At 49.2% G+C, this 70,977-nt stretch overlaps 1 protein-coding gene across 1 annotated transcript; it reads left to right on the forward strand.

The window, feature by feature from the left end:
- Nucleotides 1-4,726: 4,726 nt before the first annotated feature.
- On the forward strand, nucleotides 4,727-48,161 carry COTL1 (coactosin like F-actin binding protein 1). Its single transcript, XM_020896822.2, has 4 exons — nucleotides 4,727-4,999; nucleotides 5,288-5,370; nucleotides 28,944-29,101; nucleotides 46,898-48,161. Exons 1-4 carry the CDS (start codon nucleotides 4,923-4,925, stop codon nucleotides 47,006-47,008), a joined length of 429 nt encoding a protein of 142 aa, XP_020752481.2. The 5' UTR covers nucleotides 4,727-4,922; the 3' UTR covers nucleotides 47,009-48,161.
- The last annotated feature ends 22,816 nt before the right edge of the window (nucleotides 48,162-70,977 follow it).

Below are 70,977 nucleotides of genomic sequence, written 5' to 3' on the forward strand. Positions count from 1 at the left end.
TGGCTCAGATGGTAAAGAATCCCTCTCTAATGCAGAACACGCATACAGGAGACCTGGGTTCCATACCTGGGTCGGGAAGATGCCCCGGAGAAGGGAATGGCTACCCACTCCAGTATTCCTGCCTGGAGAATCCCATGGACAGAGGAGCCTGGTGGGTTAGAGTCTGAGGGTCACAAAGAATCAGACACGACTGAGCGACTGACATTCAAGTGTTAACAAGCAAAAAAACTGCCCACACCAAAGTGGCTTGTCTCCCTCCAAGATGTAATTCCCATGAGGGCATGGAGCACGTTGGTCTAGTTCAAATATGCGTGCAGGCAGCTCTTACATGTAACATTGTTACTGCCCAAGTTTAAGAATCTAGAGATGAGATTTCACAAAAAGATTCAGATTTTTACTGGAAGCCTTGGCCTCATCATGCTAAGATTCCTGCATAGCAACTGGGACAGATCTGAGAACCAGCGGACCCCTTTAAAGGGCAGTTCTGAAGATGAAACTGACACCCAGAGGAGAATGACCTTCAGGAAAAAATGTTCTTAGACTGTGTACTTGGCTCATTCACATTACGTGCCTGCCCCCTAGAGGCAAGTGTGTTTGTGATTCCCTTTAGACACACAATGGGCCCAGTGCCAGGAATAAATGAATGAATGGATGGATAGATAAATGAATGAATAAATGAATGAATGTATACCTGCTCTCAATTTATTTTTTTTTATCCCACCATGTGGCAAGTGGGATTTTATTTCCCCGACCAGGGGTCAAATCCAAGACCCCTGCATTGGAAGTGCAGATCCACTGCATCACCAGGGAAGTCCCTCCCCCAATCCCTGACATAGTAGCTAGCACGTTGTTGTTGTTGTTGTGCAGTTGATAAGTCGTGTCCAGCTCTTTGTGACCCCATAGACTGGACTGCTAAGCTTCCCTGTCCTTCACTATCTCCCAGAGTTTGCTCAGACGCATGTCCATTAAATCAGCGATGTCATCCAACCATCTCATCTTCTGTCACCCTCTTCTCTGGCTGCCCTCTATCTTTCCCAGCATCTGGGTCTTTTTCAATGAGTTGGCTTTCTTCGAATCAACTGACCAAGTATTGGAGCTTCAGCTTCAGCATCAGCCCTTCCAATGAATATTCAAGGTTGATTTCCTTTAGGATTGACTGGTTTGATCTCCTTGCTGTCCAAGGGACTCTCAAGACTCTTCTCCAGCACCAGAGTTCGAAAGCATCAATTCTTCGGCACTCAGCCTTCATTATGGTCCAACTCTCACATTTTTACATGACTACTGGAAATACCATAGCTTTGACTATGTGGACCTTTGTGATGGTTTGGCAAAATGATGTCTCTGCTTTTTATTACACTATCTAGGTTTGTCATAGCACATAATATATGTCAAATATTTTGATTTGATTTTTTCCTAAAGAAACGCGAGTTTGATTAGATTGATTTTTATATTCTGTGTATCTTAGATTTAAACAAATATTCACACATTCATTACTCGTGTGCAGTTTATTGTTCTGCCTTATCTGGGCATGTTGACTTCACAATGCTCAAAATCAGGTTTTGTTTCAAAACCCACCATACACTTTCAGTCCAGTAGAGGGCGACAGCAACTACGAATAGGAAAAACACAGTTAAAGGTGGAATAATATAGTCAAGGCACCCAGACAAGGTCCCTGAACTATGGAATCAAATTCAGGCTAGAAACCACTTTGTTGTTGTTGTTTAACATTCTTAATAGATAGTGCATTCATATGTTCAAAAACTGAACAGAATAGACAAAATGGTATATGGTAAAATCTCTCTCCTTCTCCTCTTCCCTTTGTACCTGGCTTCCTTCCTCATCTCCATCTCAGGAACAACTCTTTATTTTTCTCTCGTGTGCTCTTCCAGAGGTGTTTATGTGCATATGAATGAACACAAATATCTCTGCACACCCTCCCCCAACTTTACCCAAAAGGTACACAAGCTTTACCCAAAAGGCACAAGAAGGTGTTTTGAGCATACTGTTCTGTGCTTTGCTTCGTTCCATCATGATGTAGACTGTAGATCTACCAGTAACAGTGCATAGAGAGAAGCCCCCTACTCTGTTTTTCCAGCTTCAGATTTCTCCATGGCACACCTGTATCATTATCTCTTCATCCAGCAATCCATCAATGGGGGGCTTCTGCTGCTAGCAATAAAACTCAATGATTCAGTTCAGTTCAGTTGCTCAGTCGTGTCTGACCCCATGGACTGCAGCACTCCAGGCTTCCTTGTCCATCACCAACTCCCTGGAGCTTGCTCAAATTCGTCCATCGAGTCAGTGATTACTTGAATGATGATTACTCAATGGTTACTTGAATGTGTCTATAGCAGCGACCGTCAGCCCCAGTTGCACATGAAAATGATGAGAGGGGATTTAAAATATCCCACCCCTTAAGTCACACCTCAGATCAACTACATCAGAATCTCTGAGTGTGGGACCAAGGCACACAGGGCACCCTATGTCCTGTTGATGTTTCTAGGGGAAACTGGCCAAGAGCACATAGATTTGCAACTTTGCTAGATATTGACAAGTGGCTTCCATGCTTGGTTGTGCCAACTTACACTCCCACCAGCTTGTATGAGATGGCCTGGGTCTTCATGGCTTCACTAACAAAGCATGCTTGTCAAATTTTGCTTTTTGCTAAACTGTTAGTTTTTTTTTCTTTTCTTTAAAGTTATCTCAGTTTTGCTTCAATTTGCATTTCTCTTATTAGGGCTTGAGAGTAAGCATCTTCTCATTGCTTAAGAGCCTTCTGATCTGTCTGGTCATGTCCTGTGCTCACTTTTCTTTTCTCTCCCTTCTTTCTGGCTGTTCCACAGGACTTGTAAGATCCTAGTTCCCCAAACCCGACCCTCCTCACCTCTCCAGGACTGGAAGCATGGAGTCCTAACCACTGGACTGCCAGGGAATTCCCTCCTTTCTCTTTTCTAAGTTGGTTTCTCTATATGTCAGTGAGATAAATTCTTCCTGATTTGAGTTGCAAATACTACTGCCTTGTTTTCTTTTCTTTTTTTTTTCCGCCTCGAAGAAGACTTTTTACATATCTGAATGTATCCATCTTTTGTTATGGCTTTTGGATTTTGAGTCATGTTTAGTTTGGTTTCCCATTCCAGTCTTATAAAGGAAGTTTCCCATGCGTTCTTCTGGCACTCTTGTGGTTTCCTTTACTTACAGGCAAATCTTCCATCCTTTTAGAATTTACCTTGATCTGCGATGTGAGGTATGGATCCATCTTTGGTTCGCTTTCTAATGGCTAATTATCGCATTACCTTCATCAGGGAGTAAGATAGGAGGTGCTTTGAGCTGTATCCAACTTGAATTTCTTTGTTTTTGCCTTTTAATTTATAGCAATACCAGCTCCTACTTTTCCAATTCCACCCTCCCCCATTTGCCTGTTCAATGCTTGATTGATTTTTGTTTGTTTACCATTGAGAATTTTATTACTAATCAAACATTGTCCCTGACCTTTGGGGTTTCTATTTACGATTTATTTTAGTTGATAACCAACAACTATGACCTTTTGTTGAATGTCTAACATATTTGTTTAGAAGTTTCATTAAATCATAAAGCAAACCTTTGATGTCAGTTGTAGTTGTTTAGTCACTATGTTCGACTCTTACTATTGTTATTCCATTGGAGGAAAGTTATCGGAGAGTTTTTGAGGCTTGTCCAAAAGCCCACAGTTAAAAAGAGGCAACGCTGGATGCAATTCAAGAGCCAAGTCTTGAGGGTCAAGCCTTTTTACTTGCCTCTACCCTATAACTGGTCTTTGTGGAATGACTGCAGGAGGGAATGAATGAGTGAGTCAGTGAGGGAAGTAAGAAGACAGAATGAGTCATCTCCTGCCCTTAGTGGAACCCAAACGGGGAGATAAGATGTGAATGGAAATAACCAGAGCGCAAAGTAAACAGTGATCCCACCTGTGTTTCAGAAGCAGTCCACTTTCTATCCCCTCCTACTTAACAATCTTACTTCTTTCCAATTTCTCCCTACGTAGAAACCACGGAGCCCAACACTGGGGCAGGGCAGTTTGATGCAGTAAGTCACCCATGTGGAGGTTCCCTGTGGAGCTCTGGAGCCCTGGTGGGGAGGAGGGAGGTGGAGGAAGGGGTAGAGACGATGGGGGATGCAAAGTGAGAGAGAGAGGAGAGGAGGAGAGCTTAAAGATAAGGAATAGGGAGGGGGGTAAACGGGGTTGTTGTTTGGGGAGCACTAGGGGAGGCCGGGGTAGGAGGTGGGGGAAGGGAGGGGAGGTGGGAATAGGGAGGCAGGAGGAAGTAGGGGTTAGGGAAGTGTGAAGGGCAAGGGGAGGAGGTGAGGCGAGGAGGGGTAGTGAATGAGGAGGGAGACTCAAGGAGGGAGGAGGGTTTGGGGAGGAGGAAGTGGGGGAGGAGTTAGGGGAGTGGGAGAACAACGAAAGGGTTGGGGGATGGAGCAGAGAAGAGGAGGGGGGAGGAGAAGAGGGGGAGGGAGAGGAGGAGGGGAGAGGGGGGAGGAGAGAGAAAAAGCCCACCTCCCCAGCCCCCTTCTCAGGGTTGCGCAACCCACTCGGGCTGGGATTGGTCGCTGGCGCGTAAAGAGGCCACGCCCCCGACACGCGCCACGACCAATAGCGATAGGGGGCGGGGCGTAATGCGTCCTGGAAGGCCAATGGGCGGGGGGGGGCGGGACTGCGTGGCCTGGGTCTAGCTCGCGCTCTTCGCGCACTCGGAACCACCGCCGCTCTCGGAGCTCCGGGCTCTCCTTCTCTCGCTGCTGTCGCCGCAGCCGCTCGCCCGCCCGCTTGCCAGCCCGCCTTCCGCGCGTCCCCGCCCCGCTCCGCTCTGATCCCTGCACCCGGCCCCAAGCACGCTCATCTGTCGCTGCGAGCACAGTATTCCCACTGAGGCCCCGCGGCGATGGCCACCAAGATCGACAAAGAGGCTTGCCGGACGGCGTACAACCTGGTGCGCGACGACAGCTCGGCCGTCATCTGGTGAGGAACTTTCCATTGCTCTCCGAGCCCCGCTGCCCGAGCTCGCAAGGGGCCTGGTGCGCTGAGCCGTCTTCCAGACGGGACGGATTAAGGGTCATTCCCGTGCGGTCTCCCCGCAGCCTTAACTCGGGACAGCGTGGAAAGCCAGAGCTGGCTTTTCGCTAGCCAGAGCGTCTTTTAGATTGTTCTGTGGGAAAAAAAAAAAAAAGATTGTTCTGTGGAAGCTCGGCACCGTTCAGCCGCCAACGCTGATGTGTATGTGTGTTTTTCTCTTCTCCCAATCCAAAGGGTGACTTTTAAATATGACGGCTCCACCATCGTCCCCGGCGAGCAGGGAGCAGAATATCAGGACTTCATCCAACAGTGCACAGGTAGGGAGACGCGCCTTCTGGGGGGACTCCCGGTCTTTTGGAACATGGTCAATGCTAGGGAGGAGCCTGAGGCCACCCTGGGCGCCCCCAGCGCTGGAGAAACCAGATTGGAGCCTTCTAAAGCCTCCACAAGCCTTCTCTCCTCTGGGCGTCCAGAACAACCAGAGGTGGCCGCCAGCCTCCTCCCTCTCACAGTAACATTTTCAGGCGGGACAGCTCCTTTGCCCCCATGGTCTCTAGCTTTCCACCGTTAACTCAGGGGGTTCCAAACTCCAGGGTCCAGCCCTCCCGTGTTTCCCCTTTCATCGGTCAGAGCCAAAATAAAAACAATCCTGGTGCTTATTGAAGGAGAAAGAAATGGTTAGCGGCAGCCCCCTCCTTTCTCCTGCTGCAATCATTGTCCATGTGCTGGTGATGTGTTTTTGTTTGTAGAATATAGAGCAGGACATGAAAGCGTACATACCATATAGTCCCATTTATGTGAAATTTTACAAAAGGCAAAGCTAATCTGTAGTGTGAAAAGTCAGAAGAGTGGTCCCACTTGTGGGTGGCTAGCCCCTGACTCGGGGAGGCACACGGAAGGTGGGGTGGGGTCTCAAGGAGTTGGGAATATTCTGTATTTTGATTTGGGAGGCAGTTACACAGGTGTGTACATATAAGAAATCTTTCAAGCAAAATCTCTAGGATTTGTAAACTTTGTGCCTTTCCCTGGGTTGTCTTAAAACATTAAGTGGAAAAAACACATGCATGTACAACCACAACCTCCAGTCCCTGCCCCCGCCCCCCACACCACTGAACCAAAAGGCCCAGCATTACTGGTAATAGGGCCCTTTAAAGCTAAGATTGGAGGATGGGATCTTTTTCTGGGCTCTGGTCTCTAGCTTGGATACTTTGAGACAAAGGCAATGCGGCCTGAAAGTTAGGGTGGGGACCTAGAGTCAGCAAGGTGGGTTTGAATACCCTTGTGGCCACTTTCTAGTCGTGTGGTTTGGGGCAAGTTACTTAACCTCTCGGGGCCTCGGTTTCCTCCCCTGTAATCTTAGAGGGCTGTCGAGAGGATAGGTGAGTCAGTGCTTGTACAAATGACACGGTCATTTGTGAAACAAATAAGAAATACACCACTGTGCTCAAGATCGCGCAATGGCCCTTTTCCTTTATTCAAATGATTATTTTGAATTTATTCTAATTCAAAGAATATAAAGTATCTGCTGTGGGCTGGGTGGCACTGAGATTTACCACCCCCCCCCCAAAAAAAAAGTCTCCCAACTAAAACATCTCCCAGAGCTACCTCCAGACCTTCACTCACTGCTTTTGGACAGGATTATTTAAAATGTTGTTGTTTAGTTCAGTCGTGTCCAACTCTTTGTGACCCCATGGACTGTAGCCTGCCAGGCTCCTCTGTCTGTGCAATTTCGCAGGCAAGAATACTGGAGTGGGTTGCCATTTCCTTCTCTAGGGGATCTTCCCGACCCAGGGATGGAACCCAAGTCTCCTGCATTGGTAGGCAGATTCTGTACCACTGAGCCATCTGAGGAACCCTTTGTTTAAAAGCAGATGTGTAAAGTATTATCACAACTCACATCTGTTGAGGTGCATGGGGCCAGGATTGAAAGCCAGGCCCCTGACTCAGGAACCCTGTCTCTCAGCCACCTCTGTCCTTTCACCACCATAATGCCTGCTTTCACAAGTGGGGTAAGTGCAGACTCCTGGGGTTTGGTGTATAACTGGGAGGTTCAGCAGTATTTTTTGCCTTGCCGGCTCTGAGATTTTCTCTCAAGCCAGCTTCCTTCCTCTTTGGACAGTAAAGTAGCAGTTTCCTCCTGCTAGCCATCCGTCATCCCCACCCCCTGCCATCAGACTGGGGTCTTCTCCTCCCACCCACCCCCCAGCTTCTGAAGCTATAGTTCTGTCCATTGAGTAGAAGGTGACCCCAGGAATAAAGAGCATCCTGTGAGTGGATTCTGCATTGAGGAGGCTGTGGTCAGAGAACACTTCCTCCCTCCCTGGGGCTTTGTGGTTTGCTAGTCCAGCCCTTCCCCCAATGATAGGGATGGCAGTGGGGAGGGCCTGGTGGGAGAACTAAAAATGCTTTCCCTGCTGCTTGTTGAGCTTATGAATGGGCCGTGGGATCTGAAGGCTCCGTCTGCTCTGGCTGGAAGTCCGCCTTCCTTCCCCAGCCATCTGTTGGACAAATGTATAGGCGAGCTATGGTTGCCGTGTCTGCTCCTGTTTGTCTTAGAAAAGCCTGTTCCATCCAGCCACCGTGTCCTCCTAACCCAGTGACCAAGGATTCGGAACGCTGACTAGTAACCTTCTACATGCAGGTCACTGCACTGGGCATACCTTGTCTCCGTTTCTGAGCTTGCTTCCCTTCCATAGATGGGGAAATAGAGACCCAGAGAGGTTAAGTGATTTGCCTGCAAGTCACAGCAAGGTCGTGGCAGGCCTGGGCCTTGAACCCCGGGCAGGGTGGCTTTGAGGCCTGTGCTCTTGGCCTCTTCTCACTAAGGAAGTGGTTTAGAGGCTCATTTCTGAGTCGTGGAGCATCTTCACTGTACAGCAGGTTCTGGTCAGGGCTGGTGGGATTGTTGGCAGTTACGGAAGGCACGTTCGCCTACTCCTGTGATGCGGGGAGGCCTCTCCATGGCCCTCATCTCTGGCCAGGTGTTCTGACAAGCTGGAGGGTCTAGTGCTCCTGGTCTGGCATAGCCTTCCTATTTGCAAACCTCTCACAAGATCACAGGGGACCTGGCAGCCTAAAAACAGTACCTGGTCGCTCCTCCGTCTGCCCTGGGGGAACGAGGTGGGTGGAGGCCCCTGCCCCCACTGTGGGCTTTCTCTCCTCCTTGACGTCCTCACCCTGCCCCCCATCCTTGCTCTGAAATACTCTCTTTCACCCCTCCTCTGCCCTCTGGCTACTGTCTTCCTTCTGTCCTTCCCCCGGGTTCTTAGGAATGGAATCTGCCCAGTAAGCCTCTGCCTGTCACCCCTCCTCCGCCCCCCAGGCTGGCCTGTCCTTGTCCCCAGGCGCTGGTTCCTGAAGGTCATGGAATGGAAGGTCGCTGGGCCGCCCTTGTCCTCTGTTTCTTGCTGCTAGGATCTGGAGCCCTCTGGGCCCCCGCACTGGCTCTTCTGGCGCCGGCCTCACCTGGCCCCTTCCTTCTGTACTGACCGCTCCATCACTGCCTCTGCTCTGGCTTCTTACCCCAAACTTCAGTCCATGTGGGATGGTTGCAGATCTGTCGGGGCAGTGAGAGGAGCCCAGTGCAGGTAACTTACCCACTCTCCCACCCCCGAAGAAAAGAAATCAGTCTTAGCTTCTGGGGTTGGAAAGTCCAAGCTGCAGATAAGGCTGTCGAACTCACGCCCCTCCCCCGGCCCTGTTTTCCTCCTTGATCACCTGTCTTGGGAGCAGGAGGGCAGGTTCTCCCTGAGCGGTGAGGTGATAACCTCTAACCACCTGGCTTCCAGGCTTTGGGGAGGAGGGAAGAGACTGACTGCCACTGATTTCAGCGGAAGTCTCCAGACTGACAGACTCTCTTTGGTCTGACTGGGTTCATGTGCGCGTGTGAACTGATCCCTGTGGTTCTGGCTGACTGTACCTGGGTCAGTGCCCATGCCTGAACTGGGGTGGGGGGGCAGCCCCACCAAACCAGCAGGTAGAGTTAGGGAGGGTGGGTTTCTAAGGGAAGAGTGAAGGTGAGGGCATGCTGCTTCCAGAAGAGGGGCAGACCCAGAAGAGGTCCATGGCCACCCTTTATTGCAACAGTCTTTCAGCCCACGGTCTTTCTTGTCTTAAATTCATTCTATCCCCCTCAACTCCCCCAGATGGGAGTGAAAGTGAAAGTGAAGTGGCTCAGTCACGTCTGAGTCTTTGCAACCCCATGGACTGGAGCCTACCAGGCTCCTCTGTCCATGGGACTTTCCAGGCAAGGGTACTGGAGTGGGTTGCCTTTTCCTTCTCCAGGGGATCTTCCCAACCCAGGGACTGAACCTGTGTCTTTTGAATGGGCAGGTAGACTCTTTTACCACTGAGCCACCAGGGAAGCCTGCAAAGTAGCTCTTCCTAAAGCGTGGGTCTCCTCAGGCTCCTTCTCTGCTCATTAACCGTCTATAGCTCCCACCTGCCCACTAAGTACAGGCTATCTCCTCGGCCTTCCAGTCTGTCTGTCCCCACCCACATCTCCTGTGCAATAGCTCCCACCCCCTCCTCTGTGCACCTGCAGCCTGACCCTGTGTAACTCTCTCAGCCTGCAGGCCAGCGATTCCCTCTAGGTGGAATTCCTCTCCCCTGTATCTGTCCATCTGAGACTGAGCCAGCAAACCCGCCTAGTGCAGTCCCTTCTGCATTTCAACAGCCAGGACCTTTGGAATCAGAGAAATTATAAATTTGCATCCCAACTCTGCCCCCTGCCATGTGACCTCAGGCATTTCTTTACCTGTGCTTCAGTTTTCTGGGGGTTCTGATGGCGGCCGCCTCTCATGCTGACTGAGAAGGTTCGCTGAAGTTGTATGTCTAAATGGAGAGTCCAGACATGGTGATGCTGTTGGCTGTTGTCACTGTTACTTTTTTTTTTTTAAACTCTCTTAGCGTCATATTAGTTGTTGTTACTATTACTTTTTGTATCATTATTTCTATTCTCCTAGCGTTTAGGATGACAGTGTGCTTGCTGCTCTGAAGTTTCTTGTGCATGCCCTAGCTCAGCACACAGTAAGCACTCAACTCTGAGTTCACTTAGTAGAGGTGCTCAACCCCAGACTGGCACGCAGTAGGCACCATGTGGGCATGCTTGAGACCTTTGGCCCAGGTCTGCATGCAGTAGGTGGTCAGTACTGGCTAAGAGGTGCTTAGCACAGTGGTTAAAGGTCTAGGCTGCTTTGGATGGTCTGGGTTCAAATGCTTGCCAATCATGTGACCTGAATTATTCACCTGCTCATCATTTTGCTATAATGTGATTATTAGGAGGATTAAGGAAGCAAGTTCATGGTGCCAAGGATGCAGTCCGTTCTCCATAAGTGGTAGTTACTGTGATTGTCATCTCATTGGTGGAATTTAATTGATATGGAAGTAAAGTATGTGATCAGAGAGGTGGGGGGAGGGAAGAGATGATGGGGAATGGGTACTGAGCTGTCTGGAGGGTCTCTGGTTGCCCTGACAGAGCCATGGGGAGTGGGGAGGAGCCAGGGCTAAGCTGGCAAAGGAGAAAGGAGTCATTTGCCAGACTGATTGGTGGTATGATCTCTCTGATCTCTGTAGGAAGGGCTTACAGATCATGTGTATGTGTTGGGTCAATGGCTCAGGGTGTCTGTGAAATGTTTTTTTCTTCACCTTACAAGTAATACAGGTCCATTGCAGAATATTCAGAAAGCAAGATTAAGCAAAAGGAAGAGAATAAAAACCAGATATAATTCAAGTATAGTTTAACACTCAGAAATTTGTTCATTCATTCATTTCCTCCTTCCTTCCTTCAATCAACTCCTCTGTTGGTTGCTGTTCTAGGCACTGAGGGCAAATCTAAAAGCAGAGAAAGACCCTGTTCTCAGGGCGCTGATGTTTTATTGTCATCATCCAGCCCTTAAAGTGGCTCCTAATCTATCTGTTGTATAAATGTAACATTGTTTAACAGACCTTTTATTGATAAACTGACCCCAAAATACTCTGTTGCAAGCATTTTTATTTTAGAAAGAACCTAGGCATCTGGGAATGAATCCAGTTTTCTGTTGGTACAGATTTTAGAGCCAATCAGTTACGAGCATCGATGGTAGAGCCAGGGTGTCTTGCTTTGACTTGGAGCCTTGCTCCACTGTGTGACCTTGAGCAAGTCTCCCAGATTCTCTGTTCCTTCATCTGTAAGATTCCGTTAGTGATTGCACACAGGGTACAGGGTTGCTAAAACTGAGGATAAATTGACATGATACACGTAAAGCTTATAGGCAATGCCTGCTATACAATGGGTGCTCAATTAATGTGGTTATCGGTAACATAGCACCTTGCAACTGCTTCTCAGGGACTGAGTTTGGCAGCGGGATGGTTAAGGAACACGGGAGTGTCTTTACTGTTAAAGGCAAAAACATTCATTCTAACACTTGTCAAAGAACAGTAAGGCAGGGACTTCCCTGATGGTCCAGTGGTTAAGACTCCCACCTTCCAATCCAGAAGGCATGGGTTAGATCCCTTGTTGGGGAACTAAGATCCCACATGGCGCATAGTGCAGCCAAAAAAAAAAGAAAACAAGAACTGTAAGGCGACTTTATTCAGAGGCCTGTTGTGATAGGTGCAGGGACCACTGCAAGGGAGAGAGATCAGACTCGACTCTGAATACCTCAAGGAAGAGTGGGAATTTGGAGTCAAGGAGCAAGGTAGGGATCAATGGCTGGAAAGTTACCAAGAGGAAGGGTCTGGGGTGAAGGGAGAACCTGGCTAAACTGACTTAACAGGATTCTTGCTGAAGGCATGCCAGGGATCAGACATCACCGGGAAAGGGTGAGGACAAGGAGCCTGATTAGATATCGAGGGGTGATCAGATATGGCGGATGGGGAATTCTGGCTCAGTTGACTTGGCAGGATCCTTGCCAAAATCAGCGAAGGCCAAGACAAACACAGAAGTCGAGAAGTTGAGACCCAGATGAGAAAGAGCTCAGAAGAGCATGGTTAGAGTTTGGTCAAAGAGAGACTCTTTACTATTACTGCAAGAGGGACAGATTGGAACAGAGACAAATTCGCTCACTGTCCACTGTCTCTGCGTGTGCAACTGTGCAGCACACATACGTATGGCGGTCTCTCTGTTGTGCTCTTCTGCACACTGGCATTTTTTCCCCCAAGCTGCACATATGCATTTTTTTCCTCCTCTAGCTTTACTCAAATTTAGAAATTTGAGTGAGAAAGGAAGGAGAGAAATTATCTAGTGAGTCAAAGGGACTATGAGGTCAGAAGGAAGCTGTAGATCTGTGACAGGGCTTTGGACCTTGTAAAGTGCTAAACAGTCTGTCTGTCATACAATCAACAAACAGGGATTGATTGATGCATCATTTCTGTTGCTCCAGAAACAATGCTAGGTGGTGATTCTTCAGTGGTACCTGAAGTGCTCTGGAAACATTATCTTCACAGTTTTCTGCAAAATTCAGTCTCCTACTGCCTTCTTGGCTCATGCATGTGTTGTTGGGGGATTCTGAGCCGCGTTTTGTGGCTTCTTTGTGTCATAAGATGCGTAGGCTTTGTAACAGCTCTTCTGGGTGATATTTCCACTAGTGTGGAGCTTGTGGCCACACCTCCGTGGAGAAGGTTGCTAGATGTCCCTTTTCCTGCTAAGTAGGGTGTCTCTGCTTCAGCAAAAGTATACAGTTAGTTGAAATGAATTGAATTTCCCTCTTTGAAAGTCTTTAGACGTTAATGCAAACTTTTGGAAATTATTGCTGATGTAGATGTTACATCCATGTCATCATCTCCCATCGTTTTTTCACCTCGTTACATCTTGGAATCCCACCGCCCCACATCTGGAGCCTGGCACCCCGTGCCCAGGTCTTTGGTCACCTCCTGGTGGCCAAATGGAGTGGACGTTTCTTTGTACTTGTTTCACTTTCCCTCCTTCTAGCCTTCGGCAGCTAGTTACTAAAAACATGGTTTTTCCCTTCCGTCTGCTTTTGCACTGCAAAGCTCACTTACTTCTCCTTTCCTGTTTCTCATCTCCTGCTCTCACTTCTGTCTGCTGGTTCTGCTTCCCTTTGGTGCCCCAGAAGTGTGGGTGTTTTCCGGGCTCCACCCTTGACCCTGTCTTTTCCTTCTCCGGAGCATTTCTTGAGTGCCAGTCCTTTGCCCAGGACTGAGTTGACCCCCTCTGAACTTGGTGAGCTTGCAGTCCAGGTAGCGGTGGGGAGGTGGGGAGAGCTTTTCTCTCCCCTAAACTTTTTGTTGCTTTTCGCCCCTCTCTTGCACATCCCAATGCATGATTCTGACCCCATGGATGCCAACTGCCCTGCACTAGGTAGGCGCTTGGCCTGTATTAGCTCATCTAATTTTTCTTACCCGTGAGGGGTGTGTATGTAATAAGAACAATGACACCAGAGTAGGGGTCATCTCCATTTTACTGATGAGGAATCTCAGAGAGTCCAAAGTCACTTGTTTGGTAGACTCACAGATGACAGAGAACAAACTAGTGGTCACCAGTGGGGCGAGGGGATGGAGGAGCGGCCAGTGAGGGTTGTGTCCTAAGTCGCTCCAGTCGTGTCCGACTCTGCGACCCCATGGACTGTAGCCTGCCAGGCTCCTCTGTCCATAGCATTCTCCAAGCAAGAATACTGGAATGGGTTGCTATTTCCTCCTCCAGGGAATCTTCCCAACCCAGGGATCGAACCCAGGTCTCCTGCATTGCAGGCAGATTCTTTACCACTGAGCCACTGGGGAAGATAGGGGTAGTGGGAGAAAAAGGATTATTATGGGATTTTATGATATCATGTGGGAAACTTTTGAAGTTTGTAAAGCACTACAGAACTTAAAGTATCTTTCATTCAATAATAAAATAATAAAAAAAAGTCACTTGCTTGAGATGGTGCAGTAGGTAGAGAAATTGGACTTTGAATCCAGATCTGTGTCTAAGGCTCCCAGCCTTTCCCCCCATGCTGCACTGCCCTGCCTGCCCCCTTCCTTGGAACTTGTGCACAGTTTTCCTTCTTTTGGCCTGTCCTCATCGGTCTTGCTTTGCTGGAGGACCTCTATACATCTTTCAAGGCCCAGTGTAAATATCCCCTCCACTCAGATGGCCTCCTTGCCTTTGTGATGTTCATCCCATTCTGTGGTGATTACATATGCATCTGTTTCTTCAATTCCACAGTGAGATCCTGGAAAGAAGGACTTTTGTCTCTCTGGTGGTGGTAACCTCAGTGGAGCATCCTCACCCCTCACGGTTACCCGGTCCTAATCTCTTTTTCCCCAGTGGTTATGTCACTCTCTTGTGTGGACCCAAGTCATGGGTAGCAAGCCCTTAGCAACTCCCCAAACTATATCCAAAACAGGAGCGTTCCGGTATCTGGTGTTTGACTCTCCTGCTGGATAGAATCTGAGCTCCTGGGGGCAGAAGCCTGGTTGGCCTGGTTCTCTGCTGTGTCATCAGCACCTGGAACAATCCCTGATCTCCCCAAGTGTGTGTTGAATAGATGAATGAACACGGTCCCCTGAGATGTTTGAGAGCTGAGCTCACCCCTGGACAGCCCACTGTGCCCTCTGCCAACGTAACAGCCCAGTGGCCTGTATGGAGAGTCTTTAGGTGCTGAGGCTCTGAAACCCTTGTTCCCCCTCTGGCTTCTGGCCCACATTCCTGCCCTGGAGCCCCTAGGTGTCTTCCTTTCCAGCTGAATTTGATGCCTTGGCTTTTGGGATTCTGCTCAGTGGCCTCAGCAGGGCCAAGTCCCCAGAGGCTTGTGTGTAAGGCAGGGCTGTTAACCTCAGCATTTTGTGTTTTGTTTCATCAGTTTCATTTGAAATTAACTTGCCTGACATCCTGTTTTAGTTCTGGACTTAATTTCTGGTCATCTGTCTCATTTTTCCTCATGCACTTTTTCTTTTTTTTAATCATCTGTGCATTTCTGTAACCATCCTTGCCAATCATAAGTTATCATAATCCTTAAAAATAATGACAAACACTGGGCTTTTATTGTGCCAGGAATTGTGCTGAGGTCATTGTATCAGTTTCCTGTGTCTGCTGTAACCAATGACCACAGACTCAGTGGTTTAAAACAACATAATTTCTCATCTTAGAGTCTGGGGGGTAGAAGTCCAAAATCAACCTCACTGAACTAGCATAAAGGTGTGGGCAGGACTATATTCCTTCCAGAGGCTTGAAAGGAGAATCTGTTTCTTTGCCTTTTTCTGTTTCTTCAGGTTCTGCATCCCTTGGCTTGTGGCCCCTTCCTCCATCTTCTAGGCCAGCAGTATCTGGATGAGTCCTTCTTATGAAGCCATCTCTTTGATTCTTCTCCCTTCCTCACTTCGATATTTGAGGACCCTTGTGATGACATTGGGCCCACTCTAGTCATCCAGGGCAATCTCCCCATGCTGAGACCCTCAATTTGTTTTATTTTTATTTATTTATTTATTTTTTGAGACCCTCAATTTAATCATACCTGTAAAGTCCCCTTTGCCATGTCCAGTCACAGAGTCACAGATTCTGGGAATTAGTGTATGGACATCTTTAGGGGCCACTGTCTTGCCAGCCAGAGTCATTTAATCCTCACTTTATTTCATGACACCATGGCCCCATGTGGTACCAAGGTCCTATTGTCAGTCCCATTTCACAGACAGGAAAATTGAGGCTCAGAGCAGAGAAAGCACCAACCCCGGGTTGCGTGGAGGTGGAACCGTGTTCCTTACCCAGTGTCTGCCCTTCTGGCCACCACTCCTGACACCCTGCTGCTTCTCAACATGTACAGCTGAAATTCTTTTGAAACAAGGAGGGAAGACCATGGGCGAGCTCTTTTCTTTTTTTCCCTGCTCCTTCCTCCCCCAGTTTTGTTGAGAAATAATTGGCATGCACCACTGTATGAGCTTAAAGGGTTCAGCATGATGGTTTGGTTTCCATGTATCATGAAATGATGACTTTAATAGGCTTAGTTAACATTCATCCTCTGATATAGATACAATAAAAAGAACAGAAAAAATATTTTTTTTCTCCTTGTAATAAGAACTCTTAGGAGCTATTCTCTGAACAGTTTTCCACAAGCTCTTTTTCTGAAAGCCAAGGGGCAGACCAGAGGCCTGTGTCTCTGGCTGGAGGCACATTTCTAAGAATACATAGCTCAGAGGTAATTTTTCTGCCTTTGTTCAAGTGGAAAACCTGTGATGGTCTCTGGGGAGCAACACTCCTTAATTCAAACGCCTCCATTTTTCCTAGGAAAGATTTCTGACTCTGCTGCTTTTGACTGAAAGGATGGCCCTTGGAGGTCATCTGATCTGACCCGGAAGTAGTTTTTTTCCCCTTTCTTGGGCTATAATTCTACCCTGACTCTAGAATGGAGTGTATTGTTCAGAATTTGAAAATCAAGGAAGCTGCTAGTCAGGGGCTGGCCAGGGGCCCCTCTGGGTCACATGCTGGGGCTTCTGGGGAGGAGGAAAAAGAGTCAGACTTTGTGCAGCCCCTGTGAGGCCCCTGCCTGATCAAAGAGGACCTGTGTTCACTCTGGTGAGCTCTTGTAACCCCGAACTGGAATGCCACTTGCACTGTTTTTTAAACTTTATTTATTTATTTTTGGCTGCGCTGGGTCTCGATTGCTGCAGCTGCACACAGGCTTTCTCTAGTTGCGGCAAGGAGGGGCTAGTTGCGGTGCAAGGGCTTTTCATTGTGATGGCTTCTCTTGTTGTGAAGCATGGGCTCTAGGTGCGTGGGCTTCAGCAGTTACAGCACGTGGGCTCAGTCATTGTGGCACATGGGCTTAACTGCTCTGTAGTATGTGGGATCTTCCCGAGCCAGGGATTGAACCCATGCCCACTACATTGGCAGGTGAATTCTTATCGATTCTTATCTGTCTTATCTGGACAACCAGGGAAGCCCATTAAAAAAAAAAAAATATATATATATATATATATATATATATATATATATAGTTGATTTACATCACTTGCTCTGTTCTTGATTTGGCAAAATCTAACTGCCATGTGCTTGATTTGGGGAAAGTAACTTTTCTTCTTTGGCACTTTGTTACACTCATTATCCAACAAATGTACTTTGAGGACCTACTATATGCCAGGGACTCTGGACACTAGGGAAGTTGAGCGATCCAGATCACAGAGCTTACATTCACAGAAAATGCAGGGGCAGCTAATAGACAAACTAGCAAATGTGATCTTTTCAGAATGAGATGAGTGTTAAGAAAATGAAATGAAGCAATGGGCCAGAGACACACTGTGGGGAGGCCACTGTTAGCCAGGGGGGTCAGGGGAGGCCTAAAGGGGAGGGGACATGAAGGCAAGACCTGAATGAAAAGAAACCGGGCATGTGGATACCTGGGTGAGGAGTGACTCCAGCAAAAGGGGAGGGCCTCAGACCATGCATCCTGTAATGGTCCAGCTTCCAGAGTCTGTAAAGAACTCATACAACTCAACAAGATGGGTAACCCAAGTGGAAAATGGGCAAGAGATTTGAATGGGCATTTCTCCAAAGGAGACATACACATGGCCAGTAAACACATGCAAAGATGCTCAGCATTAGTAGTCATTTGGGAAGTGGAAATCAAACCACAATGAGATGTGACTTCACACACGCTAGGGGGCTGTGATAACAGGTGTTGTAAGGTGTCGCGAGTCAGAACCTTCGTGCATTGCTGGGGGGAAAGAGAGCTGGTGCAGGCACCGTGGGAAACAGTTTGGCAGTTCCTGAAAGGCTAAGCCTAGCTGTTTCACACCTTAGTGTCTACCCGAGAGAGATGAAAACACACAAAAACTTGTGCATGAATGTTCACAGCAGCATGATCCACAGTTGCCCCAAAGTGGAAACCACCCAATGTTCATCAGCTGATGAAGGGATACACAAAATGTGGTCCATCCATGAATGGAATATTAATCACCCATATAAAGGAATGGAGTACTGATTCATGAGACAACATGGGTGAACCTTGAAAACATGTTGCTGAGTGAAACATGCTGAAAAGTCAGACGTGAAAGGTCACATGTCGTGTGATTACATTTATTTCAAGTTTCCAGAACAACAAATCCATGGAGATATAAAGCAGATTTAGTGGTTGCCAGTAGTGAGGATGAGGGACAAAGTGTGACTATTCATGGGCACCAGGTCTCCTTATGGGGAGATAAAAATGTTCTAAGATAGACAACGGTGATGGTTATACAACCTCATGGATATACTAAAAACCAGTGAATTTTACACTTCAAAGGGGTGAATTTTATGGTATGTAAACCTCTCAGTTTTTAAAACGTAAAGAAGAAAAGGTGTAGGAGGAGCACAGAAATCCAGTAGGGTGATGGCCTCACCGTGTGCAGGGAATGGGGTCAGGGGTGGGGTTCAGGGCCATGGCCATGACTCTGATTTTTGCCTGAACAGCCTGCATTTTATCCCCATGACTTTGTCCACGACCTTGTGGAATTTAGCCCTTGGCCTTCCTGTGGTTCATTCCCAGGTCAGCACCTCTGGTTCTGCCATTTTCCCTTTCATGTCAGACTTGCCTTTCCCTAGGGCGGCTGTGCAGGTCCACGTGCCCCAGATGCGCTCAGCCCCGCCACATGCGCCTGCGTGAACTTGATCTCGCGGTCTCACGGGCAAACTTGATCTCGCGCGCTCTCGTTTCCCGCCTCCTGCGCTCCGCCATTGTCGTCCACATCCTTGTCGTCACCCTGTGCCATTTTTAGTGCCTGTGGCTCCGTGCCAGGTTCAGTTCTGAGCTTTCCTTTCCACGATTCTGATGAGGATTGATAACGAGCCCCAGCACCAGTCCCCATGAGTGGGTTTTCATCTTCCAGTTCAGCGCCTGGCACTGAGCTGGTGTCCAGGGGCCTATTACGTTGCCTGCGACCTTTCCTCAGAAGTGGGTCCTTAAAGCAGGAAAATCGGTCGTGGATATTCATGTGGGTTAGTAGCTATGTGAATCAATAAAAGAGTGGGATGAGTCAGCTGTAAATGTGTGGGCAAACTCGAGGGCTGCAAGTGTCAACAGCCACAGCGGGGTGAAACCCACTTGTGTGTTTGTGCCCACCACGCAGGGGGCTCTGAGACAGGGACCGAGAAGCTACCCCTCCCACCCCCAGCTTAGAACATTGAGGATCAGAGAGGGGATGCCATGGGTCCCTGGTCACACAGCAGAGAGAGGCAGAGCCAGGGCTTGAACCTGTGCCTCCTGGCTCTCTGAGCTGCTGAGGGCTGATGTCTGCTTGGTGATGTGAGCAGGGAAGGGAGAGAAGAAGGCCCATGTGATGTTGGCATTGCTGATCCTAGCAACACCGTGGTGTTGGGCTGCCCTTCCCCTGCACATTTATTTACAGGGCACCTTTGTTCAGATCAATCAATTGCTACCTGTCTGTTCACATCTGATTATTGCTGCCAGTCTCTTCGTCAGGAGCCACACCTTTACATCTGGGAGGGGATTGGTTTTATTCTTATAAGACATAATCTCCCACTGAAGTGACCCATGAGGACTGGGGACCAAAATGCTTCTAAGCTGCTAAGATAGATGGGCAGAGGCTCCTCATTTACTCAAGAAATGTTTATTGAGTGTGGGCCGTGTGTCAGGCACCGTTCTGGGTACTGGAGATGTCCTCCTAGGGGACAGAATGCCTGTCCTCCTGGTGTAGGGGTGAGCAGGCTGCGGGAGCCCTAAGGGATGTCATTCTGAGACGTTCAACTCTTGTTTTACGCACAGTAATAATAAGCTAATTATATGCCGGTTTAGCCTGTGGCCAGTCAGAAACAGCGGCTGGTAGAGGAAGGTGTTTTGAACTTACCCACTGAAGCTGGTGCTCTTGTCTTTGGAGTTCTGTTAGAATTTAGCCCTTAAGTTGTTGACATAGCCCCCTTCTTCCTCTTTACCCTATTAGCTAGATGAATTCTAGGTCGTCCTTCAAGACCCAGATCAAACATCTCGGCCTCTGTGAAGCCTGCCCTGATCACTGTCCCCCAGGCAGAGTTAATTTCTTTATTTCTTTGATGTTCCCGTCTGCTCTGTGATGCCTGTGGTCATGGTGCTAACTTCACTGCGTTCACATGCTTAGTTTTTCCTTTTTTTTTTTTTTTTTTTGCCCTGATAGATTGTATGTTCTTGAAGGGTTCGGATTGTATCTTATTCAGCAGTCTTTGAACCACAAATTGTCAACAAGTGTTTGTCAAATGACTAACAGCAATGGAAGAAACAGCAAAACTATATGAGAATGCAGAGCGTGTACCCCAGGGCATTTAGTGCTCAGACAATCAGACGCTGAATCCTTCAGTGTCTCCAGAGAGTCTCCTTGTCAACGAGGCCATCGTGTACTCAGAGCCTCCAGGAACTGGTTGCAACCACTGGTTCTGTAAGTCAGGAGATGCAGTTGGGTGTAGCACACCAACTTCCATTTAAGGAAGTAAAAGTAATCATTAAAAAAAAAAGTTATGGTTCTTTGTCACTGGGGGAAAACCTGTAGCTGTCCTGATCGTTTCAGTCTCCAGATCGGGTCCTTCGCTGCGGGTTCTACTGAAGTAATCATCTTTCTTTTCCTCTAGCTGTCCTGTACTCCATTTTCTTGTGTTCTGTGTCAGACTAGGAAAGCGGGGTCATTCATTTCACAAAAATTCAGTGGGAAAGGAATCATTTGAGAAGTCTCCTTCTTTGAGGAAGGGTGGGACAAAGAATCAATGTGCATGGGCTGTGAGAGCTCATGTGCCAGGACTGTGTACACATCCATGGAGCCCTTGTCTTCTGTGTCAGAGAGAGAGGGACCGTTTTCCCCGCTTCCAGGTCTTCGTCTGTGGCCGCCTGGGCTCCCCTGTCAGCAGCCCGCTGGAAATGATGCAGCTGTGGCTTCTGTCCAGCTGTCCCTCTGCCCCAGGCGGCAGGATGTTTGAATTCTTTCCTGTTTCCTTTCATGCCCACTCTGGGGAGCTTGCTCGGTGGAAGCTGACAGCTCAGCTTTTTTGGTGTGTGGGTTGTTTTCTTCCTTACTGAACCTTGTTTTCATAACTTCTTAGGGAGTCTATATAAGGTAAGGGCAGCTTCAGCCCGACTCTGGGGCAATTTCCTGCTGTCTCCTTCCCCCTTTCTTTTGTCTTGCTCTGAACTTCAGTGTTGGGCGGAAATTATGAAATGGTTACTTCTCTCTCTCTTTTTTCTTTCTGTTGACCGGTAGATGTTTTGTTGGGTGCCTGCTATGTGCTTGGCACTGGAGATGTGACATGAATTGGACAGGTATGGAAGCAGCTGAAAAGATCAAAGGACGTGCCCCCAAAGATTTGCTTAGGTTCCATAGGGAGTTTACTAGGCTATTTTGGTGGTGAGGCCCTTTTTTTTTTTTTTTTTTGGCTTGTTTGTATTTCTAGTTATTCTACACCTCATATGTGTTTTGTGTGTAATGAAGAAAATTGTTCAAAGTATTTGCAAAAGTGTGAGTCACAATGCCTGGCTCATGGCAGAGTCTCAGTCTCCTTTGGCTTTTGTCCTCTGGCCAGTGCCAGCTGTGGGAAAAGGCAAAGTGGAAGACGGGTCTTTCTGGGGGGAAGATGAGGGCCCTGGATCAATGTGAATCCTGTGTCAGGGTCGCCATGGTGAGAATACTGAGTGTGACGGGTCAGACTCTGCCCTTCAGTGATTCCGAACCTCAGGAGATTTCCCGTGTGGCTGGGAGGTGTGGAGGAGGGCAGGGAATCCTCAAGAGCTTGATGGGGATTATGTGCCTCTCATAGTTTTGGGGAAGATTTTTAGAGCAGCTTATCCCTGAGGCCTTGATGATTCTAGAGAAATCTGACCCCCTTTTTTTCTTCACTCCCCTTCCCATGCCCTCTGTGGTCATGTCTCTCTCTTTGTATCATTCTATGCCCTTCATATCCCCTTGCAGGATTGAGGAGGGGAATAGAGGAGGGCAGGGGGAGGAAGGGGCTGCAGAGAAGAGACTGCAGCCGGCGTTTCTGCAGTGACCACTGCCGGCGTTTCTGAGCACAGTTCTGCCAGGCAGCGTCCCAAGAACTTTATATGCGGTGACTTTATGCTGCATATTAACGCACTTAAATATGTGACAGTGAGGACCGTTGAAAAGAAGACCAGAACTTTGAACCAAGTGGGCCCTATCTGGGGTCTCTAGGTCCTGGGGGTCCTTAGGGCTGTGGGATTGGCTGGTGCAGGAGATGTTTCACACTGATAATCCATCCTTGACCTGTGATGAGGCTACATAGACCAATGAAAGGATTGGGTTCTTTTGTTAACACCCTATAAGGCCCATCTCTTCATGAACAAGACTCTCCCTGGGCGGGAAGGGGAGGGTGTCCACAGCCCTGAACTGAGGCCACCACAGTGAGGGCCCAAAGGCAGCATGGGGGTGGCATTGACAGTCCTCCGGGGCAGTGCTCCCGATCTTGTTTTGTCACTGGTTGATGGCTCCCCTGAGATGCGGCTCTGTGTGGTTTTGTGATGCATTTGGGAATCCTTGTTAGTGACGGCTCATGTCAGTAGACATGCAGAGGTCACAGAGAAACTCTTACTAGTGCCATGATTCAGCATCCCTTTTTCTAGAGACCACTCTTCTTTGTCTTGGGCTGTGGGACTGGGGGGAGGGAGAATCTCTGGGGGACAGTGCCGGTGGTCTTTGAAGGTGAGATGCTCAAGGAACCATGCCTCGAATTCTATAAGTTACAACATCCAGAAGACGGACAATACAGGAAGCTCCTTTATATGATCACTTCCTTAAAATGAAAGGGTGTGGGTGAGGAGGATGGGGGTGGGGCTGAACTCTGGGCACTTCAGCTTTTCTGCCCGCAAGACCCTTGTCTCACCCTCTTTCCCAGCCAGGGGAGAACAGGTCCTCCCAGTTGAAAACCCCATCTTCTTCTCTCCTCACCTCTTCCTCTAGCTCAGTGGTTCTCAGGCTATGGAGGCATAAGAATCCCCCCCAGGGTCTCTTTTAAACTCACTTCTGTTTAAAAGTGGCCCTGTTCCTAGAGTTTCTGAATTCACGATCTAATGAGTTCCTGGGAAATGACATTGCTGCTGGTCCGAGGAACACACTTTGAGAGCTGCTGCTCTAGATGGAACCAGGGAAAAGAGATGTCTGGTTTCTTGTCACTTCACCTCTCAGAGCCTCAGTTTCTCTGTCTGTGAAATGGGATTGTGGGCAGTGCTGACCAGATGGAGAGGTTGGGATGAGAAAATGTGCAATCACACATAAGTGCTTAGGATGGCGCCTCCCACATAGCAAGTGTGCAGTGAACAGCTTCTGTTTTCTTCAGGACCCTTGTTGGTCTTATCTGTGCCCCCTAATGCTTGGCACTGTGTTTGGCACACAGTAGGTCCTCAAGAAATCTTCATGAGACGAGTGGTTCCATGACCATGTGCCTAGGAGGGCCCCTACTTTGATACCCAGCAGAGTGAACGTTAAGTTGGTGGATGCAGAAAGCCAGCCAAGAGGCTAGATGGCAAGGAGACTATCCACTAGGGTTTGGCAGTGGAGGCCACTGTGGACCTCATTTCACCAGACAGGTGGGGAGAGAAATTTAGTCACCAGCCCCATCAGGCAAGCCTTTCACGGCTCTTTCTTTTTCATTTAATCCTCACTATACCTGATGAGATGTATGTGACCCATTTTGCAGATGAGGAAACAGGCTCAGAGGCATTCAGGAATCTGGTCTCATCACAGAGCTGGGACAGAGTGGGGATGAGTTTCCAGTGGATTCCAAAACTTGGACTCAACCCAGATGCTATAGACCAGAATGTTGAGACTGAATGGTTCAGGGGGCAAGCAGGTATAGACAGCTGTTCTGGGACCTCTCTCAGAGGGGGCTCAAGGTGTGTCCTCTGGTGTGAATTCGGGGCCCGGGTCCCCCCATTGGGGTTATCCAGAGCTGCACCTCGACTGCTCTACCCCCTCAACCCCAGACTGGGAAGATGTGCCACTGAGTCCCCTTAGTGCCACCCCGGGGGTGGCAGTAACCTTGGTACCAATCTTCCAGCCAAGTTTGCTATCCTAGTGTGTAGATGCTCGCACATACACTCACACTCATGCATGAGCTGCACACACACACAGATGGGCGCACACAGACACGCTTCACATACACGTGTGTGATGAGGTCAAGCTCTCCCTTCCAGGTGACACACCCATGTGCACATCCGTGTTTGATCTGCCTGGTTTGTTCAGAGGAGGGAAGTTAGTGGCTAAAGGAGAACTTCCTCCTGCGTTGACTAGCTGGAGGCCAGACAGGCTTAGAACCCCCTTCAGGAGGCGTGGGGGCTGGAGATCTGTGTGGGCAGCTGTGCGAAGGTCTCCCCGACCAACAGGTTTTTCACGTCGGACTTTCCGCTGACTTTTCAGTGTCATATCACGTCCCGAGCAGTGGACATTTGTAAGCAAAATGTGACCTGCGGATTTTCAAAAACATCAGCAGTCTTCTCGGCCAGACCATTGTCAGATAAGCACCAAACAGCCACCCAGGAAAGTGGTCTCTCCTGCTGTGACAATTTAAATAACATTGGCCTGCATTTCTGAAAGTTCTTATGGCCCGGCCGGTGTCCTTGGGGATGGGGGTGAGGCTGACTTATCGGGCGTCTGTCCTGTGACAGGTCCTAGGCTGGTACTTGGGACACACAGTTTGTAACTTTCTCAGTGGCTTTGGCCAGTGACAGAGCAGTTGGGATCCAAGTGTGGTCACGGGATCCCAAACATCCAGACTGACCAATGAGGTAAAGGGAAATAGAGTGGTTGCTGTGGAAACAGGCTGCGAGTTCTTTGCTGGTGTTGTCTTGGCATTAGCAAGTCAGGAGGCATCAGATGTGTGGTCCGCCTACCCCTCAAGTCAACGCTGCAATTTAATTAAACACTTTGGAACTGCTTCTCCTGTTCCTCCAGTAACACTACTCAGAAGAGTGTGCTGGCTTCCCAAACTCAGCCTCCAGTGCCGGGAAATACTGGGGAACGAAAGGGCTCCTGTACCAGCCATGTGTGGCTGTGTGAGTTTCAGTTCCTCAGCCCGACCAGCCTCATTTCCTGTGCTTGCACCTCACCTGCAGCTCCACTCCAGGGAGAAGGTTCTACCGAGTCGGGCCAGACAGCTTTCACAGCATCCCATTTTATCCTCATGGCTGATGTAGAAGAGAGGTATAAAATCACCTGATTTGGAAATATCCCCAAAGTCCATTAGTGGGTGCATGGATGAATAGAACAGAATGTGGTCCATCCATACAGTGGAGTATTATTCAGCCATGAAAGGAATGAAGTACCAGAATTCCCTGGTGGTGCAGTGGATAGGAATCTGCCTGCCAATGCAGGGGACATGAGTTCAATCCCTGGTCTAGGAAGATCCCACATGCTGCGGACTGACATGCCATGTGCCACAACTACTGAGCTGGAGCTCTAGAACCTGTGAGCTGCAACTACTGAAGCCTGCAAGCCCGAGAATCAGCAAAATGCAGTTGCTGAATTCCATGCACCTAGACTCTGCTCCACACAGGCGAACCCACTGTGATGAGAAACCTGCACACCACAACAAAGAGTAGCCCCTGCTTGCTGTAACTGGAGAAAGCCCTTGCAAAGCAATGAAGACTCAGCGGAGCCAATAAATAAATAAAAGCTTCAAGCTATTAATTAAAAAAAAAAAAGAATGAAGTGCCGATCATGCTACCACATGGATGAACTTTGCCAACATGCTGAGTTGAAAGAAGGCAGACACAAAAGACCGCATAGTGTAGGGTCCCTTCCATCTGTAAAATGTCCAGAAAAGGCAAATCCAGGGACAGAAAGTGGCTGAGTGGTTGCTTAGGACTGGGGGGATGGGGGAAGGGTGAGGAGTGATGGCTGGTGGGTGGGGGTCTAGGGGAACAGGGGTGGGTGAGGAGTGACAACTGGTGAGTAGGGGGTTCTTTTGGGGGATGATGCAGATGTTCTGGAATTAGACTGTGGTGATGATGGCACCATATTGTGGATGTCCTAAGTGCCACTGACTTGTATGCTTTAAAACAGTTAAAATGGTGGATTTTTTTATGGTGTGATGTTTACCTCCTTAAAAAAAATGAGGATGACCATAAAATCACCCCATTTTTCAGATGAGGCCAACTGAGGCTCAGATGTTTGGGGATTAAGTCAGGTTCCTCAGGGAGTTAGAGATGGCACTCATGTGGTCTCCTGTTCCCAGACTTCTCCTTCCTCATTTCCCATAGCCAGTTGATCACTTGTTCGGTTGCTAAGTCATATCTGACTCTTTGAGACCCCATGGACTGCAGTACGCCAGGCTTCCCTGTCTTTCACCATCTCCCTGAGTTTGCTCAAACTCATGTCCATTGAGTCAGTGATGCCATCCAACCATCTCATGCTCTGTCACCCCCTTCTCCTCTTGCCCTCAGTTTTTCCCAGCATCAGGGTCTTTCCCAGTGAGTCAGCTCTTCGCATCGGGTGGCAAAGATTGGAGCTTCAGCTTCAGCATCTGTCCTTCTAGTGAATATTCAGAGTTGATTTCCGTTAGGATTGACGGGTTTGATCACTTTGGCGTCCAAGGGACTCTCAAGAGTCTTCTCTAGCACTACAGTTTGAAAGTGTCAATTCTACAGCACTCAGCCTTCTTTACGGTCCAGCTCTCACATCCATACATGTGAGATGTATGTCGGTCACTAAGCCATGCTAATTTGGCTTGTGAAGTGACCCTGAGACCCGTCTTTCTTCTCTGTCTTCACCACTTTGTCCCCCACTGACCCCTGTGGTCAGGCTCCCGTGGCCGGGTGGGGGCGGTTCCCTCAAGGAGGAGGGCTGGGCAGACACACCCGAGACACACCTTGGCTCCAGGCTGGCTTGTCCTTGGTGCGCTACCTTGGGCATGTCACACGACCTCCTGGCTTCATCTCCCAAATGGTGGTTTGGATGTAGATGATGGTGATCATGATGCATCCCATGGCCCACCTCCCCACATCCTTATGAAGACCCGATGAATACTAACGCATAAAGTGAAGAGTGCTGTGTCAGCGTGAATGGCGATTGTGATCTGTTTCCTTTAAGAAGTTCCTGGATGTAGAGTTTGAATCTGGAGTCCATGCCCTGTCCAGGGCTGTGTCTTAGCTCCCCCGGGGCAGATGGTTCCCTGCTAGACTGGCTGGCTTGTTGTCTAGGATGAACTTGGGCTTTCAGGTACTAACCAGCCCGTGTGGACTGTCTCCATCACACTCAGAGGGCTGGTGGTCTTGGGTCTTTGTGTGGGATGCCACATGGAGGTACCTGGAATGATTCTAGGATCAAGACGCCTTGGTTTTTGTTTGTTTATTTGCTGCGCTGGGTCTTTTTTGCTGCTTGAGGGCTTTCTCTTGTTGGAGAGCAGGCTCTAGGCCATGAGGGCTTCAGTAATTGTGGCACATGGGCTCAGTAGTTGCAACTCATGGGCTCCAGAGTGCAAGCTCAGTAGTTCTGGTGAAGAGGCTTAGTTGCATCTTCATGTGGAATCTTCCCAGAGCAGGATCAAACCTGTGTCCCCTGCATTGACAGGTGGATTCTTAACCACTGGACCCCCAGGGAAGCCCAAGATGCCTGGTTTTAAGAAAGTAAAGTCGTGAAACCTCAAAGCGTGATTCTTTGACTAACAGCATCAGTATCATCTCAGAACTAGTTAGGAATGCAGACCCCAGGGTCCCGTCCTAGACCTGCCAAATTGGAATCTGCATTTAAGTGAGATGTCAGGTGATTCAGATACATACAGTGCTTGGGAAACACAGCTCCATGAGTCATTGGGTCCCTGAGAAATCCTAAAGCCAGCAAGAAAAAGCTGTTTGAGAGCATGAACTGAGTCAAGGGGCAGGTACAGGATGAATAACCCCAAACCAGCAGCACCAACTCGATGGACTTGAGTTTGAGCAAGCTTCCGGAGTTAGTGATGGACAGGGAAGCCTGGCGTGCAGCAGTCCATGGGGTTGCAAAGAGTTTCGGACACAAGTGAGCGACTGAACAGAGTGAGCAGCTACCAGTGTCCCGGCCATCACAGGGAGGGGCTGAATTGAGACTTCACTGATAACTGCAGTTGACATGTGAACTATTTAGGGATTAATCTGAGTAAGGATATGTGATGCCCTCAATGAAAAGTGCTGGATTTTGGTGCAGAACTCAAAGGGGTCCTGATTAAATGGGGACATAAAGTATGCCTAGAAATTTGTGCTCATCTGGCAGTGGCTGGGGGTGGTTCCGTTCCCCAGGGGACATTGGGTAGTGGCTGGAGACATTGTTGGTTGTCATCCTGGGGTGAGGGGTGTGATACTGGCATGGAGTAGGCAGAGGCCAGGGTTGCGGTTCAGTGTCCTCCAATGCATGAGATGACCCCACCAGGAAGAACCACCCAGCCTCAAATGACTGGAGTGCCGAGGTGGACACACACATGCGCACACACACACACACACCATATAACAAGCATAACACACCTAGTGGGAAAATGCTCAGAATTCTCTATTGGCCTAATTGGCCACAATCTAAGAATGCCCAGGGGGCCCCAAGCTGAATCCCAGGCCAGAAGGAGGGCCACTGTCTTTGTTCCCTGCCCCCTGACCCCAGCTCAGTTCCTATCTCTCTACTGTGTGTCTTTCCTGTTCCAAATAGGGCCTCAAAGATTTGGGATAAAAACAGTTGACAACCTTTTGCTCCCTAAATCAGATTCAGAATTTGAGGTGTGACTGTTTGAGGGGAGGGCAGGGTGGCCGGCGTGGCAGTCAGAGAGGCCTGGGCTCCCTCTGCCTGTGCAGAGCGTCCCGGGGCCCTTGTGCGCCTCCGCCTCCCGTCTGTGAAGTGGGCATCTCCGCCTGCAGCGCTGTTGTTGGGACCAAAGGAGGGAATGGTGGCTCCTTCTGTGTCGCTCTGGGCACCCTTGAGGTTCACAGCCCCGCCTGGGGGTGTGGATCTGGGTGTTCTAACTGACCACCTTGCCCTCCTTTTGCTGTTGGTGCAGATGATGTCCGACTGTTTGCTTTTGTGCGCTTCACCACTGGGGATGCGATGAGCAAGAGGTCCAAGTTCGCCCTCATCACATGGATCGGCGAGAATGTCAGCGGGCTGCAGCGTGCTAAGACCGGCACCGACAAGACCCTGGTGAAGGAGGTGGTGCAGGTAACCGTCTTTGTGTTCTCTTAGGGTCTGGGGGGTGGGGGTCACATTCAGCAAAGGGTCACCGTCTGGTAGGGACACAAGGGGCTGGCTTGGCTTCTTGGTCCGTGACTTTGAATGTGTCATGCTAAGTCCCTGGACCACTAATGAGGCTGGTGAGAGATACCCCAAATTGCCTTTTGAGTATGGTAGCTGCATTTGTGGTCCCGACTAGAAACAAGGTGGCTGGTGTCTACCTTTCTGGGTGGGGCAGGCAGCTCATGGAGAAGGGGGCTAGAGGAATGACCAAAATGGCGCCACTTCCTGTGGGTGATAGAAGGCTTCCAGCCATGGCCGTGAAAAAGTGTCAATGGGAAAGTTCACGAGGGCCCGCTGAATGGTGTCTAGCACACAGTAGGAGCGCAGTGACACTTGATGAATGAATAAATGTCAATCACATGGGCACCAGCAGGAGTTTAAAGATGACTTTGATGACCCTAGAATGACAAAGGCTGCATCAGCAATGGCACAGATCCTTAGACTGGGCAGCTGGTGTTGGCTGATTTACTCCTGTGTCCCTATTAGACTGAGAAGAAGAGGGGAAAATGGTGTACCCTTGGTTTTGTCCCTGGACTTCTAAACAGCTCTACATGTAGAGCTTCTCATTTTGAAGTTTTTTATTTTTGCATTTTGAACATAATAAAAATTGACACTATTGAAAACTTCCAAAGCAGTTCATTTGAAGCTAGGGCATGGGGTCATGCTGAGGAAAATAAAAAATTCTAGGGCTTCCTTGGTGGTTCAGTGGTAAAGAATCTGCCTGCCAGTACAGGAGGTATGAATTCCATCCCTAGTCCGGGAAGATCTCACCTGTTGTGCAGCAACTAAGCCTGTGCACCAAAACTATTGAGCCTGGGCTCTAGAGCCGGGGAGCCACAACCACTGAAGCCTGTGTGTGCTGGAGCCCATGCTCCTCAACAAGAGAAGCCACCACAATGAGAAGCCCTCACACCACAACTAGAGAAAAGCCCATGCAGCAGTGAAGACCCAGCACTGTCTTAAGAAGCAAATCAGTAAAATTATATATATATATAAAAAAAATCCAAATTCCAGAACGATAAACTGGGGAAAGGAGGTGGGAGAGGGTTTCTACCTAGCAAAGGGATCTCCATGTTGCAGAAGGATTTCCCAAAACCCATGATCGGGCGTGGATGGCTAACTGGTACAGGGCTTCCTTGCTGCTGCTAAGTCACTTCAGTCGTGTCCAACTCTGTGCAACCCCATAGATGGCAGCCCACCAGGCTCCCCCGTCCCTGGGATTCTCCAGGCAAGAACACTGGAGTGGGTTGCCATTTCCTTTTCCAATGCATGAAAGTAAGAAGTGAAAGTGAAGTCGCTCAGTTGTGTCCGCCTCTTAGCAACCCCATGGACTGCAGCCCACCAGGCTCCTCCGTCCATGGGATTTTCCAGGCAAGAATACTGGAGTGGGGTGCCATTGCCTTCTCTAACAGGGCTTCCTTAGAGGTGATGAAAATATTCTAAACTGTTCTAAAATCTGTGGTGTTGGTTGCTCATATCTGAGAATATACAAAAAGCCATTGCATCCTAAAAAACAAGAAACGCACACACACAAAAATCTGCTGAGTGCAGCGTGGTGTCCTGGATTGGATCCTCGGATAGAAAAACTGGTGAAATCAGAATGAAGTCTGGGGTTTAGTTAGTAGTCCTGTTCCAGTGTTGGCTTCCCGGCTATGACAAACATACCATGGTAACTGAAGATGTTCATAGTTGTCAAAATGGCCGTGGGGTACGTGGGAACTCTTGGTGCTGTCTCTTGCAACTTTCCTCTAAATCCAAAACTATCCCCCAGTAAAACTTCTATTAAAAAATAATAACAGGAGAGAACTCCTATCATTCCATTATTACAGCCCATTTTTCCATCTCTCCTACCAGTCCTGTGGGTGAGCTCACTCCCCTCTGTGTTGCTACAGTCACAGCCTATGAATCACACCTAATCAGCTTCTTTTTTCCTAACATAACGTAATTACATAAATTATGTGTCTGCAGAGTCTTTGTAATGAACATTTTTCTGGCTGCCAACCGTCCCGTCTTGCAAGTGTACTGTGATGGAATGAAAATCCCCCTGGTGTTGGCCTCTTGAGTTGCTTCCCATTTTTATTGTTATAAATTCATATGTTCCAACCAACATTTTAATACGTGCAGCTCCTTCCTGTCCTACACTGAATTGTTTCTTTAGAGAGCCTTTTCAGGAGGGGGAGCATTCCGGAGTTAACAGGGGTGAGAATCGCTTTAAAAAGAAATAGGCTAGGACTTCCCTGGTGGCCCAGTGGTTAAGACTCTTCACTTCCAATGCAGTGGGGCGCAGGTTCAATTCCTGGCCAGAGAAGTAAGTTCCCACATGTGCTGGTGTGGCCAAAAAATAAATAAAATGAAATTTTAAAATATTTGAGCCAAAAGTTAAAACATATATACATATTTATCTTGCACCTAAAAAAAAAAAGGTATAGGCTGTCAAATTACCTCCTAAATGGCTAGCACTATGCCTGGGATGTGGTAAATGTTCCATAAATGTCACTCACTTCCTAGCCTAATCAGCAGTACCAGCGAATACTGCAGCTGGCACCCTGTCCAGCAGTGGCACCCTTTCTTTGGGCAGCCGCCTACTCAACCCCTTGGGCTGTTTTTCTCCTGGACAATTGGAGGCTTTAATGGTTAACCAGCTTTCAAGGGTCTCCATTGTGGCAATAGAATGGAAAATGCAGAAGAATGCATGTCCACAACCAGAGGTCTCCTGCTGGACTCCACCATCCACACTTAGCCCTCTCAGCCAGCCCGGCGTGGCCGTAAGAACAGCACACACTGGGAGAGGGTGTTTGCTGGGGCATGTCCAGTGGGGGCGGTCTTTTGAATCTTGGAGAGCCCCTGTTTTTCCATTTTTAAGACTGTGGTAAGATGGAATAGCATAAAATGTTAGCCCTTTTAGTGTGCGGTTCAGTGGCGTGACGTACATTTAGTGTTGGGCGGTCACCGCCATTGTCCAAAAATTCCAGAGCTTTTAAAATCACCCCCGAAGGAAACTCTGTCCCTGGTAGCAGACTGCAAAGTTCCTGTTACATCTAAAACTCTTCTCAGTTTGGTGAAGTGGGTAGAGGGTGGTTTGGGGAAATGATTCTTCAGTGGAAAGACTTCAGTTGGGCCTATTGGTTATAATTCATTTGTTTGTAAACTCTAACATATTGCAGCAAAAGGGGAGTTGCTTGGCTCTCTGAACTAGGAAGTGCAGGGGTTGCCAGCTTCAGGTGTGGCTGGATCCAGAGTTGAAGCCGTAGCTTCTTTTCTTTGCTCTTTTCTCTTTCCTCTGTGTTTGGCCCCAAGTGGCCCCTGTGCAGCAGGAGAAATGGTCCAGGCCTGGTGGCTGTTCTGGATCTTAATCCCAAGGGAAGAGAGAGTCCTCCTCCCTTAGTGTCAATCATTCCCTTAAAATGATCCAATTGGCCCAGCTTAGGTCACATGCACAGGGCCGGGAGGAGTGGGGCCTCATGACAGGCAGCTCCAAACTGATTCCAGTTGTTAAAAGAAAAGGATGCTGGTATATGAAAAGCATAGCAGATGCTTGCTTGATCTTGAACTGCAGGTGCAATGTGATATTTTGACCATTACCTTTTGCATTTCCCTCCTCTGCATTTAAAAAGGGTTATTACCTGAAGCTGTTACAAGACTTCACATTTATACTTCAGCTGTAAATACAGCCATTTATGTTACAAAGGGTTGATTTTACTGGTGTAATGGTATCTTCCAACAGTCATTAAAATCATGCTGATGCTGGCAGGTCAGTTTCCCCGTCTGCTTAGCAGGGACTGGGAGCAGATGTTCTTTAACGGGTCTCCAGATGGTCATTCTGGATTCCTTGTCTTGGGGACAGGATCACATCCCCAGCTGCCTTTTACCACCATTTTCATGTGAAGAATGAATGGATTGAGTTTTTATTTCAGATTATTCCTAACCTTTTTTTTGTAATAATAAAAATACCCACATCCTTATGCTTTGTATGAAACATTCAGTTCAGTTTAATTTGGCCGCTCAGTCGTGTCCGACTCTTTGAGACCCCATGGACTGCAGCATGCCAGGCTTCCCTGTCTGTAGAGAATGTAAATGAATGTTGTTGTTCAGTTGATAAGTCGAGTCCGACTCTTTGCAACCCTGTGAACGTAGCCCACCAGGCTCCTCTGTCCATGGAATTCTCCAGGCAAGAATACTGGAGTGGGTTGCCATTTCCTTCTCCAGAGAATCTTCCCGACACAGGGATTGAACCTGTATCTCCTGCGTTGGCAGACGAATTCTTTACCACTGTACCACCAGGGAAGCCCATCAATGAATGTAGAGCCACTGAAATCAAGAAGTGTGGGTCTTTATGCCACCTGCCTGCCCATGGGCAAGTCTCTCTCCTTTCCTGGGCCTCAATTTCCTCATTTAAAAATAAGTTGGATTGGGACTTCCCTGGCGGTTGACCTTGCCTTCTAGTGCAGAAGGTATGAGTTCAGTCCTGGGTTGAGTAGCTAAGATCCCATGTGCCTCCTGGCCAAAACACCAAAACAGAAAGCAGAAACAATCTTGTAACAAATTCAATGAAGACTTTAAAAATGGTCCACAGCAAAGAAAAAATTTTTCTTTAAAAAAAAAAAAATTGGATGAGTTGAACTGCTGTGTCATATTCTGTTTGTATCTATTCTGAAACGGTTTCATTTGTTTGGGGGGCACTTTGTTTATCACAGCGTATTACTTTTAAAGGAAGCTTTTACTTTGTCAGTAGAAGAGACAGCGTGCAGTGCCGCGGTCTGGGGCTGTAGCCTTTGGAGCCAGATGGAGTGAGCTCAGGTTTCAGTCCTGCCAGTCAGTGTGCAGCCCCAGGCAAGTTCCTCTCCTCTGGGCCTCCTGTCTGAAGCAGGGCTGGTATAGCATCTGCCTCCTGGGGTTGTTGTGGGGATTGAATAAGTGACTATCAGGAAGCTTAGAACAGTGTCTGGTAGCATCCTGGGAGTGTACTTGAGAATACTCCCAGCTTTCCTGGCTCGACACCACTGTGATACACAGCTTTCTAGTTTCCCTGGGGACTGACAGGTCCACATGCTGAGTCCCTGACCTGGGGCATGAATCTTATTTTGAACCATCCTGCCTGACTGTCTTACACATGGCTTGGATCACAGTCACATCCATCAGCAACACAGGAAGTTTCCAGCCTCACTCACCCTTGCTGGTGCTGACCTCAAAACAATCCGAACCTCACCTGGGGCCTGTGCCTAGGTGCATCAGCTAGGAGAGTAACCCTAAGCGTAGCCCTGAGCAATGATAAGACTTGCCTCAAGCTATGGCTAGCTGCCGGGGCTGGCTGAGGAGTCAAAAGTCAGGAGGTTTGATGGCGGGTCTCTAGTGTGTGTTCAGAGCCAGGCTGAGATGCTGAGCTGCCTCTGAGGCTGGTGGAGAACAAGACGAGGCCAGCAAGGCTGTGGGCAGCAGTGGGCTGCCAGGCTGGGTGATGATGGCACCCAGACTTGGGCCCGGAATGCGCTGAGTGGACAGGGTGCGTGGCTGCCTCGTCACAGCTGTCGTCTGCTGCACAGAAATGCCTGGCTGGTGCCGGCGACACAACACCCAGCCCATTGTCCTGGCGCCGCTGCGGGGTGAGAGTGACAATGCAGTGGCCCCCGTCAGAGACCAGCCCGCGCCGGGCCAGGCTGTCTCGATTTAGAAACAGACTCGGTCGATGGAGCATTGTGCTGGCCTTGCAGAAGCTCTGTATTCACGTGGTCCTTTTATCTCTTTTTTTATTTTTGAATATCATATGAATGCTCACTGAACCAATTACCTGGAGGTACATCTCGGCTTTCAGCTCTGGGAAGAGAACAGCAAGGAGTGTTTCCTCTACAGGGAAGAGGAGGTGGGAAGGACGGGCCTGTCAGTGACTGCATGGAGCCATCAGTGTAATGTGTATCCTGAAGGCTTCTGAACCCCAGGAGCAGGGGCAGTTTATGCGCTGGACCTGTCCACCCACAGGGCCAGGGCCAGGACCAGATGTCCTAACTCTCTTCCAGGGGGGTCATGTTTATGTACAAGTGCAGTAGTTATATTAATAACAAGAGTTTTACTGTGTCCTTGCCTTATCCCTGGCACTTTGAAGGACTTTCCGCATACTGAAATTATTTCTTCTTCACAAGGCCAGTTCTGCCATCATCTGCATTTTATAGATGAGGAATCTGGGGACCAGGGGAAGTTGGGGAAGTTGCTCAAGGTCCCTTGTGCTTGCAGACTGGCCAGGGACCCTGACTGTGTCACTTCAGCCCACTACACGTTTCCCAAAGTCCTCTAGCACCAAGAACGTTCTGAGACCAACATACCTTTTGGAAACTCTACTTTTATAGACTCGCATGACACATTAAAGGCTCTGAGAAGATCTGCAGGAAACAAGTGTCTTACATTTATTTTTAAATTTACTGACCTGGTTCTCAATCTTCCTTGATGTTAGAACTTTTTTTTTTTGAAACTGGAAACTGAACATCATTGCCCAGTGTTTCTTTCTTTTTTAAATACTACTGTGTCAAATGGAAGAGATCATGGGCCTAAAGGGGAGTGAGATCCAAGTTGACATTCCAGCTTTATTAACCTTTTGCCCTAGGACCTCAGGCAAGTAACTTTATCTCTAGAAGCTGTTCTCACCTAAAGAGAATGTAGATTCTCACAGAGCTGTTGGAAGGATGAAAGAAAAACAAAGTGAAAAGGTCTCTCCTTTTAGTGACTGGTGAACTCCTATTCATCCTTCACAACCCTGACTTTTTTATCCATTCTCCTACCAGCCTCAGTCAGGATTAATTGCTCCTGTGTTTGCACTGTAGACCAAATTCCTTGAATTATAATTAAGTGGCTGTAGAAAGTAATCTCAAGGGCAGGGACCATGGCTGCTTTATTTGCATTTCTCGTACCTAGAAAAGTACTAAAACATGCTAAAATGTGAAGAAATAGATCTGTTCACGTAGGCTCTGCTGCTGCTAAGTCACTTCAGTCGTGTCTGACTCTGTGCAACCCCATAGATGGCAGCCCACCAGGCTCTGCCGTCCCTGGGATTCTCCAGGCAAGAACACTGGAGTGGGTTGCCATTTCCTTCTCCAGTGCATGATAGTGAAAGTGAAGTTGCCCAGTCGTGTCCAACTCTTCGCGACCCCATGAACTGCAGACTACCAGGCTCCTCCATCCATGAGATTTTCCAGGCAAGAGTACTGGAGTGGGGTGCCATTGCCTTCTCCTCACGTAGGCTCTAGTCTATGCCTTATTCTAGGACAAAAGCTAGTAAATGTTCAACAATGCTCTTTGGGCTGAACTAAGTTGTGGAAGATATTTACACTCAGGGAGGGGCTTGAGGGTGGATTGGAATTTCCCCAGGCTCCTCTTGTTTCAGTGGAAAGCAGAGGTGGAGCCGGGAGAACCTGTGTACCTCGGTGTCGCGAGATTTATGGGGCTGCTGCTCCTGCTTGTAGAGCATCAATGCTGCCCGCCACTGTGGACCAGCTTAGATGCCTCATCCCTCTTTAAAAGGGCTGTTTTCGTGGGGAGTTTTATGCTTCTTCAAGCCTGTGGTTTGGCTGTTTATTCTTCTCAGAACCAGAAAGGGCTTTTTGTGCTCATATGTTTCACCTGGGCCTGGGCTCGTGCAAGGGGGCTTTCCAGTGATTGAGTCCTATACTGAAAGCATGGGGACTTGCCTGGTGGTTCCGTGGCTCAGACTCCATGTTCCCAATGCAAGGGGCATGGGTTTGATCCTTGGTTGGGAAACGAGATCCTATATGCCACAACCGAGATCTGGCACAACCAGATAAATACACACACACACACACACACACACACACATATAAACACACAGACAGACACACACACACTAAGGTCCCACGCTGCCTGTGAATGGTGGTGCCGGGATCCTGTGTGGAGGGGCAAGTGCCATTATGTGTCCAATGTACAGATGAGGAAACAGGCTTGGAGGGGTGCCGCCTCAAGCCAAGGGTGAGTATCAAGACAGAAGCCAGATGATGGGGCTCAGAGACCATTTTAGTCGTGGGGAGGGCAGTGGGAAACGTGGTTCTGTGCTCCTGCTACCAAGAGGTTAAAAGCTCGTGGGAGAAAGAGGAGGATACCCACACCCTGAGCCCGGCATGTAAATGCAAGTCGCTTTCACAGGCTGAGAGCTCTGCCAGCAGGTTGTGGCTGGGTGCCCGTCACTAAAACCCCAGGTGGGTCCCAGCCCTGGGCCAGCCGGCCTTGGCGTGGTGCCTGCCTGCCCCCACCCCCAACCCCTGCAGTGGTCGGCCTCCTGATGTCTACACAGTGATTCCTGACACTCACAGCAGACAGTTTCCACGGACTGGGGACATCAGGTTAGAGCTGTGCAGGTCTTCACTGAAGGAGCCCAAGCACTGAGTCCAGACAGGTCTCCAAGTGTGACCTGCACACCCAGTGGTGCTTGTTGAGAAGGCTGCCTGTGCCCTCTACCTCTGAATCTTTCAGATCTTCCCTCCCTCAGTCAATTGCCTTGCAGGGACCATCCCCCACGTCTGTCCTTCTCTTGTCGTAGTTTATCCCCGACACCCTGCCTTTTGAGAGTCCCTCCTAGAATAAGCTCCAGGCTGTCTGTTCTTTCCCCTGTGGTGGTTTATCCCCAGGCGGTGAATAAATGGTTAGGACAAAATTAAGGACTTCCCTGGTAGCTCAGACGGTAAAGCGTCTGTCTACAATGCGGGAGACCCGGGTTCGATCCCTGGGTCAGGAAGATCCCCTGGAGAAGGCAATGGCAACCCACTCCAGGAATCTTGCCTGTAATCCCATGGACGGAGGGCTGTGGTAGGCTACAGTCCATGGGGTTGCAAAGAGTCGGACACAATTGAGTGACTTCACTTTACTTCACAAGTGATGGTCAGTCACACAGCTAAGTCTGCTAATTCTTCTGGAGCCCTGGGTGTGTAATATGTGTTATTACAAAACATTGCAGACGTGCAGGGTATGTCCTTTTATGTAACATTTCATAGATGTTTTCAGTTTTCATAATTTTAGTGGCTGAATACTATTCTGTTCAGTGGATGTGGGATTATGTGTGTGTGTGCGCATGGTTTTCATTCTCCTGATGAAGACCTTGGTGTGGAGTTAAACATGGGTTTGGGTCTCAGCCCCACCCCATGATGTGTGTGACCTTGTGCCAGCTGTTTCACTTCCCTGACCTTCAGCTTCCTGTGAAAACTGGGGATGATAATATCTAACTCATAGAATTGTATAAATTAAATAAAATACTGTGTATCCTAAGTGCCTGCCATGTAGGACCTGTTCAATGTAGGTGCTATTTATTTATTTACTCAATTTTTGTTGAAAAGTGGAAGCAGTCTGGTATTTACTGACAGTGAACATCTGTGAGTATACATGTTGTAATTTTTTTAAAATTCCGTTGAACTTTTCCTTTGGGAAAAATTCTCCAAAGTGAGTATTGCTGAGGAGCAAGAAATACTAACCACTTTTTATGGCTAAGCAATATTCCATTGCATATATGTACCACATCTTTATGCATGCATCTGTTAATGGTCATTTAGATTGTTCCCATGTCCTGGCTGTTGTGTAAATAGTGCTGCAATGAATATTGGGGTACATTTTGAACTATGGTTTTCTCAAGCAGTTATATTCCAAGTTAAAAAAAGAAAGAAGCCACAGCTTCAACCAGGCAGAAATTAAGTCCTAAACTGGATTAATATTTATTGTCAGTTGATTGAGAGCAGGGGCTATTTGGAGGTCTGGATTAAGAAGGATTCTGAGGTTAAGTCTGGACTCAGTGGGGAAAGTGCCATGACTGATTTGTGATGTCTGCCCTGGGTACTGGAGGAGAGAGTGGAGTTTGTTCCTCCCTTCTTTTTTTTTAATATATATTTATTTATCTGGCTGTGTCAGCTCTTTCTTGCTGCATTTGGGTTCTTGTTGTGTCATGCAGGATCTTTCATTGTAGTGCTTGGGTTTAGTTGCCCCATGGCATGTGGGATTTTAGTTCCCCAGCCAGGGATTGAACTCGTGTCCTCTGAACTACAGAGCAGATTCTTAACCACTGGACCACCAGGGAAGTCCCCATTTCCCACATTCTTACCATCCTTGATCTAGACAGAGCCTTGTCAGAAACCAGGCAAAGTGGAGTCAGGGCTCTTATAAATATCCATGGTCCAGGAAGGCAGGGGTCAGAATTCAGGCAGTTACTCAAATGCTAAAGGGGTGGATGGCCCTGCAGGGTTAGGATTCAAGGCACAGAGACAGCTGCCCATAGCTGGTTTGAACTGAGAGCGAGTCCAGCACGCTGGAGGACATCGTGCCTTTCCACCACCCGTCCACATGGGGCAGTTACCTTGGGTCCACTCGGAATGCCACCCCCTGCTCCGCTCTCGTCCTCTGTCCTCTCCTTGGTGAAATAGGCGCGTGCCATTTCTGACCTGTGACAATGATGCAGGTGCTGCATTCCCGAATTCTGTCAATCACTGGACTGCACCATTTCGACCTACTTGTTTTTCCCTTGTCTATGACGACTCATGCCAGTTACAGGAACCTGCTCTTTTTTAGTAAATATACCCCACTGGAAGGACTTTTAAAACCTTGGTCTCTGAGACTCTGTAGAATAGTTGTAGGAGGGAAGGTGTAGGGGGCCCAGGAGGGGTTGGCAGGTTTGATGCTGTGCGTTTTCATCTGGCCCATGTTCCTTGGAGGGTGCCTTTTCTCTTAGCAAGATGAGGGCTGCTGGGGACCAATTGCTTTTCTTCAGCATGCCAAGGCCTTTGGTTTATAATTAATCTTCGCCCACTTGGGGAAAAGATACATTATTGTGGCCAGCATGTGTCCCATCTACCCACTGCCCCATCTCACTGCCCACACACACTGCCCCACCTCACACGGGTGGGAGGGGAGCCTCCATCCCCGCCATTTTTGCAAGAGTTTGGGATGGGCCTGAAGCCAGCACACAGCCTTCTTTTTGAAAGTCATACTCAAATCCCAAAGTTGACACTTATGTGCTGGTTTCTCTCACTGCTTCTTGGACTCTGGTGTCCAAGGTAGAACTTTGTCCCGTAGTCTCTGGAGGCTCAGGTGCAAATCCAAGGATGGCTAGCGGGGAAAGAGCCAGCAGACCCACCATCCATACCGCTTCTTTCATGGAGATGGAGACCAGGGCCTGGAGCCATTGACTGCTTCCTGCAGGGCCTTTTAGAGCCCTCTTGGTTATTCTCTGCTCTCAGACTGTCAGACGGACCTGACAGATTTTGACTTCCCAGGGCCTCAGATAGTGTCTGGCATATAATAGATGTTCAGTAGGCAGGTGCTAATTGGAGGAGTGATTTACATTAGCTCTCGTTATCTTAGGGTACGATGAAGGTCACCTCTCTTTCCTGGCACCGCCTTGTAGCAGTGGGCATTGCTGGCATCACAGACTTAACTCACTTTTTCTCCCCAGACCTTCCTGGCACTTGTGTTCTCTATGTAGGGTAGCAACTCATCGTGGTCCTTATGTTCTGGGTAGAAGACCACACACACTTCTGCCCCCATGGGCCTCCTCTCTGTCTTCCCATAGCTAATTCTGTCCCCAGCTTTTGAGTGAGCAGCTGGATTTGCTGTCTTCTTTCTGCAAGGGTGAGGAGAGCCTGTGTCACTATCTCACTTATTCTGAGAAATTCCCCAGACTTTCCTTCATTAAAAAGTAAACAGTGAGGATGAAGAAGTTAGTGTGGGTGAGGGAAAGGGAACTTAGCCACACCCTATACATTTGCTCTGAGCATTTCAGAAAACTTCTTTAGAGCTCACAGACTTCCCTACCAATCTTGAGAATGAAGAAAATCCATGACCTTCTGAAATATTACCTTATCATTCTTGAGCATGTGCCCTGCACTAGGCACACTCATCAGATCCTTACAGGATGTAGGTCCTCTTACTGTCCCCACTTGAGCGAGAAAACTGAGGATCAGGCGGATAAGTTTCTGGGGAGGGTCAGGCTGCTGGAAATGCACATGGGCAGCAGTCTCAGTGTGTGGCCCAGGCCACTTCCAGTACATTTTAGGACCGAAACATGGGCTTAAACCCAGAGTTGGGGGCCATATAAAACCGAGATCATTTTGGGACTTCTCTGGCAGTCCGGTGGCTAAGACTGCACTCTCCTGATGCAGGGGGGCTGGGTTCAATCCCTGGTTGGGGAACTAGATCCCACATACAGCTAAGAGCTCGCATGCTGCAGCTAAAAAATCTGCATGCTACCACGAAGGTAAAGATCCCGACTGCTGCAAGTAAGACCCAGCACAGTCAAATAAATAGTATTTTAAAAGTAATAAAAGTGAGATGATTTGAAACCAAGGATGGGAAAATACAATACTCATGCACTTTTTAGACCAGCCTTGCAAACAGATTCTTGACCGTATATAGAGCACCACTTCCTAATCCTTGTCCTTCTCTGGAGTTTCCCTCCTTGGAAGCAGACCGATGTTCATCTTCCGTATTTGAAGCATGAGCTTAAATGATCCGGAGAAACGTCCTAGGGACAGAATGTGTCCTGAATTTGATCAGTGTGTCTCCAAGCCATCTAGGAGCCCTGGTTAGCTGGATGAGGCATCTTCCTTTGGGAAGTTCTGCCCTCGCAGAAAAGGGAGAGACCCTGTCTGCAGGCCGTCAGCCAGGGACACCGAGTTCCCAGACATGACGAAGATCTTTCTAGAACTCTAGGTGACAGTGCCCCCAGACCAGCACATTTTGCTTTGAAGTCCTTGGCATGTGCCCCTGGCAGCCTGAATGGTGTGATGGCTGCTGGCGTGGGAGGGGCACGCAGCCCACCAGGTAGCATGTCGGGGTGAGAGGGCCTGTCCCTGGGGCCCCAGTGTGACGCTGCTGTGTTCCCCGGGACGAATCACTCCTCCTCTCTGGGTCTTCCTTATTCTCTATCAAATGAGGGGGTGACTGTCAGGGTCTCAGAGGCTCTTTCAGATCAATACCCCCTCACCCTGACTTTCTTTTGTTAACCAAGGTACACATAGAGGAAAACACATATATCTTATGTGTACAGCTTGATACACTTATGAATTCTAAAATTTGGAAATTTTGTACACACCCATGAAACCACCACCCAGATCAAGACATGGATCCAGCACCCACCCACTCCTGCCCCAGAAGGCTCTCCTCCCCTGACCCAGATCAGCTGTAATATTTTATGATTAATGTGTCTGCTTGACCAAGCACATTATTCTTTTTTGTTTTTATTTTTTTTAACTTTTTATTTGATATTGAAGGATAGCCGATTAACAATGTTGTGATAGTTTCAGGTGCACGGCAAAGGGACTCAGCCATACACATTTTATTATTTACTCATTCGGCTGCTCTGGGTCTTAGTTGCAGCTCTCGAGATGTTAAGTCACAGCATTCGAACTCTTAGCCGTGGCATGTGGGATCTAGTTTCCTGACCAGGGAACGAGTCCAGGTCCCCTGACGGGAGCGTGTCGTCTTAGCCGCTGGACCACCAGGGAAGTCCCTGAGCACGTCGTTCTTTCAGGCTCTTTCCTGTCCTCCCTGGACCCGGACTGCCACTGGCCACGTGTGGCCGCTGAGCGTGTAAAGCCGGGCTCGTCACACTGCTGTGTGCTGAGTGCACCGGCTTTCTGAGGTTCAGTATGGAAAACAAAACTACTTGTTTCAGTGTGGCTTCTAGCAAATTTACGATTCCCTATGTGTTAGGGCTGCTCTGGGCTGTGCTGGGGGTCTTCTTTCCGGCGAGGACTTGCGCCCTGCAGCTTGCAGCCTCTGTGTGGCCTGCCTCTTCTCCAGGAGGTGTTGCTGGTACCTGGAGGGTGCCAGGGACTGTGGTTGAGAGCCCAGGGTGTGCGCATGGCGGGGAGGTGGCCCTGCTTTCTGTAGATGTGCTCTTTGTGGTTTTCAGCGTGGGCAAGTCCCTGCAGGCCCCTCAGGTTGCGGGCTTTGCTCCTACACTGAGGTCTGGCTGTCCACAGAATTATTTTTGCTGTTTCTGCCTGTTTTTGAAAACTCACATTTAAGCCCACTTCCCAGAGGTGGTGGCACCTCCCTTGCCACGTTGAATGCCCATTCTGTGAGGACCCTAGAAGGAACAGAGGTGGAGAATTGTACAGTCATTTTGGGTTGGGTTTAGGTTGACTCAGACCTTTGGGGGACTTTTTGCAGAGTCCACACCCTGAGGGGATCTCACCTTTTTGAAGCCTCCACCCTCCCACAAACTCCACCCCAACATCCTGTGGTGGGGGAGCCCCTCCAGGCCTGCCAGGCCCAACTCTATGTGGCCGGTCACTTCCTGTCTGCCCTCTGGAGGGAGGGGGCTGATTCCAATAGTAGGGATGGATGAGGCTGCTTGTCTCCGTACTTTTGTTTGAAAGAATCAGTTTTGGCAAACGTGTCAAAAAAGTTTGGTTTTAAGCATGTCTCAAATTCTCAAATGTATAGGGCTTGAGTTTTATTTTTGCAGTTTGAGACATAGCTGTTTTTTTTTAATGTAATTTTTGAGACATAGCTTTTTTTTAAATGTAATTTTGTTCATTTACATTTATTGTTATGCTGTGTTTCACTGGGTTCTGCTACCCTGGTTTGCTTCTTTAGCTTTGATTCGATTTCCCATATACTTGTGGTTTTAAGGGGGACTGTGCTCTGTCTGCACTTTCACTGTGGATTTCTTAGACCTTGTCAAACAACTTCTTGATCTAAATTGTCTAATGGCTAACAGACACAAGCGCAAGCGTTCTTGTTTCTCTAGATAGCCATATATAGCTATGACGGGGCAGAGGAACTTTGGACTTCCTTCTATAGGCATCTTGAGCTATGGGGCTTCCTCCTCCTGCTTTGCTCTTCGCCCCGCCCCCTGCCGCTGGGGCTCAGGTTGAGAAACATGTTATTTCTGGGTTCCCCTTTCTGGCTCTGCAGTTCTGCTGTGTCCGCTCTATACTGATGACTTACACAGGCCCTTAGGAGCACAGTATGTCGGACTGGGAGCAGAAAAGGATGTTTAGTCATCTGGGCTGATTACACAATCTCTCCAAGCCCAGCCCATGGAACTTATCTTTTAAAAAAAAAAAGCTAATACTGAAGGAGGATAAGTGAGGAAAATGTGTGAGGCTGCACCTGGCACGTATTAGTTGCTTGATAAATATTAACCTCCGCTTTCCTCCTTCCTGTTAGTATTCTTGGTGGCTTGGCATGTTTTGTCTTAATATTGTGAAACTTGACCTTGAGATTGCTTCTGGCTTAGTCATTCTTTTTTGTTTCTTTCTCCCTCTTTTTAAACTTGAGGTGAAATTCACATAACATAAAATTAACCACCATTAAAAAATATACAATTCAGTGGCATTTAGCACCTTCACAGTGTTTACAGACACTGCTGCTGCTGAGTCGCTTCAGTCGTGTCCGACTCTGTGTGACCCCATAGATGGCAGCCCACCAGGCTCCCCTGTCCCTGGGATTCTCCAGGCAAGAACACTGGAGTGGGTTGCCATTTCCTTCTTCAATGCATGAAAGTGAAAAGTGAAAGTGGAGTCACTCAGTCGTGTCTGAACCGACTCTTAGTGACCCCATGGACTGCAGCCCACCAGGCTCCTCTGTCCACGGGATTTTCCAGGCAAGAGTACTGGAGTGGGGCGCCATTGCCTTCTGTACAGACACTACCTCTATCCAATTCCAAAATATTTTCATCACTCCTAAAGGAGATGATGACACTTTTAAGAAGGCCAGCTTTAGGACTTACGTCATGGTGCAGGGGATAGGAATCCGTCTGCCAGTGCGGGGAACATGGGTTTGATCCCTGGTTCAGGAAGATTCCACATGCTGTGGAACAACTTAGTCCATGCGCCCCAACTCCTGAGCCTGTGCTCTGCAACAAAAGAAGCCACTGCAATGAGAAGCCCGTGCACAGCAACGAGGACCCAGTGCAACCAAAAATAAAAATAATAAAAAAATAAATAAAATTAAAAAAAAATAAAAAGAAGAAGGCCAGCTTTAGAGTCAGCTGTACCTGCTAGCCATGTGACTTTGGGCAACTCTCATTATCTCTAGCCTTTTGTTTTGTCATCCTCACAATGGAAATAATATTGATTATTAATATATTACAGGATTTTTTAAAAGCAGCTTCATTATGGTATAATTTACACACCGCAAAATTAACTCATCCTAAGTCACCCTAAGTTCAATTGTTTTTAGTAAATTTACAGAGTTGTGCAACTATTATTGTAATTCAACTTTAGAGCATTTCCATCATTTTCTATTCCAATCTCTAGCTCCTAGAAACCAGGAATCTATTTTTTGTCTCTCTGGATTTGCCTTTTCTGGACCTTTCATATAAACGGAATCATACAACATGTGGTCTTTCATGGCTGGCTTCTCACTGAGCATAATTTTTTTTTTTTTTTTTTTGAGCATAATGGTTTTAAGGTTCATCCCTGTTGTAGCCTGAATCAGTACCCACTCCTTTTTATGACTGAGTAATATTCCATTATACGGATAGACCCTGTTTTGTTTACCCTTTCATGTGTTGGGCATTTGAGTGGTTTCCACTTTGGGGCTGTTAAGAATAATGTTGCCATGAATGTTTGTGATTACAAGTCTTTGTGTGGACATATGCTTTCATTTCTGTTGGGTAGCTATCTGGGAGTAGAATTGCTGAGTCACGCTAAAAGGTTTTAAGAATTAAGTTTGTTAATGTGTGGTACTGCCTGGTCACTTAGGCCCTTTGTATATAGTGGTCATTGTTTACATTATTTCCTCGTGGACTCTTTTTTTTTTTTTAATGTGGATGATGTTCTGACCTTCAGACTTGTTATTCATATTTTGGTAACTTCTCTGTATTCTTACCTGTCACCATCCTGACATTTTCCTTATGGCGGTTTTATAATGCATGTATTCACATACCTGTTGGCTCTTTACGGCTTAGATCACCTGCTTCATTCATTCAGGCCACACACGTTTAAGAGAGCCTCGTGTGTGCTAGGTCTGTGGGGTTTTTGATGGACACATGTGTACCACAGCAACTACAGCCGTTTGGCTCATCACTGCAGCCCCGTCTCATGGCACCATGTTTGTTGAATGAATGCAAACAGTTCCCTTGCCTTCAAGTAACTGAGTGTGGCTGGAGAGCCCTGTACAGCCTTCACTGCATCCAGTGTCTGGGCTGAGTGATCTCAGACCTGGGACCAGAGGCCCCACTTCATAGGAGTGTCTGAAGCTACCTTGTACTAGCTGATGACAGCCAGTCATGCATCTCTTCCCAGCTCCACTTACAAGCCCCTGTTGATAGTTTGTAATCAGCCAACGTGGGGAGATTTATGCCAGCCATGGAAATGGGTAGAAGGCTACCATCCACCCCTAACCCCTTTTGTGAGAGAGCCTGGTGTTAAACATTGACCAGCAGATCAGCCTGCCTTCCAACCTCCTCTTCTCTTACTCTCCTAACAAGATGGATTTTCATATGAGGAAATGGAGGCAAGGAGCATTGAAGGAACCTGCTCAAGGCCGCACAGTTGGAAAATGACAGAGTCAGAATCCGAACCCAGACCTGACCCTGGCCTTTCTGCGTACTCTCGGGCTCTCTGGCCATGTTTTTTTTTCCCCTGAAGAACCGTTCTGCCCCCAGATTTTCGTTTTGATCATTTCTTAGTATTTTAGTTGCCAAGACTTCCTGGTGTGTTGCCTGAGCAACACTCACATCCCGTCCTCTCTCTTTTAACGGGAACTCTGTGTTTTATTTTGTTCCTGCAGAATTTCGCCAAAGAGTTTGTGATCAGCGATCGGAAGGAGTTAGAGGAAGATTTCATCAAGAATGAGCTCAAGAAGGCAGGCGGAGCCAATTACGACGCCCAGACGGAGTAACCCCCCGTGCACCCCACCCCTTGCCAAAGTCATCTGCCTGCTCCCCAGGGGAGGGGACCGCGGCCTCAGCTACCAGCCCACCAGCCCACCAGGGAGAGGAAACACGATGAGAGGCGACGCCCACCACCCCGTCCAAAATCCAGCTCCCCTCCCCACTTCCCTTGTGCACCTGCCGTGTCCTAGCCCTCGAAGCTCATTGAACATCTTTCTTTTCTCTTTTATTCTTTCTCCCCGCCCTTCTTTCTTATTCTAAAGAAAAATCATTTTGATGCCAAGGTCACGCACATCATCAGATCGGAGGCGCCTCCTGTGGTGACCCTTTCCTGATATTTCTCTGACGCACAAGCAGCCTGCCCGGCTTCACCCACCAGCCTCGTGTCACTTCTGGCACCTGGGTCATGCTGCTATCTTGGTTTTCCTTGGCGCCTGCCTGCTTCCGCTGAGGCGACGGCTGTGCCGGGAGCTGTGCCCTCAACAGCGGCCTTCACGAGCACACACACGTCCCGCTGGCCAGGCTCACACCCCTGAGAGTCGCTCCAGAGCCCCCCCCACCCTCCCATTCCAAGTTGCCTAAGCTCCATGCCCATCTGAGACGGTGCTCGGTGGAGAGAACCGTAGGCCTGACTCAGACCAGAAGAGAAGAGAAAAAATTTGCCTTAAAAGTTGCCTGGCTTTGCCATCCGTCTGAAGTGGTCCATTCCCACCCTCTTGATCGAAATCTCACGATGGCGTGGAGTGGGGGCAAAGGTCTAGGTCCAGATTCAATGGGAGTCTTTCAGGGGTCACGTCCCGGGCTCCCCAAGTGATGAGGATGTTAGGGAGAGAGGCCCGGGGTGCGGGATGGGACCTGAGGTCCAGCCAGTCAGCAAGGACAGCAGGGGACAGAGCGTGTGCAGTGGGAGCCCCGCCCTCGCGGGACCAGAGAGTCTGTGGGTTTAATCCTCGGCAGCACAACAGCGGCCAAAGGATTTCCTTTTTTTCAAAGAAAGATGTGATTGGCTTGGTTGTTCATGAGCACGTTTGGTAGCGTTCTTTTTCTCTTTTCCTTGCTCATTTCGTTGGGGGAAGTCTGTGCTGCGTTGGGGTCGTTAAGAGCATCCGCACTCAAAATGGTTTACAGAAATAAACAGTTTTTTTGTTTTTCAAAAAACAAGTCTGTCTGATTGGTCTTATAAAGCTTCTCTCTTTCCTGGAAAAACGAAGATGTTTGTCATATCAGATTTTAATTGGCATTCACAAAGCTATTTGGGGCTGGTTGTTTTTCATATTCCATAGCTTGTTTAATTTTAGCAATAACTGTAAGAAATTTGTGCTATTTGGGACTTCCGTGGCAGTCCACTGGTTAGGACTCTTGAGTTCCCAGTGCAGGGGGTATGGGTTTGAGTTCCGGTTGGGGAACTAAGACCCCACGTACCACACGTGGTGTGGCCAAAAAAAAAGGTGCTGTTTGCATCCCCATTTTATGGAAACCGAGGCTCAGGGAGACTCAGCGATTCACCCATGGCCTCCCAGCTGGCAGGTGGGAGAGCTGGGAGTTGGACCTGAGTCTCCGGGTGGCCCTGGTGCGGTGGCTCAGGAGTGGCGGGGGAGGCCCAGGGTTGGAAAGAGTGACGAGACCACGGGATTGTGACACGTCGCGTGCGGTCAGGCCCCTCGACTCTGCATTCAGGAAAAACCGCGAGAAGGCGTCCCCCTCAGCTGGGCTATGGCATGCTTTCTGGGGTTGAGCTTCAAAACGAGATTTCCAGCACGCCAGCCCTGCTGGGAGCGCAGAATCAGGCCAGAGGAGTTTCAGATGCACAGCTGGCTTTGGAGGAGCTGTGAGTGGGGCGGGGAGGGTGCGGGGAGACCAGGAAGGAATCCTGCAAGATGTGGGCAAGGCCCGAGGTGGCCTGGGGCCCGTCCTCAGCCAGGCTCCTCTGCTCATGGCTGGGCAGCTTGGTTAGCTTCTCTGGGCCTCAGCTTCCTCATCCGTGAAACACTTAAGGAGTGCTGAGGATTACCAGGATATCTGGCAGGGCTCGGTTGTCATCCCATCGGGCCTGCCACTAGGTCTTGACAGCTCTGGGTGCCCCAGTTTTTCCTAAACCTAGAACAGAGGGAGCCAAAGTAGGTCTCTGGCTTCCTTGCTTTTAGTGCTGGTTGGAGAGCTTGGATAATTACGCACGTAGGTAAGCCCCCTCAGGAAGAAAATTACAAAGGCAGTGGGGCTGGTTAGGGGCATCAAGGAGGGCTTCTCTGAGGAGGTAACACCTGAAACGTGAAGGGGAGGACAGAAGCTGGCTAAGGGGTGTAGGGGAAAGGGGACCAGGGACAAAGGCTCTGGGGGGATGTTTGCCCAGAAGAAGGGCAGAGAGGGTGGAGCTGAGTTTATGTGTCAAGGAGCTGGGGTTTTAGTCGACAACTGCCGCTCGGGCCTTTGCTGAGATTTCAGAACTTGGCTGATGGGATCTTGATGTCCTCAAGGGTAGAGACCTTGCCTTTATGTTTTTGAGAGTGAAAGTGTTGGTCACTCAGGCGTGTCTGACTCTGTGACCCCATGGAGTATAGCCCACCAGGCTCCTATGTCCTTGGGATTCTCCAGATAAGAATGCTGGAGTGGGTTGCCATTCCCTTCTCCAGGGGATCTTCCCAATCCAGGGATCGAAACTGGGTTTCCTGCAGCCCAGGCAGATTCTTTGCCATCTGAGCCACCAGGGGAGCCCCCACCTCACCCCCTGCCCCCTATAACCGGCATCCAGCAGGTGTCTGGTAGTGCTGCCTGGAGCTAATTCCACCCAGCTGCTCCCCACGCTGCTCAGGGCGTGGGTGCCCCAGTCTGGCCTCCCTCAGGGTCTGGGGTGAAGCTCTGGGTACTCGCGCCTCCTTGTTTACAGACTCTTAATTACTTGACACAATGGACATTCAGCAGCTGTTGCGGGTTACCCCAAACTGAATGGTGGAAACCAACCGCTGTGTTGTTTGGCCCTTAAATTTGTAGAACTGGAATTTAGGAGGGGTTCAGCAAGGCAATTTGCACTAGCAGGTTCTCTCCTTTGGTTGTGGTCGGATCAACTGGCCTGGATGCTCAAGCCAACCGTCTCACACGGCCACCAGCCGGCAGCCAAGGCTGGACTGTGGCTCAGCGCACCCACTGCGTCCTCCTGCCATAACGTATCAGGCTGTGATGTTTTAAAAAATGTTTTAAATGTATTTTATTGAAGTATAGTAGATTTACAATGTTGTGGTAATTTCTACTGTAGAGCAAAATGATTGTCACACATATACTTACCTTCTTTTTCATATTCTTTCCCATTATGGTTTAACATAGGACATTGCATTTAGTTCCCTGTGCTGTAAGCAGGACCTCGTTTTTAATCCATTCTATACGTAATAGTTTGCCTCTGCTCACCCCAAACTCCCACTCCATCCCTCCCTCCCCTGCCCTTGGCAACCACAAGTCTGTTCTCTGTGTCTGTGAGTCTGTCTCTGTTTGATAGATAAGTTCTTTGGTGTCAGAATCTAGATTCCACGTAATGATAGTTGTCTTTCTCCATCTGGCTCACTTCACTTAGTACGATAACCTCTAGGCCCATCCATATTGCTGCAGTTGGCATCATTTCATTCCTTGGCATGGCTGCGTAGCGTTTCATTGTGCATGTGGACCTTAACTTCACTAAGGGCTGTGGGCTTGCATGGCAGCCAGTACTCCGCAGAGCGAGCATCCCAGGGGGCCCGGGTGAGGCTGTGTGTCCTTTTCTGACCAAGTCTCCAGTGTTGCATGGCAGCATTTCCACTGAACCACCGCCCCTCACATTCAAGGGAAGGGGACTTGACCGCACCTCTCAGTAAGAGGAGTACCAAGACCCGTGCCCACTTTTCTGAAAAAAAAAACACCTCGTCTGCTGTGACCAGGCACTGTGCTGGGCCCATGCCTCATGCTCTGGAGGCTTGCACGGGGCTGGTGGAGGGCAGAGGAGGTCTATGTGGAAGCCAGCCAATAGCTGCTGTGCCCTCCAGGGTCGGGGGGCTGGGGGGAGGGAGGTGGTGAGGGGGATGGGAGGTGGGGGTGTTATTGCTCTTTGCTGGTTGATCCCTGGGGGGAGGCTCCTGCTTCTCAACTTTGCCAGCCTCCCCACCGACCTTTACTCTCCAGGGGGCTATCTGAGGCTGGCAAGGGGGCTGCCCAGCCCCAGGTGCCGCCCCCACCCCCAGGATGTGCTGTCCCTGTTCTCATCCCCCTGCTGCTTCCTGTTCCCCGTGTATTAGTGAGTCACAGAAGAGAGATGCCCACAGAGCCAAAAGAGGTCGGCTGCCAGGACATGACGCACGGGAGACCGAGATGCGAGGGAGCTCTGCCCTCAGGCTGAGCGGGGTCGGGGGTGGCCGGCCAGGCGGGCTGCACCTCAGCTTCCTCCTCATGGCTCATCTAGCCCATCGGAAAAGGCCACCCTAAACTTAGAAGGGAGTTTCACTCACCAGTCACAGCTATACTCTAGTCCTTTGCTAATCCCCGCCCCTCAGGGCCTCACTGCTCTGGGATCAAGAGGAAATTTCCCAGTGGTCGGGGGGGGTGGGTGGCAGCGGTGACCAGGAGTCCTGCTTGTCCCTCCACTCAGGACTCTGTCCACTTCTTCTTCAGACCCCCAATCCCTATCCAGCATCCTTCCTCCTGTCTGAACGCCGCCCCCCCGCCCCGGCCCCTCTAGAGAGACTGGCTTCTGCTTCTTCAAGAAGGTCCCCCATATCCTGTGGGGTTGGTTGAGTGGTTGTCCACTGAAGATATTAATACATCTGTGCCCGGAACCTGTGCATGCGTGCAAAGTCGCTCAGTCGTGTCTGACTCTTTGAAACCCCATAGACTGTAGCCCTCCAGGCTCCTCTGTCCCTGGGATTCTCCAGGCAAGAATACTGGAGTGGGTTGTCATGCCCTCCTCCAGGGGTATCTTCCTGACCCAGGGATTGAACCCATGTCTCTTACGTCTCTTGCAGTGGCAGGCAGGTTCTTTACTACTCGAGTCACCTGGGAAGCCCCCAGAACCTGTGTGCAGGACCTTATTTGGAAATAAGCTCATTGAAGGTGTAGCTATGACCAGGGCTAGACAGCATAGTAAAAAGCAGAGACATTACTTTGCCAACAAAGGTCCATCTAGTCAAAGCTATGGTTTTTCCAGTAGTCATGTATGGATGTGAATGTTGGACTCTAAAGAAAGCTGAGCACCGAAGAATTGATTCTTTTGAGCTATGGTGTTGGAGAACACTCTTGAGAGTCTCTTGGACTGCAAGGAGATTCAACCAGTCAATCCTAAAGGAAATCAGTCCTGAATATTTATTGGGAGGACTGATGTTGAAGCTGAAACCCCAATACTTTGGCCACCTGATGTGAAGAATGGACTCATTTGAAAAGACCCTGATGCTGGGAAAGATTGAAGACAGGAGGAGAAGGGGACGACAGAGGATGAGATGGTTGGATGGTATTACGATGCAATGGACATGAGTTTTGAGTAGGCTCTGGGAGTTGGTAATGGACAGGAAAGCCTGAGCGTGCTGCAGTCCATGGGGTCAGAAAGAGTCGGACATGACTGAGCGACTGAACTGAGCTGTAATTAGTTAAGGATCTCCAGGTGAACCATCCTGGATTTAGGGTGGGCCTTGAAGCCAAGGCCAGGTGTCCCTTAGGAGAGAAAGCAGAGGAAGGCTGTGAGAAGATGGAGGCAGAGACTGGAGGGAGACAGTTACAGGCCGAGGACGCCTGGAGCTGCAGAAGCTGAAAGGGGCAGGAAGGACTCCCCCAGAGCTGCTAACATCTGGAGGGAGCCTGGTCCTGCTGACACCTCCATTTCAGACTTCCGGCCTCCAGGCGGTGAGAGCCTAGATTTCTGTTGTTTGAAGCCCCAGTCCTGATCGTTTGTTCCAGGAGGCTCAGGAAGCTCTGCTCTCATTTACTCCCCCCCTCCCCCACTCACTGTGACACTGTCAAGGGCAGGGAGCTGTCCCCGGGGCCGCACACATAGGGGGTGCTCAGTAGATAGTCCATGAATGGGGCTCGCCTGGGGCCAGTGCGCCTCTGCCTGCTCTCCGAGCCCCACACAGAACCTGAGCCCACTCAGAGTAGGGTCAGACTTGGCTCACGCCCAACCAGGCAAAGGGCCCTAAGGCCTTCCTCCCCTCCTCCAGCTCCTACCTCCGGTTCTGCCGAAGGGCAGGTATGTACCTCATCTTCCTGCCTACCGGTCCCTCCCACCTGTCCAGCTTCTCCACCTCTGGGGGCTCAAGCCCATATCCTGATTGCTTCTCCCTTATCATTGCCTCTGGAAGATTTTAAAGATATCTCTGGGAGGCTGCTGCAGAGGCTGGAGTATGCCCCCGGGCTGGGCCGGCCGGGGGACCCCATGGCTCCTTCGGGATGGGGCAGGAGAGGGCAGGTTGGCCCCAAGGCCGAGAGCTGCAGCAGAGAGTCAGAGCTCTGGTGAGGACTCGGTCTTCCAAGACTTGCAGGTCCCTCAAAATCCACGCTGCAAGCCTGGGGAGGGGGCGGTTCTGCCTGTCTGTGCCCAGGATCTGGAAGGGGAGCCCAGCGTCAGCCAACTCTGGTTTGGGGGAGCTGCCCGGCAGCGGGGGGATGAGGGGGAAACTGAGGGCTAACAGCCGGCTGTGGGTTATGTCTGGTAAAGCCAAGAGGAGTAGCACAGACGTTAATACGCCCTGGGCTCACCCCCGCAGGCCTGTGTCTGACGTCACCGCTGAGGACACGCAGAGTCGTGGACAGCATGCACAGGCAAGACAGACTGGTCCTTCCGATAAGTCTCCAAACATAAAGGTGGGTGCGAAAGGCAACATGCAAAGCAATGAGGGTACAGAGTGCTAACATCAGAGCTAAATTTTCAGGCTAAATACCATGATCTGTTGGTTGTGCATACACACCCATAAGCAAAAATACATCAAATGCCGTGAGAATGAGGGGTAAACTGGAGGGGGGGGGGGGGGGCTCAGGGAAACGGGGGGTCAGAGGGAGGCTATGGCTGTGTCTGTTTGGTGAGCTGAAGAAAATTACGAAATGGGAACATCTGTGTCATGGGCAGGTGGGGATTCTTCAGGTGGATTTCTCTGATCTCCTGTCTGGAGTACAGAAGTTTCAAAACATTTTAAAAACAAAGACACAAAAGAATTCATGAAGCAGGGGCAGGGAGGAGGGCAGAAGGCTCACCTGGACAGGTGGGCTTTGAAGTATGATGAAGGGACGGGACTGTGGAAGCTGAGGGGAGAGCCGTGAGCAGATTCTCAGAGGCCCTGCCCAGAACGGACAGCCAGGCTGCCCTAACAGAATCTGTTGTTTTTTTTTTTAATTGAAATATAGTTGATTTACAATGTTGTAAATTTACAATGTAATTTACATGTACAATGTAAATCATTTACAATGATTTACAATTTACAATGAAATATAGTTGATTTGCAAAGAATTTACAATTCTTTTCTTCTGTAGAGCGGAGCGACTTAGTTATACCCACACATACATTCTTTTTCATATTCTTTTCCATTACGGTTTACACAGATGTTAAATATAGTTCCCTGTGCTCAAACAGAAGGACTTTGTTTATCCGCTCTGTATGTAATAGTTTGCATCTGCTAACCCCAAGCTCCCACTCCTTCCGTCTCCCACTCCCCCTTGTCAACCGACTGCTCTCTATGTCTGTGAGTCTGTTTCTGCTTTGTAGATAAGTTCATTTGTGTCATATTTTAGATTCCACGTGAAAGCGATATCATAGGGTGTTCGTGTTCCTTCTTCTGAGGTACTTCACTTAGCCTGATTGTCTCTAGTTGTACCCATGGTGCTACAAACGGCATTATTTTGTTCTTTTTTATGGCTGAGTAATATTCCATTGTATACATGTACCACATCTTCTATATCTCTTTATCCGTTGATGGACACTTAGGCTGCTTCCATGTCTTGGCTATTGTGAATAGTGCTGCTATGAACATAGGAGTGCGTGTATCTTTTCAAATGATGGTTTTCTCCAGATATATGCTCAGGAATGAGATTGCTGGATCATATGGTAGTTTTATTTTTAGTTTTTTGAGGAACGTCTGTACTGTTCTCCATAGCGGCTGGATTAGTTTACATTCCTGCCAACAGTGTGGGAGGGTTCCCTTTTCTCCACACCCTCTCCAGCATTGGTTATTTGTAGGCTTTTTGATGATGGCCAGTCTGACTGGTGTGAGGGGATATCTTGTAGTTTTTATTTGTGTTTCTCTAATATTAATAATTAGCAATCCTGAGAACTTTCTCATGTGCTCCAACAGCACATATTTTGAGTTTGACAATCAAACACTAACTGAAGCTGGTTGCTGTCGAGAACAAATTGTTAGTTTGAAAGATCATGAGAAAGAACGTCCCCACATATTCCCAGCGCCCTCCTCCAGGCTGCCTCCCTCTAGACCTAGGACGCCCGGCCCTGCCTCCTGCCTCCCCGCACCCCAGCTCATCAGCCTCCACAAAAGCCTTCCATTGGGTGCTTGTTCCTTCTGCCCCCAGGACTGCCCCTGGAGGGAGGGGTGTGGCATATGGGTCTGTCCAGTTCCTGCCACATGCTGGGCACACAGCAGGAATCCACTGAACACCAGTAAATGGGTATCACCCAAATGAGCTGGCAATGCAAAGAGGTGCTGTGCTTCTCAAGGGTGTCCCCAGGCACCCACAGCAAAACCATCTAGCATATTTGCTAGAATACAGATTCCCAGGCCCCAACGCAGGACCCCCCCCCCCCAAGAGTCACTGTCTTTGAGGATCATCCCAGAATGTGCATTTTTAGCAGGTTGACGGAGGGATTCTTAGATCCCCTGATAAGAAGGTCTTTTCAGAAAAGCCTAGTCTTGCTCTTTCCCACTGGTTCTTGGTGGGTGTGGTCCAGGCCCTTCGTGAGTTTGTGAACTTGAGCATCACCTGGGAGTTGGTGAAAGGCGGACTCCACAGCCCAGTCGTTGGCCTACTGAGTCCTAGTACCCCCAGGGTGGGCTCTGTATTTAAACACGCCGTTAGGTCAATGCTGGTACATGTTTGAGTGTGGGAACCCCTGTTTTTGACCACAACCCCACTGTCCACCCTTTTGCTAGGAAAAAAGCTTTGATTCCATTTAAAAACAAATTTTGAAATGAACTTAAATTTTTTCACTGGGTAAGTGTTACTTGCCCTCTTGTCTACGTGTCTGTCTGTGCTCAGTCGCTCAGTCGTGTCCGACTCTTTGCAACCCTGTGGACTGCAGGCTGCCAGGCTTCTCTGTCCATTAGGATTCTCCAGGCAGGAATACTGGAAGGGGTTGCCATTTCCTCCTTCAGGGGATCATCCTGACCCAGGGATCGAACCTGCGTCTCCTGCATTGGCAGATGAATTCTTTACCACTGAGCCACCTGGAAAGCTCCCGAATACTACTATCATCATAATTTTTTTTGTGGCTTATGTTGGATAGTTGGACGATCATTAACTTAGCCAAACCTCTAAGGCTGGGTTAGAGAGTTGGAATTGGCAAGCTGTGACCCACAAGCTAGATTTGGCTCCTTAATGTGATGGGATTACACGTATATAGCTGCACAGTTTGTCCTGAATTTACATAAGACTAGTGAGCCCAGAGTTGTGCAGTGTAGGACCTGCACAACAGTACTCAGAAGCCCAACTCCAACTCTTGAATTGGTTGCCAATGTTTCAATTTTAGTATATGTGCTGCCGAAGCGAGCACAATTGCCAATGTTTCAAAATGGAAGGATTTCACATAAAAATCCAACTCTCAACTTTCAACAAATCTGAAGATCCAATATCACTGGGATTACATTCCAGCGGAGAGATGAGGGGCTGGACTGAAATGGCTGCTCTTACAGATGGGGACGTGTGCATGCTCTCCAGGGCTTTACTGCCCCTTACTCTCTGATTAAACCCCTGGCCAGCCTTTTAAACGAAGTCCTTTATGTTATCAGTCTGATCCTATAAGCATTTGAATTTGCCACCCCTGGATGACACTTTTAAATACTTGTTGAATGAACGAATCACTTTTTAAAGCCACAATAGTCTAGAGATGGAAGATGCTTCTTCTGTTTCATTGAAATAACACAGATGGGGAGTTGCTATAGCAACACTGGGACTGTACTGTAGATTGCTTCAGGGATGATCACAGAGCATCTTCCAAGAAGCAGTATCCCTCCTTCCCCCAGACCCCGACCTGGTGGGAGCCACTTCCATCCAGGCTATAGTTTCAGTGGCTTTTTAACGGGGGGAAATAGTTGTGCTTGCAGAATGGAATGTTAGCTCTGAAAGTAGCACAGGTACCATTTAGTCTTGTAGATTCCAGCTCCTCCCCCATGAAGGATTCCTTTTATTATTTATATCCCCATGCATTCCATATTTGGGAACAGTTGTCTTCCAAACAAACAGCACTTAGGACGCACAGATTTGTTTTCCTATTTAAAAAGAAAATCAAAGATGAATCATGGTAGCCGATGTAATATCGAGGTTAAATATATGGGTTCTCATCCTGGCTCTGTCATTCACTTGCTGTGTGACCTTGGCCAAGCTACAAAACCCCTCTGAGTCTAGTTTCATTGCCTTTTAAATAATATCAATAGGGGCTTCCCTGGTGGCTCAGTGATAAAGATCTGCCTGCCAATGCAGAAGACATGGGTTCAATCTCCGAACTGGGATGATCCTGCAGGCTCCAGAGCAACTTAGCCTGTGTGCCACAACTATGAAGCCTGGGCTTGGGAGCACTTGAACCGCAACACGTGAGCCTGTGTACCTCAACTACTGAAGCCCGTGTGCCTAGAGCCTGTGCTCTGCAACTGGAGAAGCCGCTGCAGTGAGAAGCCTGTGCGCTGCAACTGGAGAGGAGCCCCCATGCAGCAGTGAAGATCCGGGTCTCCTGCATTGTCCGCAGGTTCTTTACCATCTAAGCCAGGGAAGCCCAGTGAAGACTCAGCACAGCCAAAAAAAAAAGATAAGAAACAAAATCTTAACTAACAATAACAACAGCAATAACAGTCTCCATCTTACAAGGTTGCTGCAAAATATCTGATACAATGCATGAAGCATTCTGCACTGTGCATAGCTGATAATGGCAGCCACTTGATACAGAATAGCCATTAAGTTTTTTTTCTCTCTTTTCTTCTTGCTTCCTTTTTTTTTTTAATTGGAGGATAATTCCTTTACAATATTGTATTGGTTTCTGCCATACATCAACACGAATCAGCCACAGGTATACATATATCCCCTCCCATCTCCCACCCCATCCTACCCCTCTAGGTTGTCGCAGAGCCCCAGTTTGAGTTCCTTGAGTCATATAGCAAATTCCCTCTGGCTATCTACTTTACGTGTGGTAACGTATATGTTTCCACACTATTGTCTCAATTCATCCCACCCTCTCCTTCCCCCACTGTGTCCACAGGTCTGTTCTCTATGTCTGTGTTTCCATTGCTGCCCTGCAAATTGGCTCATCAATACCATCTTTCTAGATTCCATACATATGCATTAATATACAATGCTTGTCTTTTTCTTTCTGACTTACTTCACTCTGTGTAACAGGTTCTAGGTTCATCTACCTCATTAGGACTGACTCGAATGCATTCTTTTTCATAGCTGCGTAATATTCCATTGTATATGTGTACCACAATTTCTGTATCCATTCATCTGTCAATGGGCATGGAGGTTACTTCCAAGTTGATCTGTGCAGCCACACTGAGGTTAGAACAGAGAGACCCGATCCTTATTTCTTCGTTTAAGGACCACAGGGGTCATGCAGGCAATGGCTAGAGGCCGTGTCAGGGCTCTCCTTGCTGCCTTGCCAGTGTGGCGGGTCCCTGGAGCTGGACTCTGCCCTGTCTCCCAGGCCCTCATCAGGATCCTTGCCTTCCTGTGCTGTAGTCTCCCTCTTGGGTAATGACCCTGGGTACTTGGTGTTCATTCTAACTCTTATTGAAAAGTTAAAAACGAATTTCCCAAACTCTTTAGGAGCTCGGGTTCTGGGTGTGAGTTTGGTCCTGCCAGTTCGATGCATTCTCATGAGATTTGGAAGGTGGGAAGATGGGAGCTGTCTCTCTGTGGCCTGTTTTCCCTTGACCAGCACGGTCGTGGGGATGCTGGCGTCCAGCCTCCAGTTCTGGGGGTGTCTAGCCGCAGGTGCAGGGCGGCAGTGGGGGCTCTCACTCCTGGACTACGGCGCTGAAGGTGCGCTTCCGACTCAACAGTGCCCTCCCAGCTTTGTGCTCCTCGGCCCTCCGGATTGTGGCAGCTCCTGTTCTGCCGTGCCGAGGGGTCACGGCCACAGCGGAGCCTGGGGTTGCTCCTCCAGCCCACCGTCGGCTTTGCAAGCACCCAATGTGTTGTGTCGGAGAAGGCAATGGCACCCCACTCCAGTACTCTTGCCTGGAAAATCCCATGGAAGGAGGAGCCTGGTAGGCTGCAGTCCATGGGGTCACTAAGAGTCGGACACTACTGAGCAGCTTGACTTTCACTTTTCACTTTCATGCATTGGAGAAGGAAATGGCAACCCACTCCAGTGTTCTTGCCTGGAGAATCCCAAGGACGGGGGAGCCTGGAGGGCTGCCGTCTATGGGGTCACACACAGTCGGACACGACTGAAGCGACTTAGCAGCAGTGCGTCGTGTGAAACTGTTCTCTGCCAGAAAGACTTCAAATTGTTTCTACTTTCTGCATGGAGCCTGACTCATGACACCCCTCTTCCCGGTACCCCAATCCTGCTGACTGCCTGGCCTGTGTGGCTGCCCTGCCCTTCCATCAGCAGCCTCTAAGCCTGACTCAGATCTCATGGGCTGCTGTTTACCTCCAGTGTAGACAACCCACTTCAAACTCCGACCTGCCTGCCCTGAGGCATTTGCTCTGGTCTCCCAGCGTTGTACAGGGGTGTGGTTCTGAATTCTCACTACTCTGATTGCTGGGAGCGCTCCTTTAGCAATGAGTAACTTCAAGAGTCACTAAGAAATATTTCAAGACAAGAAATAATGAGACAATGAGTCTGGCTTGAAAATTACTCCCAACATGGTCATATCATAAAAGCCTGGGGGGCAGGGGGAAGCATGGACCAGTTTTCCTTTCTGTGCCTTAAAATGTAGTGATTCAACTGGTGACTAAATTGTGAGCTTTTTCTTATTAATGTGTTAATCTTTCTAAGCTACAAAAATAATAGATACTCACTGCAACTAATTCTAAATAATACACACTGTATGAAATAAAGTTTAGAGACCAAACTATGAATGGTGAGCCCCTCAACCATCTGTATTCTTCCAGAATTTTCTTTGTACATGTACAAACACACACACATGTACAGGTGTACATAGTTGTTTTTGATTAAATGAAATTATATGTGTAAAATTGCACATCTAAAAGAAATTTTGTATATACACACAGAGAGAAATATATATATATATATATAGTTTTGCAATGTGCTGTTTTCACTTAACAGGGCATCAAGGAAGATGTTCCCCATGAGTGCATATAAACAGTTCTCATTTTGTTTAAATTCTTTCCGGTTTTTGAGATCATGAAGCGACAATGGTTTACTGGCATGGTGTCCTACTGATGGACACTGTGACAGGCAGAATTCTCTGATGACCTGCGGTGATTCTACCCTTAAGTGGCTCCTTCTCCTTGAGCATCTGCTGCTACTGCTCCTGTGGTTGCTCGGTCATGTCCGACTCTGTGACCCCGTGGACTGTAGCACCCCAGGCTCCTGTGTCCACGGGATTCTCCAGGCAAGAATACTGGGGTGGGCTGCCACGCCCTCCTCATGAGTATGGGAGGAAACTACAAATACGATGGGGTGTCGCTCCTGTAGTAGAATGTGTGTGGTTGGTACTGTGGATTTCAAGAAAGGGAGGTTCTTTTTGGTGGGCATGACCTAGTCAGGTGAGCCCCCAAAAGGAATGGGTTCTTCCTGGTGGGGAGATTCTCCACGGCTGAGGGGTGGGGGGCACGTGGAAGAGCCACTCCTGGACAACGGTCAGCAAGAAAAGGGGGCCTCGGTCATAAACCCCGGGGAAAATGAGCTCTGCCACCAACCTAGGTATGCTTATAAGAGGGCCGTGATCTCTAGGTGAGGCTGACAGCTTGATTTTGGTCTTGATACCTTGATCAGAGAACCCAGCCCAATGATTCAGGGACTTCTAACCCATAGAACCTGGAGATCCTAGGTGGGCAAGGGGTAAGAGAAGTCTCGTTTTAAGTTGCCACATTGGGGGTAATTTGTTAATACAACAGAAAACTAATGTGACATTTAGGTTGCTTTCAATTTTTGTGTGCTCATTTGTTTTTATTATTTATTTATTAAAAAAAATATATATATATATTTTTTTTCAGCTGTGCCCGCTCTTAGTTGTGGTATGCGGGATCTTTAGTTGCAGCATGTGGGATCTAGTTCCCCAACCAGGGATCAAACCTGGGCCTCCTGCATTGGGAGCACAGAGTCTGAGCCATTGAACCACCAGGGAGGTCCCTGTTTGTTTTGAGTTAACAGCTCCATCTTGAACCTCTTCGCACATGTATATTGATGTCACAGGAGTTTCTATAAGATTTTTGGGTACAAGCATTTAGATGATGACATGAACGACCACACCGTTCTCCTGAAGCACTGTGTCCCCACACCCCTCACCATCATTGGCTATTAGTCCTTTTTTAAAATTATGGTAAAATGCACATAACATAAAATCTACCATTTTAACCATTTGAAAGTGAACAATTCAAGTGGCATTATACTCACAACACTGGGCAGCCATCACCACTATGTCATTCCAGAACTTTCTGTCTCTCCAGAGGACGCCTCATACCAGTTTAGCACTGGTTCCCTATCTCCACCCCCACCCCCTGGCAGCTGCTAAACTGCTTTCCGTTTTATTAGTAATCTTTTTACTTTTTTTCCAATCGGATATGCAAATAGGGGTGCTTATTTCAAAATGCTTTGACGACTGGCTGACGCACTGCCTCCTCTTTGACTTCAGGCTTGTGTGTTTCAGTCGGGGCTCAAAAACACCAAGTGGACACATCCTTGCCCTCCTCTTCCCCTCCGGGCTCCCCGTCTCCATCCACCTCCATCTCAGCCTCAACAACGTCCCAGCTCCGAGACCTGCATGTCCCTCTCTCTTCCTTGTCTGAGTTCTGTTGACTCCACCTGGGAAAGCCTCCTGCATCTTATCCTTATCCCAGCCCACTTCAGTTCCTCCTCTGACCTGGACCGCCCCCCAGAGGCAGGGGGTGCTGAGGGCGGGAAAGGAGGCTGAGTGCCAGGGAGGCAGCAGGGAGGGGTGGGCACTGTGGCTGCTGGGTGAGGCCATGCCTGGTAAAGAGGACACCGTCACCCACGCTGTGTGGTTGCATGTTCCCAGATCTTCTGACTTTTCAAAAGAAGCCCAGGTCTGGATATTTATGTAAGAAGTCTTGGCGTCTCATTCCGAGAGCAAGTTCTCCTTGTTCTGGACAACCTGGGAGAAGCAGGGGCGGTGGGAGCCTGGAGCCATCTCACCCTGCAGGCGACTCCTCTGCCAAAAAGAGGGTGTGGGGACAGCGGGTCCCAGGTTGCCAAAGGCTTGAAAAGCCCCAGACAGATGCCCCAGGCTCATCTCCAGTTCCCGCTCCCTGCTGCCAGGCCCTTTAAAGATTCTGGAGCATTCTCTCCAGCTGCCCCTGTGACTGTGGCTGTTTCCATAGCAGTGCCAAGTATCTGCAGAGCGTCTGCAGGCAGCGGGCTTTCCCGGGGCAGGTACCCCACCCCGTGTGACAGGGGGTGCCTGCCGGGTGGGTTTCTGAGCAGATGCTGTGGGAGGGCTCCGGCCTGCCCAGCCTGCTGAATTGTGCTGAGATGGCTTTGGGGGCGGGGCTGTTACTGGGCTGAAAGAAAGCAAACCTCAGCCCCTGGCTTTGGGAGCAGGCTGGGGCCACACCAGCTGTCAGGGAGTGGGGTGGGGTGGGGTGGGGGCAGGGAATGCTGGCTCTACGAGTCGGCTGGGGCCTTGGAACCTGGCTCCTGCTTGCAAGTTTTTCTAAAAGGCTCTTATTGGGAGTGCCCTGCTGGCCCAGGGGTTAGGATCCAGGACTTTCCCTGCTGGGCCTGGGTTCAGTTCCTGGTTGGGGAACCAACAGGCCCTGTGTGGAATGGCCAAAAAAAAAAAAAAAAAAGAAGGCTCTTCTTAACATTAGTCATTAGGCCCCAGGGTCTGCTGTCACTTAAGATCTCAGGTTTCGTTTCCACATGGGAGGGCATTGGCTCTGGCTTCCTGCAGAGCCCACTGCCTGAAACCTCTGTGTGATGAGAAATTGGCAGGGTAGATTTGGAGTGCGGAGCAAGAACCCCTCCCTTGAAGGAAGACCCTTTTAATTGAGGGCCTGCTGTGTGACAAGACTCCCTCCTTCTCATCTAGGCGGGATGTAATACTATTAAGCCATTTTACAGATATGGAAACTGAGGCTCAGAGAGGGCAAGCTAGTTGCCTAAGGTCACAGAGCTGGGAAGTGGTGTGGTTGGCATTTGAACCCAAGTCTGTTGGCCCAAAAGTCCATCCTTTTATCTTTCTCTCCATTGCTCCCCCTCTCCCTCCTTCCTTCTCTCTTTCTCCTTTCCTCCCTCCCCCTTTCCCCATCACCTCCAGAACCATCCATCCTTTGACCTTTTATATACCAAATTGGATATTTCTCCGACCTCCAAGCTGTCACCATCCTTTGTGTGGACCATCGCCACAGTCTCCTGACTCCCCTTCTTGCCTGGTTTTCAAGATCTAAGTCAGATCACATCCTTCCTCTGCTCAGATCAGATCCTCTATGGGTCCCTCTTCACACAGAGCAAAACCCAAAATGGTCACAACGGCACCAAGGCCAAATATGACCAAGACTCTGATGTCTTGCTGACCTCATCACCTGTTCCCGCACTACCACCTCTGGCCCAGACACACTGGCCTTCTCACTGGGCTTCACGCTCACTTGGCACAGTCAGCCTCAGGCCCTCTCACTGGGCTTCATGCTCACTTGGCACAGTCAGCCTCAGGCCCTTTGCACAACTCCCACCCCTCCTTGGGCCTGGAGCTCCCTTACCCTGACATCCTTGTGCCTATTCCCTCTTTCACAGCACTCTCTGCCCAGCGTCACCTCATCAGAGATGCCCGCCCTGACCCCTGTTCTAAAGCAGCCCCTGGACCTGGTTTATTTTTCTTCAGAGCGCTAATCACCACCTGCATCAGAAGGACTCTATCTCTACCTCCCTGTTCGTCTGTATCCCTATCTGTATCTTCATCTGTATCTACAACTCTTTCTACATCTGTGTCTCTATGCCTATCTACCTGGAATTCTAGCTATGTAGATAAGTAGCTTAAGGGGTTTAAAAGATGCCTACAGTTCTGTGACCTTGTTTCACTTCGTTTTGGTGTCCTTGATTGAGGTCAGACCCATGATCCTCAACCACGGGCAGCTTCGCCCCCTAGGACACGGTTGACTGGAGACAGTTTTGATGCTCTCAGCTGGAAGGGTGGGGGGTGCTCCATGGCATCCAGGGGGTCCAGGCCTGGACTGTCTGCTCCTTCCCTTCTACCCTCCCAGCACCTAGGAGGATGCTGGGGCCGCAGTGGGTGCCCGGTGGATGGGGTTCCTGTCTTTGCCCTGAAGTTTCAGCATTGTGCTAGAAGGAATGTGGGAAACCTTTCAGAGCTTGTGTTGATGAGGCTTTAGTGACATAAAAGCTGGGGATGGTTGAGATGGTTTGTATGTCAGCTTCTCCAAAGATCAGCCTCATGATTCCACTAGTTATTTGTACTGAAGTCAAAAGAGTCTTTAACAAACCTGAAAGGAGAGGGTGGGGGATGCCAGGGTAGGGGCTCCGGGTCAGGGGGGAGAGGGTGCAGGTGCTCCCTGTAGCAAATGCCCTCCTCAGGGACCCTTGGCAGAGACGACCCACTCTTGGGGACCCCTGGCAATGACCACCCCCATCCTGACATCCCCAAATGCTCTAGGAGTCCCTGGGAATCTACCCTAAGGATCGAACAAGACAGATGTTTAATTATTCATGATTCACATTTTATTTCAGTTCAAAAAAGGAAAAAGTTATTTCCAGGAGTCGGAGTCACAGGATGCTCGGGTTCCCCTCTTACAGACTGCTCCTGGGCTCTGGTTTCGGGGTGAGTTCAGCCCTGGGATGACCTGGGCCCCTTGGCCTTCAGGCATCAGGTGTTGACCCAATGTCCCTGTCCGCTGTGAGCTAGGAATGGGAGCCCGGCCTCGGGGGTAGGGGCTCGCAGCCAGCAGTGATGGAGCCGGCACTTGAAAGGCTGCGTGTCTGACCCCCAAGTCTGCACTTTCTCACACGAAATCAGGTTCCCTTCACCCAGGGGGGCTTTGAGAATCAGCACATCCACCAAAGTAAGAGAATTCAAAATGCCTACTGCCTCAGCTCCACCCCAAGCATCACTGAGAGAAGCTGGGCAGAAAAGAGAGAGGGTCGGGAGCGGCAGTCCTGACTCTGACTCTGGTTGTGCCGGGGACAAGCTGTGTGGCCCCGGGGCGGGCGGTCCCTCTGCTTCGTGGCTCTCAGTGGCCCCGGGGTTCGGTCAATCTCCCCAGGCAATTCGCATGGGGATTTAGGGACACCCAGAGGAACAGTCCGGGGAAGGCAATGGCAACCCACTCCAGTGTTCTTGCCTGGAGAATCCCAGGGACGGGGGAGCCTGGTGGGCTGCCGTCTACGGGGTCGCACAGCGTCGGACACGACTGAAGCGACTTAGCAGCAGAGGACCAGTCGTTCATGTTAGTCACCATGTCATGATCAGAAGGTATTAACACATGCAGGGCTTCCCTGGTGGCTCAGTGGTAAAGAATCCACCTGCCAGTGTAGGAAACACAGTTCGAGCCCTCGTCTGGGAAGGTCCCGCTTGCTGCATAACAACTAAGGCTGTGGGCCCAACTACTGAAGCCTGCATGCTCCAGAGCCCCAGAGCCGCAGGTATTGAGTCCGTGTGCCTAGAGTCTGTGCTCCGAAACGCGAGAAGCCACTGGCGCACCACAACAAGACAGCAACCCCCTGTACAACGCGCAACAACAAAGTCCCAGCACAACCAAAAATACATAAAACTTTTAAAACACGTGCAGTGCAGAGAGCTAACATGTCCCCCAGGAGTTCTCACCCTTGGGCATGCAAAGAACCCCCTGGAGGGTACGTTAAAGATCCCCAGGCCCACCCCCAGCATTTCTGATCCAGTGGGTCTGGGTGGGACCCAAGCATCTTGAAATTCTTGAAGACCCCACGTGGTGCGATGCTGTTCTCATGGGACCGGAACCAGTGTTGCCTGCACACTTCAGATGTGCTGGGTGGGTCGTGGGTGTTCACTGCGTACATTACACAAAGAGGCTGTCTGCCTCAGGGAGGCTAACAGTAGAGAAATCCGGAAGCCAACCTCGGGACTCTCCGACTTCAAATTCCTCCCCATCGACTGTGCTATCACAGGGCCTCTCAGTCAGCTGAAAGCTTTGTGAGTCCATTCAAAGACAAACTGCCAACTCATCTATTCGTGTAACAAATAGTTATTGTGCTCATACTATGTGCCAGGCTTGGTGCTGGGTGCTGAGCTAGCAAAGGCCAACGATACAGAGGCAGAGAGCATAAGAAAATAAAATAGGTAAATACTCTGCATCATTACAGTTACTGCCATGAGGGAAAGAAGCAAGAGGAGGGAGGGGCTACTAAGGGTGGAGCTGTGGATGGAGAGGTGCTGGCGCCCCTTTCAACAGAGAGAGACTAAAAGTCTCCTTTGAATGATACAGTTTAAGCTGAAATCAGAAGGCTGCAGAGGCGTGGCCCAGGGAAGATCTGGGCGTGTTGGGGAGAATGGTGGTTGATGCAAAGAGCCTCCTAAAATGTTCAGATCTTAATCCCTGGAATCTGCAAGCGTTACTTCATGAGGGCCAAAGGGACTCTGTGTAGATTAAGACCCTTGATGTGGGGCAGCGCGTGACCCTGCACTATCCAGGTGCACCTATGTAATCACACACGTTCCTCTCAGAGGAGGCAGGTGTGATGGGAGCAAAAGATTGGAGCCATGCAGCCCGGAGCCAGGGAGTGTGAGCGTCTCTGGGGGATAGGAGTGGCAAGGCGTGGATTCTCCCCTGGGGCCTCCAGGAGGAACCCCTCTGCTGACACCTTGATTTTTGTCCGGTGAGACTCATCTCGGAACTCTGACCCACTGAACTGTAACAGGATCATTTGCAACGTTTGAAGCCTCTGCCTCTGTGGCGATTTGTTATTACATCGAGCAGTCAGGGATTAACCTTGTCTGATTTGACTCGTTCTGGGAGTCACCTTTGGAATATCCTGCCCAAAACTGTTTACCTGGAAGCCACACTGAATGGTCTGTGCTGACAATGTGACTTCTGGTGGGGGCCTTGGACTCAGCCTCTGGAGAGGTTGCAGGTTGAAATCAATCTTGCGTGTGGTCAGCCAAGTCCACATGCCTGAACCCCGATAAAAACTCTGATGTCAAGGCTGGGTGAGCTTCTTGGCCTGGCAGTATTTCCGAGCATGTGGTCACATCAGCGCTGGGAGAAGTAAGTGCTATCCACCTGACTCCCTTGGGAGGGGCAGTGGGTTGCTTGTGCCTGGTCATGCCTGGTCTCTCCCGGACTCTGCCCTTTGCTGAACACTGCAGCAAGTTGTAACCACAAGTAAGATGGCTTTTCTGAATTCTGTGAGTCCTGAATTATGAAACTGAAGGGTGATCTTGGGGACTCCCGTGTGCAGTTGGTGTCAGAAGTGAGGTGGTCTTGGGTTTCCCAAGCTTTGCATGCAACAGTGGGAACCCACTACAAATGCAGGATCTCTTGGTAGGAAAGTCCCGTGACGCACTGAGAGCTTCACTAAAGCTACCTTCGCTGGGATATAAAGGACAGGGGAGGTCTGCCAGCCACGGAGACACAGGGACAGCGTCTCCATCACCGACCGTGGTGGTGGTTCATCCACACTCTGACATCTGCTTTGAGTGTGGTCCAGCTGTCCCCTTCTGGAGATGCATAGTGTGGGCCTCCAGAGCTGGGCTGTGAAACCTTCACCCCTCTGCCTGGCTCTCTCCCTGACATCTGGAATCTGTTCTGGGATGTTCCGTGGGTTCCTCTTAGATCTCTGCTTCTGCACTGGCCATGGGGAGATGTTTACTCTGAGTAAGTTCAGACAGCTTGTCCATCAGGCATGCTCACTGAAGATGAATCTGGCTCATTCTGGTGTGGATACATCAGCCTCTTATGTCCCAAGGTAGCATGAGCCTGGGTGCCTAGGGATCAGTCCCCCAGGGTGCTGACAGCCTCATTACAGGACTGCTCGGGGTCCTGTGGGTCAGGGTAGATCAAGACACCTGGAATGCCAAATGGGCACACACCATTGGGTCAGTACCACATTTGGGTAAGAAATGAATGAGGCTGTGTAGATATATTTAAAGTAGACAATACTTTCCAGGCATTATAAGATGGTTTTCCTAAAGGACTAGAAGATTCTATACCTTTCTTTTAGGCCCAAATTCATCATTTATCTTACTGCATACTTTACACGAGCAGACTTAATTTCCGTACTCTAAGGCAAGGACTGGCAGACTACAGCCGTGAGTCACATGTGGCCACACCCATTCATTTACTGTTGTCTATGGTTGGTTATTGGACTTCCCTGGTGGCCCAGCAGTAAAAGAAATCTGCCTGCAATGCAGGAGACACAGGAGATGTGGGTTTGATCCCTGGGGCAGGAAAATGCCCTGGAGTGGGAAATGACAACCCACTCCAGTGTTCTTGCCTGGAGAATCCCATGGACCGAGGAGCCTGGTGGACTACAGTCCACGGGGTCACAAGAGTAGACACCACTGAGTGACTGAACACACAGTCACCTCATGCAGACAGTGCTATGCGTATTCCTGCCTTACCCTGCTCATTCTTATAAGCACCCTTTGGGGTGAGTGGTGACTATCCCCATTTCACAGATGAGGGTATTGAGGTTCAGAGGGGTAATAAGGGGCACAAATGCAACTAGAATCCAGGTCTGACTCCAAAGCCCTGCTCTTAGGCCATGATGTGCCGCTCTCGCACTGCAGGAAAGCTTCATAGGGCCTGGGGAGACTGCTTCTCCTGTGTTTGTCCAAAAATGGTTTTTGAGTGTCCTTGCTGCTGGACTCTGAGCTGGAATCTTTGTGGTTGGTTTAGTTTGGGTTCCCAAACCAAGAGAACCCAAGGCAAGAATTCAAGTGCAAGGGGTTTATTTAGGTGGTCTTGAATAGTGATCAGGAGAGTGAGGGTGAGACAGGAAGGGGAAGGAGCCAGTGACAGGAGGGGTTGTGGCCACCTTAGGCCGCCCGCAGGATGCACCCAAGTGTCTTCCCACCCAGGCTCAGGCATTGGCTCAGGGTTGCCTTCACTCTGTCTGGTGGGCCAGCTTTAAAGGTGGATAAAGTGGGTCCTAGCCAAAGAAAGCTGCCAGATAGAGAAATGCAGGTGTTGGTGGTCAAGGACGGGTGGGGACATCACATGATAAAGGCAAAGGGGAGTCAGGGGCTGGAGTGGCCAAAGAAATGGGGGGCATGTCATTGACATGTGATGGGAAAGAATCTGCCTGCAATGCAGGGGACCTGGGTTTGATACTTGGGCCAGGAAGAGTCCCTGGAGAAGGGAATGGCTACCCACTCCAGTATTCTTGTCTGGAGAATTCCATGGACAGAGGAGTCTGGTGGGCTATAGTCTGTAAAGAGTCAGTCACAAACAGTCAGACATGGCTGAGCGATTAATACTTTCACTTTTTCCCCCCAATATATTAACAAGGTCCCAAACTATGATGCTGGGGCCAGAGGGACCAAAAGTGAACAAGTGGTCTGGCTGGGGACCAGGTGATCAGCTAACCCCGTTTGCCCCAGGACGGTCCAGGTTTAAAACTGGAAGGCCCATGTCCCAGGCGATTCACTACCCCCCTCCCCCCAGGCCCTGTGGGGACTTAGGGGGCTGTGCAGAGCAGGTGCTTCCTCCGAAGTGACAGCCCCACCTAGCTCAGCGAACTTCACTGTGTTGGGACTGTGGATCAGTTCTGCCAGATCGTCGACATAGTTCAAGAAGTCAAAAAGCTAGATTTTATGTGAAATTTCTCAGTTTGAATGGTTTGGGATGAATCCACATTTTAAAAGCTCTGGGTTGTCTAGGGAGTGATGGGGACAGTTTCCTTCATAAGTGGTCACAGGTCATGGCTTTGGTGAGCAAGGGGCATCTTGGGGGTAGGACCCAAGGCAGGGCTCTTTGCCCTTTGGTCCTCCAGGCTGTGAGGGGGATGAGGGCTGCTGTGAGTGCCCACGACGAGCCCACGGGTGAGGATGGTCCTCCCTGGGTCTACAGAGTCCCCTGGGAAGGGAGTTGAGTACGTCTGAGTCCAGTCCCTCATTTCACAAAAGAAGTGCAGAGTCTGAGAACGCCCTCCAGGGACCCATAGCAAACTGCTGACCACGGAAGTTCTCCCATCCTGACATCTGTTTGGCCCCCACCTTCTTCCACCTCACCACCCCTTCCAAGATCTCTATTATAGGGTCTCAGATTCTTCCTGAACATAAGCACCTTGAACGAGTAACAAGATCCGGTGGCAAATTGGAGGGGCCACAAGGGCCCAGCTGCTCTTGAGGTTTTATTAGAGATACCTGCCCCATTAAAGGAAGCTGCTGGTTGACTTTTCAAAACAAAGAAGCTAATGAAACAAGATCTTCAGAAGGAGGATAAATCTGCCCTTTCCTAGTTTATTTTTCAAAAATCTTATTTTGAAGAGAAGCCAGATCTCCTCTGATGTTGCTTTAACATATAGTTATTTTAATGACAGAAGTTTGCGGTTCTATGCAGCCTAGACCATTAGTTCTGAACCCTTTCAAATACAAGCCCCCTGCCTCAGGCAAATGTAGAAAGTGTGAGTGCAGGTGTTGGAGCTGTTGGGAGCCATCTGGGCGAGCTTAACAGGAAATGAAGG

This window comes from Odocoileus virginianus, chromosome 20 (assembly GCF_023699985.2).
Source record: "Odocoileus virginianus isolate 20LAN1187 ecotype Illinois chromosome 20, Ovbor_1.2, whole genome shotgun sequence".
In the NCBI taxonomy this organism is placed as follows: Eukaryota; Metazoa; Chordata; class Mammalia; order Artiodactyla; family Cervidae; genus Odocoileus; species Odocoileus virginianus.

What these genes read in the sequence shown, in the direction of transcription:
- COTL1 (XM_020896822.2), top strand. Translation starts at nt 4,923, where the DNA reads ATGGCCACCAAGATCGACAAAGAGGCTTGCCGGACGGCGTACAACCTG. An exon ending in GACAGCTCGGCCGTCATCTG is followed by an intron (nt 5,000 to 5,287) that starts GTGAGGAACTTT and finishes CCCAATCCAAAG; the next exon opens with GGTGACTTTTAAATATGACG. An exon ending in TGGTGAAGGAGGTGGTGCAG is followed by an intron (nt 29,102 to 46,897) that starts GTAACCGTCTTT and finishes TTGTTCCTGCAG; the next exon opens with AATTTCGCCAAAGAGTTTGT.